Source organism: Kogia breviceps, chromosome 15 (genome assembly GCF_026419965.1).
Source record: "Kogia breviceps isolate mKogBre1 chromosome 15, mKogBre1 haplotype 1, whole genome shotgun sequence".
Lineage (NCBI taxonomy): Eukaryota > Metazoa > Chordata > Mammalia > Artiodactyla > Physeteridae > Kogia > Kogia breviceps.
Genome location: NC_081324.1, coordinates 65,099,911 through 65,168,123, shown reverse-complemented (window position 1 = coordinate 65,168,123; position 68,213 = coordinate 65,099,911). Strand labels below are relative to the sequence as shown.

At 53.1% G+C, this 68,213-nt stretch overlaps 4 protein-coding genes across 16 annotated transcripts in view; 2 read left to right on the top strand and 2 right to left on the bottom strand.

Annotated features, from left to right (window-relative positions):
• Positions 1-7,723: 7,723 nt before the first annotated feature.
• GUCD1 (guanylyl cyclase domain containing 1) lies at positions 7,724-20,439 on the bottom strand. Of its 6 annotated transcripts, none has more exons than XM_059040179.2 (6): positions 20,179-20,439; positions 15,194-15,278; positions 14,176-14,341; positions 12,911-13,002; positions 10,788-11,029; positions 7,724-10,109 (listed from the first exon to the last, which is right to left on the bottom strand). In XM_059040179.2, the coding sequence occupies exons 2-6, from the start codon at positions 15,202-15,204 to the stop codon at positions 10,018-10,020; spliced, it is 603 nt and encodes a 200-aa protein (XP_058896162.1). In that variant the 5' UTR covers positions 15,205-15,278; positions 20,179-20,439; the 3' UTR covers positions 7,724-10,017. The 6 variants fall into 6 exon arrangements, with proteins under 6 accessions (XP_058896162.1, XP_058896161.1, XP_058896163.1 ...); XM_059040178.2 differs by lacking the exon at positions 20,179-20,439 and adding an exon at positions 19,567-19,899; XM_059040180.2 differs by lacking the exon at positions 20,179-20,439 and adding an exon at positions 19,567-19,834 and having other exon boundaries at positions 10,788-10,900.
• On the top strand, positions 20,007-31,376 carry SNRPD3 (small nuclear ribonucleoprotein D3 polypeptide). Of its 3 annotated transcripts, none has more exons than XM_059040186.2 (4): positions 20,007-20,610; positions 22,008-22,151; positions 29,200-29,392; positions 31,144-31,376. In XM_059040186.2, the coding sequence occupies exons 2-4, from the start codon at positions 22,026-22,028 to the stop codon at positions 31,203-31,205; spliced, it is 381 nt and encodes a 126-aa protein (XP_058896169.1). In that variant the 5' UTR covers positions 20,007-20,610; positions 22,008-22,025; the 3' UTR covers positions 31,206-31,376. The 3 variants fall into 3 exon arrangements, with proteins under 3 accessions (XP_058896169.1, XP_066870488.1, XP_066870489.1); XM_067014387.1 differs by having other exon boundaries at positions 20,524-20,647; XM_067014388.1 differs by having other exon boundaries at positions 20,560-20,637.
• A 15,899-nt stretch (positions 31,377-47,275) lies between these two features.
• The window catches only part of GGT1 (gamma-glutamyltransferase 1), a 31,537-nt gene continuing 10,599 nt past the window's right edge, over positions 47,276-68,213 (top strand). The window contains exons 1-2 of one of the 6 annotated variants that reach the window (XM_067014622.1): positions 47,276-47,363; positions 68,147-68,213. The exon at positions 68,147-68,213 is cut by the window's right edge and continues 102 nt beyond it. The gene's annotated coding sequence lies outside the window, so the exon portion shown is untranslated. Of the gene's footprint in view, positions 47,364-62,903; positions 62,961-66,234; positions 66,317-68,146 lie in introns of those variants that run through there. The other 5 variants (XM_059040145.2, XM_067014625.1, XM_067014620.1 and 2 more) reach the window with 5 other exon arrangements.
• On the bottom strand, positions 49,016-55,630 carry LRRC75B (leucine rich repeat containing 75B). The gene is made up of 4 exons (XM_059040166.2): positions 55,454-55,630; positions 52,811-52,939; positions 51,129-51,244; positions 49,016-49,769 (listed from the first exon to the last, which is right to left on the bottom strand). The coding sequence occupies exons 1-4, from the start codon at positions 55,628-55,630 to the stop codon at positions 49,244-49,246; spliced, it is 948 nt and encodes a 315-aa protein (XP_058896149.1). The 3' UTR covers positions 49,016-49,243.

The window sequence follows — 68,213 nt, the reverse complement described above, 5'->3', positions numbered from 1 at the left end:
AAAATCTGAATAGACCTATAACTAGTAAGGAGACTGAAGGAGTAATCAAAACCCTCCCAACAAAAAGAAAAGCCTGGGACCTGATGGCTTCCTTGATTAATTCTACCAAACATTCAAAGAAGAACTAACACTAATTCTTGTCACATTTTTCCAAAAAACTGAAGAGGAGGGAGCACTTCTTAACTCATTCTGTAAGGCCAACACTACCCTGACACCCAAGCCAGACAAAGATGCTACAAGAAAACAAAACTACAGACCAATATCCCTTTGAATATTGATGCAAATACCCTCAACAAAATACTAGCAAACTGAAATCAGCAGCATGTTAAAAGGATTATACACCATGACCAAGTGGGATTCATTCCCAGAAAGCGAGGATGGTCCAAAATAAAAAAATCAATGTAATATGCCACATTAAAATCTCAGATGGGGCTTCCCTGGTGGCGCAGTCGTTGAGAATCTGCCTGCCAATGCAGGGGACACGGGTTCGTGCCCCGGTCCGGGAAGATCCCACATGCTGCGGAGCGGCTGGGCCCGTGAGCCATGGCTGCTGAGCCTGTGCGTCCGGAGCCTGTGCTCCACAACGGGAGAGGACACAACAGTGAGAAGCCCGCGTCCCACAAAAAAAAAAAAAAAAAAAAAAAAAAAAAATCTCAGATGATCAACTTAACTGATGTAGAAAAAGCATTTCACAAAATTGAAAACCCTTTCATGATTAAAAAAAAGCACTCAACATAACTTGGAATAAAACACTCAACATAACTCGGAATAGAAGTAAACTACATAACAGAGACCATATATGAAAAACCCACAGTTAACATCATGCGTAGTTAATGGTGAAAGACTCAATGCCCACTTTTTGCACTTCTATTCAACACAGTGTTGGAAGTTACAGCCAGAGCAATTAAATAAATAAATAAGCATGTCCCAATTTGAAAGAAGTAAAATCATGCTTGTAGATGACATCCTGTGTGTAGAAAACCCTAAAGATTTCATACCAAAAAAGTATTAGAACTAGTAAATGAATTTAGCAAAGCAACAAGACACAAAAGCAACACACAAAAATCCGTTGTATTTCTATACACTAAACAATTTGAAAAGGAAATTAAGAAAACAATTCCACTTAGAATAGCATCAAAAAGAAATACTTAGGAATTAACCAAGGAGGTGAAAGCCTTCTACAATGAAAACTACAGGGAGTTCCCTGGTGGTCCAGTGGTTAGGACTCGGCGCTTTCACTGCCGAAGGCGCAGGTTCAATCCCTCGTTGAGTAACTGAGATCCCACAAGCCATGCAATGTGGCCAAAAAAAAAAAAATTAGTAGTATTTACCTAATAGATTTGTTATGAGGATGTAAAGCACTCAGAATAGTCTGGCACTTTGTAAGAGCTCAATAAATGCTAGTTATTATTATTATTTTTAATCAAAACAAAACAACAACACCCATTAAATGATTGTGCTGGGAAATCCTTCCTGGCCACACGCCTCAGTCCACGATGAGTGATGGGCCCTGGAATGCAGATGTCTGCATGGTTCAGGCTGAGGGCTGGGCTTCTGCTCCTGTTTCTCTTGTCCCCAGCTCCAGGTGCACAGCAGGCCCCTGGGGAAATTCTGTAGAGCAAAGGAAGGCACGCTGGTTCAGCTGGGACCCTGGGCAGAGGATCTCATGGCTGGGGACTGTGGTATTCAAAAGAGAAATAGGCTTTTTTCTTCGATTGTAGTGAGCAAATATTTTATAGAAAATTTAGAAGATAAGGAAAAATACAGAGAAGGGAGAAAAAAATCATCTCTAGTCCTCCAAGCCAGAGATAGATCATAGCTAACATTTTGGCATATTTCTTTTCAGTCCTATTTTATGGACTATGCCTATTTTAACATAATTGGGATCATAATGTCCATATAATTTTGTGATGTTCCCTTCTGTTTGTCAACGTAATGTGAACATTTTCCTTCACCATAAAAGAAAATTGTTTTTAAACACTTTACCAGCTGCATAGTGTTCGACATGTAGATGGCCCCCTATTTATTTAATTATTCCCCTACGTTAGACATTAAGGTATGTGTGTGTGTATTTATTCATTGCTGTTACAAATGATGCTGGTATGAATACTTTAATGGCTAAATTAGTCTTATTTCTGTTGTTTTCTTTAGGATAGGTCCCAAGAAATGGAATTCACTGTGTTGAAAAGCATGAATGTCTTGTCGAGAACTGGGAAGAATCTGAGATCTTACCCTATGTGCAAGCTGATGAGTCAGCTGACCTCAGTTTCATGGATGCTCAACAAAAGATACAACACTCCTGGATCAGAGAAAAAGGACTTCGTTACAACAATAGCAGCAGCCAGAATACCAGCATTTTCTTTCAGGAGTTCCCTGAGCCCCAATTCCCACAAGACAACACAAAGAGGGCCAAGTGACTCCTACAAACACAGTAAGTTGCATTAAGGAGAGAAAGGGAAAAAGAGAGATGAGAGCTTAGAGAATTTGACTCTTTTATACTGGACGGTAAAGTATGTCTGCTCCTTGTTCTAAAGACAGACGCTGCCCCTCTCTACCAAGGTCGCAAGAACCCCTGTGCTTTTCTCTGGAAGGAGACCTATCTCTATCTTACAAGGCTGTTGGCTCTGCAGACATCCTTGAAAAATAGTCTGGGACAAAGGCCTTCTAGGTTTTAGCTTGCAAGTCATGCAGAAATTCGAGAAATGTGAGAGACCCACAACAATAACTTCCAAAAATGTCCACCACTCAGTTCTACACCATCTTGACTTCTGGCAACTTCCCCATGAGTGTACCATGCCAACAGTTGCTCTCATTAATCTGATCAACAGAAGCTGGACTAAATCAATTCAGTTTGTCTCTCGGCATTTAATTAATTTCATCCACAGCACTTCAAGGAGCAGAATGAGTTCCACCTGCAGTATTAACCTCAATCCCACCTCCCCCACCCACCCCCACCCCTGGGTCCTCGACCCAACAGGCTGGACAAATCCCAAAAACCATCAAGGTCTATCTTAGCAAAAGTCAAATGGCTTTCTCAAATACTGACCTCTCCACTTAGCCTAGGTCATTAATCCAAGAATAGCAGGATATATTAGGTATTTTTCCCAGTTGACACTTTGGCCCACAAGGAAGAAGCCTAGGCAAGTTTATCATTTGTACCCTCTCTGGCCAGTAAGTTGACACTGACCTGAATGACTCCCAGGACCAAGGTGGTACCACTGGTTACTTCAGCTACAGTCAGGGACAAATTGTGCATCTCTGTTTCTAATCAGTGACTACCATCACAGGGATAATTACCCACAGAGTCCACCTAAATAATGGGTCAGTTATCGGTCCAGGAAGCTCCCCAGGGTACTCAGGATAGCCTCATTTCAGTGAGGTCTCCACAGTTGTCTGTGGGCTACCCAACCTACTGGTGGTATTTGTTTAAACACTTGAAGGGGGAATTCCCTGGCTGCCCAGTGGTTAGGACTCTGCGCGCTCAATGCCTAGGGCCCAGGTTTGATCCCTGGTCAGGGAACTAAAATCCTGCAAGCCACAGCGTGGTAAAAAAAACCAAACAAACAAACAAAAAAAAAAACCCAAGCAAATAAACACTTGAAGGTCTGTTATAACCACCACAAAGATGCAAGACACTGTACTGTTCAGGGAGGTTGGTGAGTTCATGCATGGCATCCACACAAGTACAGTCATCAGGGCACACATGGTACCCCTAGAAAGAAAGTGTTATTTACAAGTGTTGGGGTCCCCCAAGAGGGACCTCCATCCGTCAAGACAGAGGTTGATAATGCTTCTAGTGTGGCCTCCTGGCCAGCTGGTAGGCCTTTGGGTTCCCAGTTGGGTTTGAATCATTGAGTCTGATCCTTCTATTTGGAAGGACTGCCTGAGGGCAGTCATCCAATCTATTCTGTTTGCCCATGCTGCCAGCTGGGTGGCATTCTTCTTCCCCACAGGGTGACTGAGTGAGTTCTATGGGAATGGGGGTTGGGAAGGCATCTGGTGGTACTGCAGGAATTTTTCCTGGAAGATACAGGAGCCAACCACATCCCCTGCATTTCCAATAGACTTCTGGTGAGGTTAACAGGAATCACACTGTAGTCAAAGCCATCTGGTCAGGAAGAGGGCAAACCCTGTTACATTTAAGGTGCTTGCAGAAGTTTGGGAGAACTGCACCAGGGCATTTTTTGGGAAGGCTCCAGAGGCAATTATGAAAGGCAAAGATCATTCATGATTAATGCCTCTCTCTACCTATCTCCTGGGATCTAAGGTGTTTCCTACCTAGCGGCCAGAGTTGCTGCTCCCCCTCCAAAATCAGCATAGCTAAACTCCAGTAGCTAAAATGTCACCTGTTAAATATTTTTCCCCAGTTTTCTCCTTCTCAGACCCAAACCTTTTCTTTGGAAGGGTCAGGTGCAAGAAGAAAAGGGCATTTTTATAAAATGCAGAGAGACCCAATATATTCCCCACTTTGTCCCGCATGGGCCGCCATAGGGGTTCTCCTCGAGCAATGTCCTCACCCAAGTGGTTGCGGTCCTTGTGATCTAAGACCATGCCAGTCCATCAAGAGAATTAAAGTGGCTGAACCAGAATCGAGTTTGAATCCCTAGGCCCCCTTTTGGCTTCGCTTTCACCTAGAAAATGTGCCAACCAGGCCGGCCCAGAGCTGCTCTCAGGGGAAAGAAAGAAGCAAGGTGTCCAGGAATAGTCAAGTCTGAATCCCCAAATTTCGAAAAAGGTCCTTATGACCTTCTTACCACTGTCATCCAGATGTCCCCAGGAAGTGGCTTTTCTAGGGACAGGTGCATTCAATGACCAAAATGCTTTACAAAAGTGTGTGGACCAGGAGGCAGTGAGGGAAGTAGAGCCGGAAATCTTTCTGTGTTGATTTTTGAGGAGGCATTCTGGTGTTGAATGATTCCAGATGCCTGTGGATGGATGGCAGGGAGTGTGGAGGGTCCACTGAATATCTTGACTTCTGCTCGTTGTTGATTAGCTTTTGTGATGAAAGGTACACCTTGTCAGACTGCAAATGGCCCCAAAAGCCAAAAACACCACACAGATTAGTTTCAAGGGCCACAACGGTGCGCCCAGAGTTGGCCGATTGGAATGGAACAGCAACTCCATAACCCTAAAAAGTGTCAACCGTGATGAGTCACCATGAATAGCCCTGAGAGCAGGTGGGAGGTATGATGGAGTTGGAGGTGTGCTGCCCAGGGCCACACCCTGGGCAAGGTGACCTCCTTCCCTGCAAGAGAAATGGGCCAGCCCTTGGCAGGAATCCCAACTCTGGCATGCAGTGGTAGCCTCCGCATCAGAAACCACTTTTCCTTTGTGCCAGGTCCAAGGTGGTGGTCGTGTTGTCATACCCAGCCCAGTGATGAATCCACATGGCAATCAGGTGGCACAGGGGTGCAATCACCAGCCTTATCCCAGTTGGTCGCATCAGAGAACAGGCTTGGGCATCCACATGAGCGATCTAGACAGTTTGAAGTTTGCAGGGTGGCAGACTCAACAACAGCCCAAGAGCCAGTAAAAACACATCAGCGTTTACCAAGTGGAGGATTGGCCTAGTGCATGAGGATGGCCTGGGATTCTTGATACTGAGCAGAGGACTCACATCCATTTCTGGTTCTGGGCCGTGCTGCTGAGGGTAAACAGCAGAGCAGCCAGTGGACACCACTGGATTTCAGCTTAGTCGACCCATTGGTGAATAAGACCTAGGCATTTGGGGGACCTTGAGGTCACCATAGAGCCAGTGGCTTTGCTTTGGTAGAAGGAGTTGGGGATGTAAGTTCCCCCTGGAGGATCAGCTGCCAATTTTTTCAGGTAAAGCTGAGGTGTCCCTCTCTCCATGGGAAATCCATGATGTGGGTCCCTGGATACTGCAGCTGGGGCAGGTTGGACAGAGGTGGGTCAGAGGAGAGCAGGATCTGTGCTCCTCCAGAGTGTTGGGGACACACGCCAGGCTCCGTGCCTGGAGACAGGCCCCCCAGGGCCAGTGCAGCCCAGCTCTGGCTCCAGAACTCAGAGTTCACTTCCTGGCTCTGCTGGCACGGGTCACTCCTGCAGGGCCACTGGGTTGCTTCTGACCGTGACCTGGGCCAAGGATTGGGAAAGCAGCAGTGATGGGTTTGGGTCAAGCTCTGCCCATAACTCTTTGAACAATGACCTTGGGCCAGTCGCTTCCCTCTCTGGGCTGCAGTCTCCCCACTGGACTAGACCAGTGGTTACCCAAGGATGGGCATGTTTCACAGAATACCAGTGTTCCACAGAAAAAACTCTGTGGCAAAGCAGTTTGGGGAAACCCTAAATGAATGGGGTCCCCCTGCCACAGGATTATAGTCTTTTCTGCACATCCTAAATCTCTGGGCAGGGGCTGCAGCATGCAGTGTTTGCCAAGCTAATCTGACCAGGGCACCCCGTCATATAGAACTTCTCACCATTAGTATTCTGAAGGGCGTGGCTCAGGACACACTAGGGAGGATGGTCTCCGGAACGTTCCTAGCTCTGGTCTATGGGACCTCTAGTGATCCTTGCCTCCTGGTGTTCACGCTTGCTCTCACGCTCTCGTGCTCTTGCTCTCTCCCTCCCTCCTTCCCTCCCTCCCTCTTATTACCTCCTGTCATGTCATGAGGACGCCCAGGCAGCCTGTGACCAGCAGCCCTATGAGTGAGCTTGGAAGCAGATGCTTCAGCCCCAGTCCAGCCTTGAGGCAATTGCAACCCTGCCCAACAGCTTGAGAGACCCTCATGTAACCCCGTGAGCGACCCTGGGTAAAAGGCGCCAGCTTACCTGCACCCAAACCTCTGCTTCGGCCTGGCCCCTTGGCTCCCAGTGGGGCCCTTCCCAGGAGTCCTCAGCCTGTCCCCCCCACTATGGCCCCCCCCACATGCTCTGGGCAACGTACTCCACCCAGGACTTACCATGCCCCGCCCCCTGCCTTTGGTCTCTCCTGCTTCAATGCCTCCCTCATTCTGTCATTTTCCTCCCATAATTGTATTCAGGGGCCACTCAGAGGCCCCAAACCAATCTCTCCCATGCCTGTCCCGACCCATGATATGTCCTTTCAGTATGGGCTCCTTACCCCTGGGTGGGCAGGGGGCTCATGCTCAAGTGCAGAGGGGTGCTCTCCCTGCCAGGGCTCACATGCTATTGGCTACACTCATAGGACACCTGCCCTGCTGCCTGGCACACTAGCTGGGCACACTGACCTCAGATGGTCAGCTCCCTGACTGAAGCTGTGTCCAGAGGGCTGTTCTCCAGTTTAGAGACCTCTGTCTCCACAATGTGGGGCTTGGGGAGGGGCCAAGCAGCAATCAGCCAGCATGAGAGCACCAGCCGGATACCAGGACCTACAGGCTCTGGCTCCATCAGCTCTCTGTAGGATCTGGGACAGGTCTGAGGATGCCAGATAAGGCAGGATTTCCAAACACTTCCTTTTTCTGTAGATTCTTTTTTAAAAAAACATTTATTTATTTATTGGTTTTATTTATTTATTTATTTATTTTTGGCTGCGCTTCGTTGCTGCACGCCGGCTTTCTCTAGTTGCGGTGAGTGAGGGCTACTCTTTGTTGCGGTGCGTGGGCTTCTCATTGCAGTGGCTTCTCTTGTTGAGGAGCACGGGCTCTAGGCGCGCAGGCTCAGTAGTTGTGGCGCACAGGCTTAGTTGCTCCGTGGTATGTGGGATCCTCCCGGACCAGGGATTGAAGACATGAATCACTCATTTCGCAGTGAGGATAATGTTTATTGAGAATGGCTCATTACAAACAAAATATATGTATAAAATCTCTGAAATGCAAAAGATCCCTTTTGTCCCCAGGTGGCTGGAGTGAACAGAGCCAACTGTCCAGCGTAGCCCCCTGTGTGTGGCCAGGGGTTTGTGGTGCCACGTGCTGTAGGCAGAGTTCCTGCTGTCTGGGCTCTGTCTCCAGCCCCATTTTCATGATTTGTGCAGGAACACGACACAATGAGGTTTGCGTCCTGCCCCCATGACCCTCCCCAGGTAGGTGGCACCATCCCAGGGGCAGGCGGCTCTTGTGAATATTCCAGACAGGTGACCTCTAACCTGCGCTTGCCCTGAGAAGCCCTCCTCCAAGCCCAGGGATTGAGTGTCTCTGATGGACTGAAGTGCCATGACTGCTCTTTGTGGAGGCTGCTCTTCGTGCCAGCCTCACTCACAGGCAGCCAACCTGAAAGCTTCACTTCCTCTGTTTCCCTTGACACATCTGTCCTCACCAGTGTTACCCGGACCCCTACTGAGGACACCCAAACCCAAAGCCACCATGCGTGGTACTCCTGGGCATGGGACAGCGCTCCCTGGGATTTGGGCCACCAGCATTAAGGCAATGGACACGAGGCCAGTCCGCAGGCAGCACTAGTCTCTGAAACCCAGGGTGGCTGCCCACTCAACGCCTCCCTCTTTGTCAAGGCCGTCTGGTGTTGAGGAACAATGTGGTTAGGTGGTCTGACAGCCCTTGTCAGCAGAGCCCACCCCTGCCCCTCAGAGTAGCCACAGCTCCATGGGGGCAGACGTGGAGCATGGCCATGATCTGCAGTCTGAGGGAGGGGCAGCAGCTGCCCCACATCATGCCTTGGGCACCAGAAGACCGAGATGCAGGGTGTCGCAGCGGTGTGGCTGTTGGGGCATCCCTACCCCACTAACCAGAGGTAACCCAAGGCGTGGGTGTCCCCAGCCCCTTTGGGAATGATCCATTGTCCTTATTTTTCAGGTGCAGACCCAGGTTCAAGACCCAGCTCCACCACGCTCCTGGGCCAGATTCTGTCTGTATGGTGAGAGGCCCCTTTGAAAGAGAACTTGGGCTGGCTTACCTGCCCTGTGAAGAGAGGTGTCAGTGGTTCCAAAGTACCTACAATCTCACTATTATTGTCTTACTTGAGGTTGTCTCACCCCCATAAAGTGAAAACTTAAATCTCAAAACCACCCTCCCCCTCTCAAAAAAAAAAAAAAAAAGAAAAAGAAAACAGCTCTAGTCCATGCTATGGTGCTGTGCTGTGTGATCCTGGGTAGGCAACACCCCTCCTGTCAGACAGAAGAGACCCAAAGTTCTGTGCAAAAGGTCCTGATGTGAATACCAGGGTGGGTGGTGGAGGGTCACAGCCCCCCCACCCAGCCACTGATCAGCCACACAGGCCCAGGGCCCCAGCAACCAACCCTGCGAAACTTGGGGCTCCCCGTCCTCAGACTCAAGCCCCGCTGCCTGCCTAGTCAGGAAGCCTCATGGGTGTAAGCATCTCTGGGGCCCAGGCAGCTATTCCTGGCCCTCAGGGTCAGGCATTGTGAGCACTGCTGGCCAGCAGGAGCCAGAGTCCCACCTGCAGCCCAGGTTTCCACCCCAAGGAGCTGGAGTACCTGGAGGGCCGCAGGGGCCTCAGAGTCCTTTCTGCCTGAGGTCCAGCCCTCCCCAGGGGCCAGAAGCCTTGCAATCAGCTGCAGGAACTGGTCCCACTGGGAGGTGGGAGGGGGCGGTGGTATCCACCAAAGGACCCAGGGGGGTCTGCAGTACTTCCAGGTCTCTGCAAGGCTGGAGCAGTCCCAGCCCCCGGGGCCCAGGCTAGCTACACAGTCTCCAAACAAACAGACAAGCAACATCTCTCTTCAGGGCTTAGTCACCAGGTCTGTGGGGAGATGGGCTCAGGCTTCTCCCTCTGCCCTGGGTCTGGCTCACGGGCAACAAGGGCACCCGTAGGGGTGGATGTTCCCTGAGCACAGCTGGAGTCAGCCTCGAGGTCCTGGGGGAGGCTCCACTCAGATGCTCCGGGGACGACCCAGCAACCAGCAGGAGTACAGGGTACGTGGCATGACGGCTCAGCGCTGGTGGATTAAGCAGGTGGGACTCAGCCTCCTAGAACTCCCTGGGGCTTGGTCACATGAGCCGGAGCCACAGTTCCACATCTGAGCCCTGGCAGCCCCAGGCCTGGGCCAGGGCCTCCTGAGTGGGCCCAGCTGGGGCAGGGCAGGGTGGGGTCCAAGGGCCTGGGCACACCAGGCTCCTGCTGTCAGCTGTCCAAGTAGACAAAGAGGATGTCCTCGTCTGTGCCGTAGCTGGTTCTGGCCTCCTCGAAGTTACTGATGCTCGTGCTGCACATTCCTGCTGGGGCAGGAGGAGCAGAGCAGGGTCAGCAGGTGAGGCGAGCACCTGCCTGACTAGCGCCCAGGGAAGCCACATCCCACATGCCTGGCTGCCCCTCACTGCTCAGGAAGCCCTCCTTGCCTACTACAGCCTTTGTGAGCTTGTTCTCTGACCTTTCCCCAGTTCAGCAGATGGATAAAGTGAGGCCCGGAGAGGGGAAGAAACACATGCGAGGTCGCACGGGACAAGTCTATGTGAGTCAGGCTGGTCCGTCCCCATCCCCAGGCCCATGGGAGCCCTGGGGGGTTCTGGAGCCAGGGCTGGGGCCGGGGCTGGGCAGACTTTCCTTCCTGACAAGTGTGCTGGCTGTCCTCGGAAGGCTGGCCTGGGGGAGATGGAAACTGCGGCCCGTGCAGCTGAGACAGCGGGGTGGGCCCCGGGGGGTGGCAAGGGGGCTGGCGCAGTGGGAGGGAGAGAGGGCTGGCCTGTGATGATGGGGGTGTGGAGGCTGGCACAGCCCCAAGTTGTGGCTGGTTTCTTGCATGGCCAGAGGAGTGGCAAGGATGAGGGAGTCTAGGGGGAGCAGGGGCTCTGGGGAGAAGGCACTGAGGTAGGTCTTGGCCACACCAGGTTGAATGGGAGGAGTCGTGGGGGCCAGGGGCCGCCCCGCCCCCTGTTCCCGCCTGCCACACTTACGGTCGGCATAGGCTGGGTTGTTGTAGAAGATGCAGCCAGTGGCCCGGTTGTAGCCGCGCAGCACGATGAAATGGCCCTGGTAGTCGGGGGTGCGGCAGAAGCAGCGGTGGCCACTGGGGGCAAAGCAGCAGTACTTGACGGGGCTGGAGCAGAGGTCGCAGTGCAGCACCCCTGAGTTCACCAGCACAATGGCCACGTGGCCCTGTGCCAGGTGGGCCTGGATGTCCTGCACGCTCACTGTGCTGTGGGTAGGAGGAGGGTCAGATGGCGCCGCTGGGCCCCATTCCCCATCTCTCAAGTGGACCCCCACTTGGACCCCTGTCCTGTCCTGTGTCACAAAGCTTGGGGACATGGCTCCTGTCTGCCCGGAGCTCCTCGCAGGTGGGAATGTCCTGCTTTGTTACAGTGGCCCAGGCTCAGATGGGGGCCAAGCATGGGACCAGGGTTGGAGGGCTCTGAGTGTGCCCAGGATAAGCTGGCCCCATCAGGCCCTTCACAGGGTGACAGTTCAGCTCCAGACAGACCCCCATCACGGGCCACCGGAGCAGCACCCCACCTCTTGACCTGGTTAGTGAATTCTTTTGTACAAGCACCCCCCGCCTTTGTCTTTTACCTTAAATGATGTGTGATTAATGTAAACTGTTGGTTTAATTTGCTTCCCAAAATTTGAGCCAAGCACACCTTCACCAGTTTCAAAACCAAGTGCTTCTCTGAAAGGGTTCTTTTTCTTTTTCTCTAAGGCTCCTCGTGGCAGAAGGGGCTGCCCAGGAAGGACTGGTCAGCAGCACGTCGAGGGGAACCCCCAGTTCAGCCGGCTGCTCCAGACTCTTAGGCATGGCCCCCCTCCAATGCCTCCAGAAGTAAGGAAGTCCAAGTAAGACCCAGAGGGGAGAAGGGCTCCAAAGGTCCTCTAGGCCTGGGGCCCCACCATCTTCACGGGGGGACGCTCACCTACTCTGGGCCCTCCGTCCTTACAAGCTCCTCAGGAGTACACATTAGCACCTCATGGCCTGGCCCAACTCCAGCCACACTGAGTCACAGGACCGTCTGGTCTGTTGCCTTGGTCCAGGGAAACATGCCATTTTTCCATTTGGTCTTTGAAATGAAACAGCTGGCTGAGTTGCCAACAGTATGTACTAGACTGGGATTTCAGCTACTGGGAAAAGCAGGGGCTGGGCTGGAAGGAAAAGAGCAGACTCCATGGGACCCCGGGAGTGCAAGTCCCAGGTTCAAGTCACAGCACAGCTGAGTTGTTGGGGTGGCCGTGGTGGCTCACACTGTTTTTTCCATCAGTTTCCTCACCTGGGGGACGGGGACAGCCCCAGCTCTCCACTCAACAAGGCAGCATCTGTCAAGTGCCACTAAGCACACACTGGATGCTTCTCCCTCCAATGTGTGCTCATGGGGCCCAAGGATGTGTGGAGACATTTTCCCTGTTTCCCAGTGGGATTTCATGTGCCTAGGTTACGTTACAATGAAAACAGAAATCTGGGGGGAATGGGAGACCCAAGAGAGGTCTGGGGGGCCCAGCAAAGGTCTGAGCCAGCAGGCCTGGGTGCAGTGCCTACAGGGAGCCCAGGGAAAGAAATGGCTCGCATCTGGGCAAGTCGCTTGCGTGGTCTCCTGAGTTCTGCCCCCACGGGTAGATGAGAAGGGGGACCCACGTAAGGTCAAGGAGCCCGTGGGGAGATCTGGCAGCCAGGCCTCCCTAGACAGTGTCACCCTGGGCTGTCCCTGTCTCCCTCCGTCACCGTGCCAGCATGCTCCTCAGGCCGTCACCCCTTTATTAGGGTCCCTGTGTTCTGTCCCATGTCACCATTCTGTGAGCAGCCCGAGGGCTGGCTGGAGTCTGTCTTGCTCACCTGTCCCTCCATCCCCCACTCAGGATCTACCCCAGGCCACAGTTTTGTGTATAGTAGGTCATGTAGCCCCACTTGTCCCAATTTTATGGATGGAAAAACGAAGGCCTGGGGAGAGGGAGCAAGTCAGTCAGTGCCCAGGGCCAGCTGGGTAGGAAACCCCAGTTCTGCCTGACTCCCCAGCCTTTCCTGAGGCCTCCCCACAACCTGCAAGTCTGTGGGTGAGCAGGTACACAAGGAAGGGCAAGGTTGGGGTGGACTCACCACTTCTCCACCAGCACCTTGCAGGCCTTGGCTTGTGCGAACAGCTGGTTCACCCGGGTCTCCTCTGTATCGAAGTGCTTCCTGTAGAAGGACTGAAGAGAGAAGGGCAGTTGGAGAGGCCACTGCCCTCACCCCACTTGGATGAAGTAAACAGCACCTTCTGGAGTTAGCAGAGGAGCCCAGCCTGCAGGGGGACAGCACAGGCAGCATGCCTGGGCGGAAAGCTGTGTCTGTCCCAGGCGGGCAGCGTGGCTGGCTGGGAGCGCAGGACCACACAGAGAATGAGGAGGATGCTCAGGAGATGGATGGGCAGCAGGCTCAGGCTGGCATCCTGAGGAACGTTAGCCGCCCCTGGGCTTGTGTGCCCTGATGGGCAGGAGTCTGGAGTAAATGAGCCAACGGGCCGGCTGAGGCCCCTGGATATCTAGCCACCACTCGGCTCAGCCAGTATACGTTAGCAAGGAACAATCTCTGTTTGGTGCAGGGGTCTTAAGGGGGCCAGAGCCCCTGTGGCGGAGGCAGAAAAGACCCTGCTCTTAGGCCCTTTCCTCTGCCTCGTGGCCACGCTGACCAAGCCAGATCCGTGAGCCTTCTTCCCCTGGCCTAGAAGGTTCAAAAGAGAGTTAGGTTGACGGGCACTGGCCACCATGCAACAACCCTCTTGCCAGCAAGGCCGGTAGCAACTCTGCTCTGCCAAAGTTTAGAGCGTGGGCCATGATCTACCCTGCGGGAGGCAGGTGAGACCAGCTCCAGCTGTGCAGGGTGGGAAAATGCACTGGGGTATGGGCAAGGCTATGCTGGCATTCTTTTTAAAAAGAAAAATAAAAGAAATAGTATATTGGTTTTTCTTCCAGAACACCAATGACCCAACTTGCAGCCAGCTGTCCCCATGAGAAGGAAGAAAATCGGCAAATGATGGAGGAAGAGGACAGTCTGTGCTCTGAGGTCTGGCTCAGCTCATGCTGGGACACAGGGAAGGACACAGGAAGGTCACCTGGACGCTCCGCTGTGCATCGTCAGGTGCTGTCGAAGGCAGGTGGTGGGTGTCTGTGGTGGGGGTGTCAGGAGGGACCCGGCTCACCACTGGGGTCCTCTGAGCAGCTGGACCCAAGGTGATCTGGTCCAACAGCTCACAAGTCCTGCCCATAGCGCGGCTGCCTCGGTTCCCTGGTCTCTGCACACCGCATGCTCACCTGGGTGTCCAGGTCTGGACCACACCCTCTTCTGATCACCACACCTGGTGAAGGACAGTGGCCGGCGCTCACCTGGTTCTTGTAGCCCTTGTCCACGCCTAGGGTCTGGGTGCAGAAGCGATGCCTCACACCAAAGTGGCGCATCAGGTAAGCCAGGTCGATGGTCCAGATGCTCCTGGTCAGTCGCAGCTCCTGCAGGGCACTTTCGAACTCACTGTCGTCCAGCTGGCCCAGGTAGCTGTGGGCAGATGGGCTGCTGAGGTCAGGGAAGCTGGTCCAGGTCACCCTCTACCCAAGGGCCTACCAGCCACTGTCTGAGCTCCTGCGCCCCCGGAAGGCTCTCTCCTTTGTCATGAACTCCTACGTCCTGCCCACACACTGCCAGGCACAACCCGAGGCTGCTGGGGGCACTGCACCAGCCACAGAGTCCAGGGCCTGGATTCTTCTCTTGCTGGCCGTGACTTTGGTCAAGTCTTGCCATCCTTTCTGGCCTCGCCAGCTTCATCTCTAGGACCATGTAAGTGCTTGGACCACATCAGTGGTTTTCTAAGTTTTAGGCACAGAATCCTTTTCTTGAACCCTATCTTGCCTGGAATTCCAGGAGGTAAAATGGGTAAGGGAGAGGTTGCCCTGGGGTTCTAGGCTGCTGCCTAAAAACTCTGTGACAAGGAGATGGCTATGGTCCCTCCGTGCCCCAGTGGTCAAGGTTCTTGTGATATTCACGCAGCCTCAGCTCAGCAGTCAGCTCCTTAGTGACTCAGTCTCCCAAGAGTCCAAGGCCAGGAATGGGGAGGACACCGCATCTCAATCATGGGGTCACTCTGTGGGCCAGGCCCGGGCACCTGGGACTTCCTGGCCATTCCAGAGCCCCTGGCATTCTCAGGACGCAGGCCTGGAAGGCCTGGTCCACTGTTGCTTGCTTTTGCAGGTGGGATGAAGCCTGGATGGAAGCTGGGCCTCCCATAAGCCCCAACAAATGAGAGCCACATGGACGATGAATCCCACCCAGGTCTCTCCCTGTGTGCCCCCCCCCCCCCACCACGCAAGGGCAGGTGCTGTGGACTGGGAGGGCTAAGGCCTGCCCACTCACCGCAGCACCATCCTGGAGCAGGCCAGGCCACAGTCCCAGTGGTAGAGCTGCTGGATAATGGGCACGGGCAGCTGCACAAAGTCCCCTGCATGGAAACACACGGAGGTCACAGACCCTGGTTTAGGGCCCACCACTGCCACTCCCATCATAATCAGCTGCTGCCCAGATCCTGCAGGGGCTGTTCAGGGACCAGTCCACAGCCTTACAAAAGGCCCCCCAATCCATTCTCCTCACCACGGCAGTGATCTCCCCGAAATGCCAGTCAGAGCAGGCCAGCCCTACACAATACCCTCCAGTGAGCTGGCTCCCTTACCTCCCAGGACAAGGCCTTCATGGCTGCTGCCCCGGTACCCTCTGCTTCCTTACCTCCCCGCATCCTCACCAGCTAACTCCTGTCCACGGACATCACTTCTCCATGACGACCCCTGTTGTGCCTGGTCCCCCACTCCGTGCATTCCCGGCCCCACAGGCCCCTCTCCAGAGCCCTCTCAGTGGTGGGCGCTCCGAGGAGGCAGGGACAGGGCGGCAGCCGGGAGGCACTCAGCAGATATTCATGTCTGAATTCCTGAGGCCCCTGACTCCACAGCCCCCAGGGCTACAAGGAAGGGACTGTCACGTGTCTGCATGTGGAACGCTACCCTGGGCGGAACAGAAAGGGCCCGACCTAGGCATTCCGGCATTCCAGCCCCGGCTCTGCCACTGATGGGCTGTGGGCTAGGCCTGACTCCCTCATGCTGGACTGAGTCTGGACATCTCTAAAGTAGGGACTTTGGTCTGATTCAGTTGTTCAATCAACAAATAATTCCCAAGAGCCTAGTAAGTGCCTGGCATGTGAACCAGAGATGGTTGTGAGTGACACAGACAGGTCCCTGCCCTGGTGGACAGCAAAAACAAGCAGTGTAGGAGAAAAACAAGGGGCCAGGATAGGGGAAGTGGGGGGGGGGTGCCTTAGAGAGGAGAGCCAGAGGGTGTCAGGCAGGGCTGCGGCAGGCAAGCTGGCATGTGGACTGCAGGACCCTCCTGCCCTGGGATCCTGTGAATCTGGACAGAGCTTAGAGTCTAAAGAACTGGAAGGATTTCTCTCCAGCTGTGAGCACTCTGTTCACTTAGGACACCCTTTCAGCCCATGTAGTTTCCCTGCCTCAGGGGTCTCCGGGGGACTCTCCTGAACCCACACTGGTCTGTGCAGAGCTGCCCTGGCCTCCTGCACATGCACCAACCAGAAGGGCCGCCCATGAATCCTGGAGTTTGTCCTGGCCTTTCAACCTGCTGGTCTTGTCCGAGCAGCCTCTTGCCTGGAGTGCGTCCCAAGCTCTTACTCCCCATGTCTAAACACTCCCAGGCTCTCAAGGCCTGGCTCAGATGCCAGCATTTTGGGGGCCTTCCCTGATCCCAGGCTGGCCGTACCCCTTCCCTAATCTGCATTCTGCCAGGCCAGAGTTCATGCTTTGGCTCACAGGAGGAGACCCTCACATCGAGCTCATCTGTGCCCTGCTGGGCTGTCATGCATTCCCAGGAGGCAGGGACACGACTGCTCCTTTGCTGCACTGTACTGTCCTCTCTCCTCCTATGCCTCACCTGCAGGGCCCTTGGAAGGCAGGATGGCACGGGTGAGTGCAGGCCACTAGCTGGCTGAGTCACATGGCCTCTCGGTGCCTGCTCCTTTCTCACAGACGCCAGCCCGCAGGGTGCTGTGGGCACTTGGAGCAAGAATGTGTGCGATGCCCTTCACAGGCGCTGCCATGAACCCTGACCTCCATCCACCTGGAGCCTGGCACACTGAGACCAGGCAGGTTCAGGCTTTGCCCCCTCCTTCCCTGACCCCAGGAGGCTCTAAAAGGAACCCAGGCCATGACTAGAGGCTTTCTGATATTCCCCTCCACCCACTGCCATGGATTCAGCCCCCAGGGCTCCATCCTGCCTGACTTCTGCCTGTCCTCTGCCCCAATTTCTACCCCCAGCCCCTCTCCTGTTGCTGTACACAGCAGCTGGAGGGATCCCTTCCACAGTCTCCCACTGCTCTTAGAATAACGTTCTTATCTCTTACTAAGGCCTGTAGGGTCCGCCCCACTCGCTTCACCTTGGCCCTCACCCCAGGACCTTTATATGTGCAGCTCTGGAACTCTCTTAGCCTCAGTACTCAAGTCTTCTCCTTTTTGTCATTCAGGTCCCAGCTCAAAGTCTCCTCCCATGAGAGGCGTTTTCTGACTGTACCTTTGGGAGAAGGGGCTCTTCTTTACAGTATTTCCCTGTTTCCTTCACAGTACTTAGCAAAAGTAACAAAAACAAGAAAAATAAAGCTATCCTGTCTCCCCACTAGGCTATAAGCTTCCTAAGGGCAGAGAATGTGCTAATCTTGTTCACTGTTATTCCCAGTGCCTAGTGTCTGATGCTTAGTAGTAACTCAAACCTTTGCTGGAAAAAAAAACGAACTTATTAAGCACCACTGTGTGCCAGGCTCTGGGGACGTTACAGGTAACTGAGACCAAGCCCTGTCCTCCAGGTGTTCACATCCTAAAGTAATCCCCCAAGGGGCTGAGTGGAGGGAGAAGCCTATGCAGTGTGCTGTCCCCTTGTGGTGGGTGCCTCCCTCTTCAAGAACCCCTCACTGTGGCTTTAAACTACCTTTTTGTTTTTCTCTACATGGGCTGTTTACTCCCCAGCCTTTGCTCTTGCATATCCCTTAGTCCGAAAGGTGGTCTCCCATCCAAATGCTTTGGTCTCTTTCCCTCCCTGAGGCCTTCTATATGGAGGATTGGAGGTGATGTGTAACTTCCCCACTGGACACACTGGGAATTCCTCAGTGGCAGGCAGACATTTGCCTCCTCCCAACCCTCAGACCACAGCAGGCACACAAACATGCTTGAATCACGAATGGAAGGTGTTTTTTTCAAAAAGACCTTATCCCTCGAGATACCCAGGCCTACGTGTCACCACAATACTCCCCTTTCCCCCAGGCTTCCAGACTGTGGCCCTCTGTTCACAGCTCCCTCCTTGCTCTGTGGCCTGGGCTCTGATACTGGCTAGCTGGGCCATCTTTGGCCAGGCTTTTATTCTTCCTGCGCCTCCCCTATGCCCAGCTGTAAACGTTTCAGAGGTCGGCGGCTCTCTAGGGCCCTCGGGAACTCCGCTGCCCCTTCTCTTCTTGCCCTGATGTCTAACTCTTTTATCCTTACCCCACCCCCAATGTGGCTAAACGTCCCCACATGGCCATCCCGAATCCTGGCACAAGCAGGTCAGCCAACAGGGACCCAGAGATACTCCTGTGGGGGGTGATAAGAGTAGGCGAGGCCTTCCAAGCCCAAAGCGGCTGCCAGATGTTGATGCCTGGAGCCAAGGGACTCTCCCACCTGAGAGCTAGGGTCTGCCTGGAAGGTGCTGGCCTGGCTTCAGTTGGCAGCTGTCGCCAAGGAAGAAAGACAGCTCACTGGCCCTGAATACTTAACCCCTCTCGGCCTCAGTCTGCTCATCTGCACAAGTGCAAATAACATTGGTAACCGACTTTGTCATTATGAGCATTAACAAGGCTCTGCATGTAAACAACTTAGCATAGTGCCTGCCCACAGAAAGCTCCTTGTAAATGTGAGTCACTACTCCAGAGAGGCTCAGGAAAGGCAAGTGTCTGATCCAAGATCACAGAGTTAGGTAATTGGAGGAGTAGGCAGGCAAATCCCAGGGTAGCCCCGGGCCCTACTCCTTGCTGCAATCAGTGTCCCACTAATGCCTCAGGGTTGGGGTCTCCTGGCACTTCACTTTAGAGTTTACCAGCCATTTCTCTTTCTCATTAACCCTGTGCCTTAAGCAGAGCAGGAATCGCTGCTTTCCCCCTCCCCCACTTAGAAAAGCAAATTGAGGCCCGCGGCACTGAAAAGGTCAGTCTGTGTTTCCGCCCCAAAGGTACTCAGGCCACCTGGGGCAGAGGAACTCGAGAGTGAAGAACTTCAGCAAGACAAAACGCTGAGTCTGGAAGGCCAGGGGAAGGCCCTCCCCCATTGCTCTGTACTCCCAGCCAGTTCCCAGCCCTTCTAGGCCTTAACTACCCGAGGGGACAGGATTTTCCAAGCCTCAGGAGGACTTTTCGCTCCTGGGGAAGGTGCCGCTCCTGACTCTCAACGGGGACCCTCCCACCATGACCGCAATCAGAGCTGCCTGGGGTCCCAGCCTACGGAGTATCAGGAAACCCCAACTAACCGGGGCTGGCGGTGGGGTGGCCAAGGCGGGGGTGCACACCTGGCCAGGTTTCGCTCAAAGCTCTACAAGCCCGGGCCGCTGCGGCCGTCGGCCCAAGGTCGCGCGGCCGGACCCTGCCCCGCGCTAGGACGGGGTCCCCCCTGTTCCCCGGGGTGAGAGGTGAGCCCTCGAGGAGCACTGACCGGGTTCGAGCGGCGGCCCCGCTGCCTCCGCCTCCGTCCTCATGACGCGGGCGGCGGGGGGCTCCCATGGCCCCGGCTCGGAGCCGGCTGCAGCTTCGGCTTTGATTGGGGTTGAAGCGGGACCCGTGCGCGCCGGGTTCCTGGGCAGCCACCGCCAGCACCAGCGCGCTGGGGTGAAGGGGAGGCAGCAGCTGGGCCACCCCAAGCCCCGCCCTGGCCCTTCCAGGCCGCGGCCCGCCCCGCCCCGACTCCTACGCCTCCAGGCCCCCAGGATCGAGATCTCAGCTCGTCCGGTCGCTAGCTGTCCCGGCTCCCGGGAGCCCCGCCCCTCGCCTCCCTGGCCTCGCACTCCTTCCCCGCCCGGCTCCCCGGAAGCTCCGCCCAGGCCCGGGCGTTCCGCGAACGCGGGCTCCCCAGAGGCTCTTACCCGGGCAAGCTCCGCCTCTGCCCTGCCAGGTCCTCCGCCAGCCTCGGGCCGAGGCAGAGCGTGGGGCTCCGGGAGACCAAGCCCCAATCCGACCCCCCAGAGGGACGGTAACGGGCCGCCCCCGCTCCGCCCCTGTTTCCCTATCCGTATGGTGGGATACTCGCCTCGCTCAGGGCGCCCCTTACCTGGCGCTGCCGGGTTCTCAAGGTTAGATTGTGAGGGCAGGTCTTAACCCTCGGCCCCACCGCCTGTCGCCCCCGATGCCCGCCTTGCCGTCCAGCCCGTCGCTGGTGTGGGGTGCTTGGAAATGCGACCCCCTTCTGCCCTTGCCGGCCCGAGGGTCGATATTTCCGGCGGCACCTGGGTCCGGTCATCAGCCCTCTCTTCCGGGCCCGGAACTATTATACCAGAGCCCAAGTTTCCCAGCCGGCGGGGTGAGGAGAAAGCAGAGGCCAGGCCGCGCCCGCCACTAGGAAAAGGAAGGGGGCGAGCCCTGCGCGAGGCATTTTGGGAACGCGTGGTATTCTGGGAGTGCGGGACCCGCCATTCACTCGCGTCACGCCGTCGCAGTCGCAAGAGTCACCTCCGCACCAGAAAGGAAGAGGAGACCGGAACCGGTGAGGAGAGGCCGGGAGCGGGCGAGGGTAGGCCGAGGTACCCGCGAGGGCCCTGGGGCTGGAGGAGGACGCGCTGCCGGGAAGCTTTGCGGGGCTCGGGGAGGGAGAAGAGCGGGAAGCCTGGCCACCCAAACATGAGCGTCGCCTCACTAGTGCCTGGGAGTGAGTTCGTTAGCTTTTCCCCAAAGTACATGCTCTTCAGTTTCTATACCTCTCCAGGCCAGTGTTTTTGGAATCATCCAGATAATGGTCTTGAGATCATTTCTGGCTGATTGCCTCCTTCCCCCAAATCCTACCTGGGTGATCCTTTTCAAAGCTCTTTGCATCTCTACCTCCATCCCCCTTTCAGACACTGGTCCCCTCATGCTTTCTACACTGTTACACAAGTTTTTATCAAGTTTCCCTGCTTCTAAATCGTGTTCGATTCATTTTGTAAGTGCGGATTCCTTTCCATCGGATAATTCCTGTACTGGCGTGGTTCCCCCACTGCGTTCAGCATAAAATCCACACTCCTAAGGCTCCGCACCAGGGGAGCCTGTCTTTCCCAACCTCTCTTGTTCCTTTTCCTCTCTTGACCACACAAGATGTGCCCATCTTGGAAGAGAAAAAGTTCACTGCTTTTCCCTTTTAATTAGGTCAAGTCAGGCTCTTGTCCTGATTATGTTTTTCCTCCAAGATAAGCATTTCCTGTTTGTAGCACATTGTCACTTTGTGAACACTTTGCTATTTTCTCTTAAGCCTTGATGGTGAAGTAAGTGGAGGGTCAGAGAGCATTTAATGGGTTGAATTAAATGCACAGTCTCTTCTAGATTTGCCTGGATCTTTTGGTCTGTATCTGCACTGCTTAGTGCCCACTGCATTGGGCTCTTGAAACGTGGTTAATGTGACTGAGGGACTGAATTTTCTATTTTAATTTTATTTCATTTTAAGTGAGTTTAATTTCAGTAGCTGCATGCAGACAGTGGTACTGCCTTGGACAGCTCAGGTCTGTGTCATAGGTTCTCCAAGAGATGTTACCCACAACTGAGGGTTGACAAATATACATGCATTCCAACCTTCTCTTCTCCAACACACAGTATTGGGAAACACATAGTTATTTGATGAAAAGTAAGCGATCTACAGTGGGAGGGAGATGGGAGGCACTTTTCATTCCCATTAGCTTTCTCTCTAGCCCTCCTGTTCCTCCCCACCCACATCTTGCATGTGTTTGCCAGATAGGTCCTTCAAGCTAGGGGTTAAGCTACTTTTTTCTGTAAAAAAATAAATAAATAAATAACAAACGCACCTTTGGCATCTTTGCTAAGTTTTGTGTAGTTTCAGGCCTTGAGGGCGTGGTGTTTGCCACATGCCTTCTTGGGCTCTGAAAGGTGAACTAACTGTTGTCTCTCTCACTGTAGAACTCTCTTCCTGCCGAGATGTCTATTGGCGTGCCGATTAAAGTCCTACATGAGGCTGAGGGTCACATCGTGACTTGTGAGACGAACACTGGTGAGGTGTATCGAGGGAAACTTATTGAAGCAGAGGACAACATGAACTGCCAGGTATCCTGCTTTGCACTTGAGGCTGTGAGGGAAGCTTGAGCCTGTGCCTTGGAGGACAGAAAGATGGTGGTTGGGGGTCTTTTTGAAGTTCTCATTCAGCAGTTATTTACCAAGTGCCTAATGTGTGCCAGGCACTGCTACAGGTACTGGGGATGTGAGTATAAATAAGAGCCATTCGGAAGTTTGGAATATTTAACTTTGTTCTTTGTGTCTCCCAATCCCATAATCATTTTCTCCCATATTTTGGGGACCTGTTTAAGAAAAGTGACACTACCTTCAAGAGAACCATTGGGTTCGGGGCCACTGTTTATTTATCCCCGTATTTTTGCATAGTGCTTTGCCGTTAGCAGAATCATCCGCTCACATATTGTGATTATTTGCCATTTTTCTTGGGAGAGGCATCTCATTTGATTGCATTTATAACAACTACCTTGTGAGGTAAGCAGGTTTGATGATAGTTTTATAATCCATAAGATAGGAAGAATAGAGGACTTCCCTGGTGGTCCAGTAGTAAAGAATCCGCCTTACAATGCAGGAAACGTGGGTTCGATCCCTGGTCAGGGAACTAAGATCCCACGTGCCACGGGACAACTAAGCCTGAGCGCTACAACTACTGAGCTCGCATGTCTGAACTAGAGCCCGTGTGCCGAAAACTACAGAGCTCTTGTGCTCTGGAACCCACGCGCCACAACTAGAGAGAGAAAAGCTGCAATGAAAGATCCCACATGCCGCAACTAAGAACCAACGCAGCCAGAGATAAATAAAATAAATAAATAATAAACCTTTAAAAAAAAAAGATAGGAAGGATAAGATTAAAGGACTCATCTGCTGAACATCACTCTGTTAGTAAATGTTGGAGCCACTTCTTGATGTGGTGCCCTTCCCGTGGCACTGCGTTGCTTTTTGCTAATAGTCACGTGGATTTGTATGGCCTCACTTTACAAAGTATGTAACATAATTTCTCCTTAAGAGCTTGGACTTTGGAATCAGATGTGGCTTTGAATTCTGATTGACCTTGGGCATATTAATCACCTCAGTTTTCTCATCTGTAAAATGAGAACAGAATTCTGCAAGAGATTGACTGGGAAAGCTAACAATAAAGGGTAAAGGAGAGGGAGCAGGAGAGCTTTCAGTCTGGGGTGCTGGTCTGACACTGGGGAAAGGAGAGGGGAAAGGAAGGAGGGTTGAGTAGGAAGAGCCTTAGATGGTAGTGTATCTCTGAGGAAGTCTCAGCCAGGCAAAGGAAGGTTTCTCATTGGAAGAGTCTAGCATGGGGCACAGGTGGCCTGGCGCTATACCCCCACTGTGGTCAGTCATTGGCTGGCAGCTTGAGAGTGGCTTCAGGGTGAATGCTGTGGTGGATCCCAGTCCGAGCAGTGCACTCCCAAGACTGCCACTGGGGTAACACCCCCACCCCAGGACTGTTCTGAAGATCAGATAAGAGAGAGAGAGAGAGAGAGAGAGAGAGAGAGAGAGAGAGAGAGAGAGAGAGAGAGAGAGTGTGTGTGTGTGTGTGTTTGTGTTTGTGTGGCAACTAGCTCAGTGCCTTGCACATTGTAAATGTCAACATGTGGTACCTGTTGATATTTTCTAGGTGAGAAAACTGAAGGTCAGAGAGGTGAGGTGACTTACCCAAGGTCATATTTCAGGACAGGTGTCCTAAGTATCCATTGTTTCACAGGGTTTTGTTTATTTGTGATTTCTCTGTAGCTTTGACCATCCTCTTCCTGCAGGTTGACCAGCTGGGGGTTCCCTCATGTTTGGGGAAATAGACATCTGGTGACTGCAGGTTTCTCTCCTTGGTGTTAATGCCACAAAGGTGGGTGGGCGGCCTCTCTGCAGGTCTGGTGGGGCCAGGCCTCCTTTGCCTTCATGAGGTATGGCTGTCATAGGTCCAGTCCTCTGGCTGAAGGCATCCTCATCCATTTTAAGGTGCTTCAGTTTGGTGAGTAGAATGCAAGACTAGGATAGGGAATCTTCGTGTATTTATTCAGCTGTTTATTTGGATAACTTTCTGAGTTTGCAAAGCTTCAGACTTCCCATCTGTAACCTGAAGGTAAGGTGTCTGACTGGGTGACCTTGGTGTTCTCTCTGATGGTAGTCAGTGTGAAGTAAAGCACACAGACCCTGTGATGGATCTGTTATCATTGCAGCCTACCACCTGGTGTGACTTGTTGTGAGCTTTGGACCTCCCTCACCCTCTGTTCCCTCCTTTCTAAATCAGGGATAAAAATAGCACCTCAGCCTCAGGACTGTAGTGCAGAATAAATGAGCCGTTGCATGTCAGAGTGGGGGCCTGCCACCTCCTTCCACCTGTGTTAATGTGCTAGGGCTGCCCTAACAGAGTCCCATGCTGGGTGGCTTAAACAGCAGGGTTCTGGAGGCTAGAAGTTCTAGATCAAGGTGTTGCAAGGTTGGTTCTTCTGAGGGCCGTGAGGGAAGGATCTATTCCAAGCCTCTCTCCTTGGCTTATAGATGACTGTCTTCTTCCTTTATCTTCACGTGGTCTTCCCTCTGTGTGTGTCTGTATCATAATCTCTTCTTATAAGGACATAAGTCATATTGGACTAGGGCCCAGTTACCTCTGTAAAGATCCAGTCTTGAAATACAGTCACGTTGGTGGGGGCTAAGACTTCAGTATATGAATTGGGGGGGGTGGGTAGAATTCAGCCTATTACCCTGCCCATGCCAAGATTTGAGGCCTCACGGGGTATAGCAAAACCTGGCGCATTGGATAGACTCCAGTAGGCTGTGGCGGAGCTGAGCCCACTGTGGTGAGCACCCAGCACAGTTGACTCACGTGTCCCTGGGCTGGGAGGCCAATGGTGCCTGCTGTTCTCCTTTCTTCCTAGTCCCAGTAAGTCTGCCCTTTGGGGATGAGAGTGTCCTCTTGGCTTTCTCTCTCTGCTTGTTCTTTGCTAGAGGGCAGCTGGAGTTCAGTGTTTGCCATTTGATGTTGGGTTTTAATAACATTTTCTATTATAAAAATGGTGTGGGGGACTTCCCTGGTGGCGCAGTGGTTAGGAATCTGCCTGCCAATGCAGGGGACACAGGTTTGAGCCCTGGTCCAGGAAGATCCCACATGCCCCAGAGCAACTAAGCCCATGTGCCACAACTACTGAGCCCGTGCTCTAGAGCCTACGAGCCACAACTACGGAGCCCGTGTGCCTAGATCCCGTGCTCTGCAACGAGAAGCCACCGCAATGAGAATCCCATGCACCGCAACGAAGGGTAGCCCCCTCTCACCGCAACGAGAGAAAGCTCACACACAGCAACGAAGACCCAACGCAGCCAAAAAATAAATAAAATTTAAAACAAGGCTTTTGAGGAAGACCAGAGTGAATAGTTGTTTTTTTGTAGGAAATTATATGTGATTAAATTTTTAAAAGTATTTTTTCTTACTTTAAAATTACAATCATGTGTTAAGCTTGTGATCATAAAGCAAAGTAAATGTTATTTTTTAAAAAGAGAGTAAGGGCCAAAACCAAAATTTCATTATCTTTAAAATGACGTAATTCCTAGACGTTTTGGTGGGGGAAAAGTGATAGTTAATAGATTCTGCAGAAATGATGCTTTGGGGGCTTTGGCATGATCACCCCATCGGTGACAGGACTGTTTGAACTGTTTTCTTGGCTGTGGCATAATGGTCTGTGGAAAAATCTACCTAGATGTTTCTTCTGAGCTATTTGAGAGTGGATTACAGTCATCATACTCCTTTATTGCATATGTTTTGTATATCTGTGTATATTTTCTCTTACTGTATCCATAGTACAGTTATTAATTCAAGAACTCCAAGATTGAGTCAGTACTTTAACCTGCAGTGTATCCAGTTTCTACAGGTGCACAGTGTGTCCTTTATGGCCGTGTAGTCCTCTCTGCTTCATTCCTGGGTTTAGTTGTCAACTCATTTGATGCTTCTTTGGTCTGAGACGGTTCCTCCAAGTTTGCTTTTCACACCATTGATGATTTTGAAGACTAGAGACCAGTTATTTTGTTAGAATGTCCCTTGATTGGGGTTTCTCTGATGCTTCTTCCCAATTAGATTTGGGTTATGCTTTTATGGGCTGTTATTGTGTGATTTTTGTCTCCTCAGAGGGTCAGTCAGGCCTAAACACCTGTTTGCCCCTTGTTTGCAATGTTAACCTTGATCTTTTGGTTAAGGTGTTATGTGGTGTCTCCACTGTATGTTTCTTTTCCTTTTGTAACTAATGAGAATTTTGTGGGGAGGTTCTTTAAGTAAATACCTTGTGAGCATTCTGTTCCTCATTTTTGTCCCATTCCTCAGCCCCATTTAGCTTCCCGTGAAGATTCTTGCTTGAATCTTTTTACTATTACGGTTGCAAAGAATAATTTTTTTTCCCTCCATCATTCCTTCTGTATTTATTGGGTCTGCTGTATGGAAGTGCCTTCCCTTACCCCCCATTTATCCATTCATTTACTATCAATATAGGCTCATACTGTCAGTATGTTTTGTTAAGGGTGTTATAATCCATTGCTGTCATTGTTTATTTTGATGTTCCAGTTATCCCAGATTTGACCAGTAGGAGCCTCTCAAGCTGACTCCTGTGTCCTTTGGTGTGTCCTGGTCATTTGGGGGGAGCACATCCCTACCTTCTGGTATAAGATGCCTGTTACAGGCTCATCTTTTACCTTCCCTAACCCAGCTCTGGAATCAGCCATTTCTTTAGGAGCCTTGCTTTCTTTTAGGTTGGGAGTAGAATTTAGAAACCAAACTCTAAATTCTACTGGGTGCTGTTAAGTATTTTGAAGTCTTAGTTTAACTTGTCAAACTAGGACCTGTCTCCAAACGGCTGTGTACTTAATAGTGCCAGAAGGCTCCATTCATTGCATGCACATTCTGTGCCAGGTACTGTTCTGGGGTTTTACATACAGTAGGTCCTTGAGTCAGCACAGGACCTCTCTGAGGACAAGCTTCCAGATGCCCAGGGTGACCAAGCATGGAAGGAGCCAATCTAAACCCAAGTGCCTGACTCCCAAGTCTGTGAACTTGGCGACAGTCTCTAAAATGAGGCCTGGAGTAAACCTGTTGGATCCCATTGCCTCTGAAAGCATCAAGCCCTCAGTTCTGACTGTCAGATTCCAGACAGGAAAATGAGGATGGTGGGACAGGGAGGGGGTGAACATCTGCGGGCTGCTTGCCATGTGCCCCGCAGCTGGGATGCTGTGACCGACTATCCTTGGCCACCCAGCACTCTCCATCCCAGCCCCAGACGTGTGGGTAATGAGTACAGAGACAGTCTGTACTAAGATCTTCTCTCCCCAAAGTGTCATTGCAGTTGGCCCCTGGCTTATGCCATCCATCTGTGTTTCATTGTGGCTGTTTGGGAGAGTTGAATGGACGGGGTGTTTCTGCCTGACTTTCATTTAAACCGAGTTCACACCAGTTGCTACCTTTAGCTCATGATGCGAGTGCAACTCGGGCTTGTTGACAAGCTGTGTACCTGGTGGATGGATACATGGCACGGCCATTTCTCTGTTGGTGCCGTGAAGAGAGCACGAGAGCAGCGGCCCGCCTGGTTCCTAGGCTGTAATAGGACTAATGATGCTGGGCTCTTTCTTGCTTCAGCCCAGGTGGACACATGCCGTTTGTGAAAACACTCAGTGTAAGTGTTATTGATCTTCCATAACAGCCTCTGTCAGGGATTCTCAGAGAGGGTTGGGGAGGCAGTGACAGAGGAAGGAGTGAGATGTACCAGGATGTGCTGGAGGGGAGGCGGCTTGGCAGCGGCAGGGCAGCCTTAGAGTGTATTTGATCTTTCTGCCTCTGGGCGCTCATGCAGAGGCTGCGGGGGCCAGTTAACACTTGAAGAAAAGAGCAAGTCAGGCTGAGGTGACAACAAGCAGTCAGAAATTGGGGAGCCAGCACACCTCTCTCCCATGTGGGCTTGACCCATTCTGAATAAATTGTAGTCCTTTTCCATCCAGAAGGCTGGTAAAATAAGCTGCTTTATCTGATAAATGTGGTGCCTGTTGAGATTGGCACTGGCAGGTTTGTGTCACATTCCCACGCCCGGCCAGTATCCTGGCTGGATTCTCCTCTAAGCTTCCCTCCATCCCCCACCCCCCGTCCCACGGTTGACGCATTCATCTGTCCGAAGTGCCGACCTAGCCCTGTCCGCCCTGCCTCTATCCACAAACTTGCATGGCCCTGTAGTCTCTGAGGTGACGACCCTGCCCTCAGCCCCAGTTCCTCTGCTCCATGTCCTGTCTGGTCTTTGTGCAAACTCTCGCCTCACACCTGTCCTGTATTCTGGGCCATTCATGCAGGCACTACCACCCCCATTTCTCAGTCCCTGTCACCCAAGCCAGAGGGGCTCTGTCTCACCTATTCGAGTGTGTCCCCTGGGAGGTCAGGGACCGCACCTGGTGCACGCTCGTAACCCTCACAGCGCCTTTGCAGTCCATGTGCTGGGCAGATGCGGGAGGGGACACAGGGTTTGGACAAGCAATTCTAAGCCATTTCAGTTAGTTTATCACATGCTGGTGGGAGAGCGAGGATGGCAGAGTTGGGGCTCTGGGGGCCAGTTGAGGCATTTGAATCAGGAGTCCCTGCCTTCTGGCTGTTGGACCTTGGACAGGTGCCTTAGTTTTTTATCTTTAAAAATGGGAGGGACTACCCTGGTGGTGCAGTGGTTGAGAGTCCGCCTGCCGATGCAGGGGACACAGGTTCGTGCCCCAGTCCGGGAGGATCCCACATGCTGCGGAGCGGCTGGGCCCGTGAGCCATGGCGGCTGAGCCTGCGCGTCCGGAGCCTGTGCTCCGCAACGGGAGAGGCCACAACAGTGAGAGGCCCGCATACCACAAAAAAAAAAAAAAGGGAAATCTCATACTGTTAGGACCATCTCTATGAAGTGCTGAGCACAGTCCCTGGCGCACACAGTAGGCACTCTGGAGTTCCCCCAGCTTTATTTAGTGATGTGAGTTTCTGCATTTCTGGACTCCCCTCCTTGCCAAGGCTTATCTTCACATACCATGCTCTCCACTGGTGCTGTTGGCCTTTACTCATGAGCTGGTGGTTCCCTTCCAGATGTCCAACATCACAGTCACATACAGAGATGGCCGAGTGGCACAGCTGGAGCAGGTGTACATCCGTGGCAGCAAGATCCGCTTTCTGATTTTGCCTGACATGCTGAAAAACGCACCCATGTTAAAGAGCATGAAAAATAAAAACCAAGGCTCGGGGGCCGGTCGGGGAAAGGCTGCTATTCTGAAGGCCCAAGGTAGGTGCTCCTCGTGCACTGCTTGTGACATGTGGGTGTGTCGTGTACCCTTTAGAAATGCCCTGTTATTGCAGGGGCATGGGGGTGGACCTGACCTGAGCCATCTCCATACCCACTGCCACCCCTTTTCCCTGAAGTCTTGGGGGATCCAAGTGCCCTGCCTTCTCTGTCTGCCTCACCTGATCCCATTCACAGGAGTTATGCAAAATCCAAAGTGGCTCCTTAGAAAGAAGATGGGGACTTAAATGAAAGAGTAGATAAGTCTCCTATAATGACTCTAGTAGGCCCTTTGTTTTCAGAAATTCTGGGGTGTCTGGAGGAAGCTTGCCTTGGTCTAGTTTGCTGACTAGAGGCACTGTGGTGTTGATTAGCTGACTCCTAAAGCAATGGGATAATAGTTCCTCTTGAGGCTGGGGATGTCTACTGATATGCAACATAAATAAGGGAAAATGGGGGGGGGGAATCCACTTTCAGATAAGAAGTAAGCAGTTTTGAGCCATCTTTACCCATTAAAGGGGGCTGATTTCATTTTCAAAATTTCTTACATTTGAAAATAAGTCCTTCCTTTACCACTTTCCAAAAGTGGGACTAGCCTTTTCCCAGTGACTTGATCTGACCTCTTTTCTTGGTTAGCCCAACCAGAGTTTTGTATGTGGGTCCTGAAAAGTTCTGCCATGTTGATTAGCTAAGAAAGCAAATGCAGTCGCTAGGAACCATCTTAGTATTTATTGGTAAAAGGCTTTACAGTGCAGGAAAGTCACCGGCGTCTCTGTTAGTATCTTTAGCTGCAGTACATATGTTGAGTTTAAAGACGCAGTAGAGTAACCCTTTAAAATGCCCTCCAGAAAAACTGATCAGAGAATCTCCTTGCCCTTCCTGGAAGAGAGATAGTTGTGGGGAGATGGGACCAAAGCTCTGGACCTTTGTCCTGGACAAGGAACGATTTTCAGAAGTTCCAGCTTCGTGCTGCAGCTGCTGTTCTCTCTGCTTCCTCAAGGAGGGCTGCCCTTCTTGTCACTGTGTAACGATACCGTCTTCGCTAGCAAAGGGAGGAGCCCAGTGGCCGTGCACTAGAAGGCGCTTGGCAGTGAGTCTGCCTTGGCCCGCTGACCTCTGCCTGAGCCACTGTGCCTGTGCCAGCCCCAGGCTCTGTCAGAGGAGAGGGGTGAGGCTCCAGTTAGTAGCCGTCAGGATATTGTCACCTGTTCTTCAAAACCGCTGGTCTCCTAGAACCTTTGGGTCACAGAGAACAGCAATCTTTATGTGGGGAGTGGTTTTGGTTTTTTTCCCCCCCACATTCCAAAATATTTCACACCTGCAGAATAGCTCGAAGAATAATAAAACCCCTCACCCAGATTTAATAGATATTAACATTTAACATCTGTTTGTTTCAGAATTTTAAGTGTGAATTAAATGCATCTGTCATGTTTTATGAGCTCATCCTGGGCCAGCTCTGAGAAGTCATCTTTTCTATGGTTCCCAGACTGGGTCCCCAAACCACCTTTGCCACAAGGCCTTGCCTCTGGTGGGGAACAGTGCTGGGCTGGAACCCAGGAGTCCAGGGCCTCTCCAGCTCTGATGCCAGGCACCTGTCCCTGCCAGGGTCTCTGTTTCCCCCGTGAAATGTGACGGAGTGAGGGTGGTGCTGGACTGGATGGCCTTTCAGGCCCCTTCCTGGGGCTCTGGCTGCTCTGTGATATGAGTCCTTACTGACCTGGCCTTGTCCTTTCTCTTCCCCACCTTTCTTTCAGTGGCCGCAAGAGGGAGAGGACGTGGAATGGGACGTGGAAACATCTTCCAGAAGCGAAGATAAATTTATCTGTTGGACAGAACTTTGCCCTTCTTTTTTTCTTTTAGGTTATCTGGGTCGGGGGTGCGTGCATATGTATATGTCCTAGGTTATCTTTTGACATCTTTTTCTTTAGATCTGGGTAAATGTTAAACTAAATAAATGTGGTGGGGCTTTTTCTTTTTGAGAATATAAGGACTGTGTGTTCATTTTGTAGTTTTGTGTTTGTGTGTTTGCTTTGGCAGCAGGTTAAACTTTCACACCCTGGGAGATGTCTTGCATTTTTCCAGTTTGAAGTAGTATAGTTACTGATAAGAGCTTAAGCTGCTTTTCCAGGCCAGTTGCTGGTTAAGCCCTTGGAACAACTCCGAGGGTGCACAGATTGCCTCGTTCGTTGGCACGGACATTCATGCAGCACTTTGTTGAGGCAGCCTTTGTGGGCACACCATCAGCTCAGCTTGAACAACACAACACACGTGGTCATGGTCTGTGAAAAAAACCTAGTACTGTGACCTTGTAGCTTGGAAACCCCAGTGACTCAGCAAAGTAATCCAATATTAAAAGGTAATTCAGGGCTTCCCTGGTGGCACAGTGGTTACGAATCTGCCTGCCAATGCAGGGGACCACGGGTTCCATCCCTGATCCAGAAAGATCCCACATGCCGTGGAGCAACTAAGCCCATGTGCCACAACTACTGAAGTCTGCTCAGCTAGAGCCCGTGCTCTGCAACAAGAGAAGCCACCACAATTAGAAGCCCGTGCACCGCAACGAAGAGAAGCCCCTGCTTGCTGCAACTAAAGAAAGCCTGCACATAGCAATGAAGACCCAACATAACCAAAACCAAATTAATTAATTAATTTTTAAAAAAAGATCCTGATGTGTCAGGACTTTAAAAAAAAAAAAAAGGTAATTCAGAGAGTCCTAGTGGCTGCTGTACTGGCTTCATAAGCAGTTTGTGGTGGTTCAGGGGACAGGTTCTTGTGCGTTTATCAGAGCATCTCAGCATGGACTGGCACAGCTGCAGCTCTTAATGCAGCAAAGGTAACTAAAGAATACAGGGTGTGCAAAGTGAATAGCTGACAAAAGCACAGAAATTGGAAAAGCAACCTGGAGAAGTCAGACACTGAACTGAAGAGAGGTCCTGCAGGGATTCTGTGAAGGATGAGCTACAGCAAAAACTATTGAGGAAAAGGGATCAATTACCGGCCCTTAGAATGTTGCTCATTGAACAGATGGTTCAAGTACTGGAGGGAGAGGAAGAACCTACATCAGGCAGAGATTTTTTATTTTTATTGGAGTATAATTGCTTTACAGTGTTGTGTTTCTGCTGTAGAACAAAGTGAATCAGCTATATCCCCTCCCTGTTGAGCCTCCCTCCCACCCCCCACCCCTCCCTCCCACCCCTCTAGGTCATCATAGAGCACCGAGCTGAGCCCCCTGTGCTATACAGCAGGTTCCCACTAGCTAGCTATTTTACAAATGGTAATGTATATATGTCAGTGCTACTCTCTCAATTCGTCCCACCCTCTGTGTCCACAAGTCCGTTCTCAATGTCCACGTCTCTTTTCCTGCCCTGCAAATAGGTTCATCAGTACCATTTTTCTAGATTCCATATGTATGTGTTAATAAACGATATATTTTTTTTCTCTTCACTCTGTATGACAGACTAGGTTCGTCCACATCTCTATAAATGACCCAGTTTCGTTCCTTTTAATGGCTAATATTCCGTTTATATGTACCACATCTTCTTTATCCATTCATCTGCTGATGGACATTTAGGTTGCTTCCATGTCATGGCTATTGTAAATAGTGCTGCAATGAACTTTGGGATATATATATCTTTTTTAATTATGTTTTTCTCAGGGTATATGCCCAGCAGTGGGATTGCTAGGTCATATGGTAGTGCTGTTTTTTGTTTTTTATTTTAAAATTTATTTAATTAATTTATTTTTGGCTGCGTTGGGTCTTTGTTGCTGCATGCGGGCTTTCTCTGGTTGCCGCAAGCAGGGGCCACTCTTTGTTGCGGTGTGTGGGCTTCTTATTGCAGAGCACGGTCTCCAGGCACGCAGCCTTCAGTAGTTGCGGCTCGCGGGCTCTAGAGCGCAGGCTCAGTAGCTGTGGCACATGGGCTTAGTTGCTCCACGGCATGTGGGATCTTCCTGGACCAGGGCTCGAACCCGTGTCCACTGCGTTGGCAGGCAGATTCCCAACCACTGTGCCACCAGGGAGTCCCCTATTTTTAGCTTTTTAAGGAACCTCCATACTGTTCTCCATAGTGGATGTATCAATTTACATTCCCACCAACAGTGCAAGAGGGTTCCCTTTTCTCCACAACCTCTCCAGCATTTATTGTTTATAGATTTTTTTGATGATGGCCATTCTGACCGGTGTGAGGTGATACCTCATTGTGGTTTTGACTTGCATTTCTCTAATAATTAGTGATGTTGAGCATCTTTTCATGTGTTTGTTGGCCATCTGTATCAAGTAGAGATTTTCTAGTAAACTTTGTCTTGTGGTCATGACACAACCACGTGGTGACAGACCTTGTATCATTCCTGTAATAAGAACTCGAGGAGAGTGAGCATCATTGGGTCTGTCAGCTAACAGGACCGTTCCCCCCGAGAGCAGCCCCTGTGTTGTGTCTCTTGCTCCCCCACCCCCAGCTCCTCTGATACATTTAGATGCAGTGTGGCCAGTGTTGGCCCCTCAAGCAGTGCTGCTCCAGTGGAGGATTTCCTGCACGTGGGGTGGTTTCCAGTGAACTCACTGTGGAAGGGAGTTAATTTGTTTTAGATGTGACCAAGAGTTAACTTGTTTCTGATAAGAAACATGCACATTGAGTTACATATAGAGTGGGTTTCTTTCAGGTAGAAGTTATGATACCCATGGTGCCCTGTCTGGAATACCCTCCCCCTTCCCCTTGATTTAGACATTGATTTATTGGCTTCTTAATTGAGCCTCCTGAATTAGTAATATAGTGAGTTAGAGCAGTGGTTTCCACATCAGCTAGAGATCTTGTTAGAAGTGAAGGTTCCACAGCACCACCCCTAGAGGTGCCTATTACTTGGTCTGGAATTGGAGCCCAGGAATCTGCATTTTAAACCATGCCCTTGCTACCACGGCTCCATGATTCTAATTCGGTATATCCAAGGCCACATTTTGACCCTGGTCTAGAGTGTGTTATTTTATGTAAGCGCTACATTTTTAAATTTTAATTTTTGGCTGCACCATACGGCTTGTGGGTTCTCAGTTCCCTGACCAGGGATTGAACCCGGCCTCTCAGCAGCTGAGTCCCAAACTGGACTCCTAGGGAATTCCCTGGAAGTTTTATAAAACAATAAAGAAGATTAACCTAAAACATAGAGCTTTATAAACAGTTTTATAATCTGCACTTTAGAAAAAAAATCAGTTACTCACATTGAAAGAGCAAATAGTTCTGAGAGGCTTATTATGAAAAACAGCAGCCCTCCTGCCCTGTCTGATCCTCGCCCCCATTCCCCCTGCTTCTGGGGAGTCCCTTTCAACTCTTGGCTGGTTGTTTGTATTTGCCTCCATGTCTCAATTTAAACCTGTTTGTATGGCTACTCCTTGATTTTTCGTTTTAGGCATTTATCTTTCAGCTTCTCCCTCCTGCCTACCATGCATGGGCTCCCCATTGCCCATCTCCCTGATATTATAATTCTGGTTAGATCATATTCATTGTTTATGTTATTAGGGCTGGGTATTTAAATCACAGCTGAGCCAGGTGGTAGACAAGATTACTTTCCTGCAGAACTTTCTTTTTCCTAGAATTAATTCGCTTACATTCTTATTGGCTTAATTTTCTGTCAACTTGTCACTGATTTACCCTCAGACTTCTCTGTAGACATTAATACATCATCTATTTGATCAGTTTCTTCTTGATTGGCCCCACTCTGGACAGGCTTTCCTTTGTGCCTAAGGTATTGCCATTATCATGGGCTTTCCTCTGTTGAATCTCCTATTGTTTGTGTAACCTCTTCCTCTCATGGTTTATTACCTCGTCCAGTAGAGACCTGCTGTGGAAGGGGTGCATGGGAAGTAATTTTTTGAGAGACATTGCATGTCTGAAAGTGGCTTGTTCTCTCATACTCGATTGCGTATGAAATTCTAGGTTGGAGTTCGTTTTCCTTTAGAATTTTGAAGGCATCATTACTTTTTCATCTAGCATCTTGTGTTGCTGTGGAGAAGTCTGAGACCGTTCTGAGTGCTGACCTTTGTATGTGACTCTCTCCCTTCTGTTGCCAGTGTTCTGAGATTCACACTGACATGCCTTGGCAAAGGTCTGTTGTTGCATTGTGCTAGGCTCTTGCTAAACCTTTTCAGAATGGACTTTAATCCATTTCTGGGAAACTTTCTTGAATTACTTGTTAATGATTTCCTACCTTTGGTTTTCTGATTTTTCTTTCTGGAATTCCTGTTATTCAGATGTTAGATCTCCTGGACTTACCTGTTTTTCTCCTCTTTTCTCTCCTTGCCTCCCCTATCCCCCAGTTTCTTGTTTTTTGATCTCCTTTGTAGATTTCCCCAAGTTGATTCTCTGAAGGTTCATTTTTCTTTTTCTTTTTTTTTCTTTTTAAATTTTATTTATTTTTTGGTTGCATTGGGTCTTCGTTGCTGTATGCAGGCTTTCTCTAGTTGCGGTGAGTGGGGGCTACTCTTCTTGTGGTGCGTGGGCTTCTCATTATGGTGGCTTCTCTTGTAGAGCACGGGCTCTAGGCATGCAGGCTCAGTAGTTGTGGTGCATGGGCTTAGTTGCTCCACGGCATGTGGGATCTTCCCAGACCAGGACTTGAACCCATGTCCCCTGCATAGGCAGGCGGATTCTTAACCACAGTGCCACCAGGGAACACCAGTCCTGTTTTATTTTTAATAGGACTTTGGGACTTCCCTGGCGGTCCAGTGGTTAAACTCCGCGCTTCCACTGCAGGGGGCATGGGTTCAAACCTTGGTTGGGGAACTAAGAACCCACATGCCGCACAGCACAGGCCAAAAAAAAAAAAAAAATAGGACCTCATTCCAGGGTTGCAATATCTTCCTATCTCTGAGGACGTTAATTAATATGCTGTGTTGAAGCTTTCATCTCCTGCGTGATGTTTTCTTACCCCTTTCTGTTTTAGTCTTTCGTGTTATAGACTTTCCTTAGCTGCCTGGCAATCATTGATAGTCTACTTATGTTTAAGAGCAGGGTATTAAAAAGAATATATGTTTGTAAGGTGACCTGATTGGACTTTTTTGAGTAAATCTCCAATGTCCATATCTTTAGGACTTTCCTCTTGGGCTGGTCAGATTCCTTGGAGAAACCTTCAGTCTTGTCAGGTGGGTTTACCTTGAACTGCTGGCCTACTGGGAGCTCAGTGCGGGGAGAGGACTGGGGATTTTCAGCATTCATATCCAGATTCACTTCATCTTCCAGGTCTCTGGGAAGGCTTCCTAGTCCAGAAACCTTCTAACCCCCTCTAGAGAGTAAGCATCCAGCTTTTTGCCAAAGTTGGGAAGGGGCAGTCTCAAGATCATATGAAGGTCTGAATATTTAAGCACATTCTCTCTTTTTGAAAAACATGTCTTTTCTTGGAAAACATACTACTTTAAAATTGAAAACAACTTAGCAAGGTAAAGAAGATATAGAACAAAGGATGATGTCATAGAAAGATAACTAGACCAAGACTTAAGAGATGGATTCTGGCTCTGACTACCTCCACTACCAATTCTGTCTAAGCCTCTGGTTTGTTATCTATACAAGGGAGGGTTTAGACTCAGTTGATTCATTGATACTGTCTCAGCTTCTATATTCACCTGCTGAGTATTTCATAACCTTTTTAAAAAAAGTCAAAGCACACAGGATTTGTTTCTGCTTCTGGCCAAGATGGAGGTAATTGCCTAGACTTACCCTCATGCCTGAAAAAAAATCAAAACTCAGGACATTGAAGGAGAATAATACCTGAGAGATGGGAAACAAATAAGGTGAGCTTACTGCCTTGTGAGAGTTTCCAGGCTATGACACAGGGGGAACCACCAGGCTATCTGGGTTGAGGAGGCAGCTTGAGTTCATAGGACAGAACAGCAGAAGAAAGCTGCACAGAGGACCCAGGAGGTCTGCAGAAGATCCCTCTTGAATATTCAGAATACTGATCAGCATATGAGTGTGAGGAAAAACAGGATGGGGAAGGAACCATCAAAAAGGATTATAATAGTGCCTCCCACCGGCCAGAGAAAAACTCAACTCACAGGATAGTGGATAGACTATTATACCAAGAATTTTATTTTAATCAGGTATAGTAAGGTGACAGACATGGAGGACTTCCTTGAAAGAAGAGTTTATTACAATTCCCAACAGCAGGGAGCATGCCATGCCATGCAGGGTCACAGGAGGAAACATCAGGTGGGCCAAGAGGCAGGAGTGAAAGGAGAACATGGCCCAGAGCCTCTGTTATGGTTTCCACGGGGAAAGTATGGGTGAGGCAGCATAGACCAGTTTGAGTAAGTCTAGAATTGGATAATTTGAACAAATCAGAGGGCTCTGAGCTATAGGGGTAGTCTACAGTTATGTGGTACCTGGCCCTGTGGTGATTTATAGCAGGGCAGATAATGGCTTGGTGTGTGAGAGTTAAACGTCCTTGCAGGTAGACTTTGGATTGGTTAGTTTTTATGTGAAAGGTATACTGTGCAGGCAAATTGTTTACTATCTCTAGGAAGTAACTAACTCTAGGAGGGGCAGTCTTTCCAGGATGAGCAAGGTCCCAAGATGTCAAAGCACCATTTTAAAAATTTTAAAACATTCAATAAAAAAACATTAAACACGAATAATACAAAAATATGATGTATTTTAAGACAAGTATCCAGGAAAGTCTTGCCTCATAAATGAACTATTAGCCCTAGGTTGAGCATTGCTCTGGACCCAGCTAACAACTCATAAAAACAGGACTTGAAAGGATCAAGTTGTTTCTAGGTCAATTAGCTGTATTCTAGAACAAAGCCCAAAAAGATTTATAGGAACATAAAAACATCTAGCACCCTACAAAGTAAAACTCACAATGTCTGGCATCCAGTCAAAGATTACCAGGCATGCAAAGAGGCAGGAATGCACAACCAGTATTAAGAATAATCAAAACATCCAAAACTGACACAGATGTTAGAAGTAGCAGAGAAGGACATTAAGACGGTTGTGTTTTATTGTTTGTTTTGTTTTTATATATTTATTTATTTATTTTTGGCTGTGTTGGGTCTTTGTTGCTGTGTGTGGGCTTTCTCTAGTTGCGGCAAGCGGGGACTACTCTTCATTGCGGTGTGTGAGCTTCTCATTGCGGTGGCTTCTCTTGTGGAGCACGGGCTCTAGGCATGTGGGCTTCAGTAGTTGTGGCAGTTGGGCTCAGTAGTTGTGGCTCACGGGCTCTAGAGCGCAGGCTCTGTAGTTGTGGCACACAGGCTTAGTTGCTCCATGACATGTGGGATCTTCCCAGACCAGGGCTCGAACCTGTGTCCCTTGCATTGGAAGGTGGATTCTTAACCACTGTGCCACCAGGGAAGCCCAAGATGGTTGTTTTAACTCTTTCATATATTCAAAAAGTTAAGTAGAGACATGTACAATCTAAAAAGAAGGACAAGGGAGTTCTTTGGTAGTCTAGTGGTTAGGATGCAGCACTTTCACTGCCGTAGTCTGGGTTCAATCCCTGCCTGGGGAACTGAGATCCCGCAAGCCATGCAGCACAGCCAAAATAATAATAATAAAAATAAAAAGAAGAACGAGGGGTGTAATAGGAGGAGAAAGGAGAAGGAAAAGAGAAAGAGAAACTTCTCATTGAACTTCTATAGCTGGATGGGATTCACAGCAGATTAGACATTACAGAAGAAAAGTTCAATGAACTTTAAGGCATAAGCTATAGAAACTATCTAAGGTGAAACACACACAGAAAAAAAGAATTTGAAAAAGAAAAGAGGGCTTCCCTGGTGGCGCAGTGGTTGAGAGTCCGCCTGCCGATGCAGAGGACGCGGGTTCGTGCCCCGGTCCGGGAAGATCCCGCGTGCCGCGGAGCGGCTGGGCCCGTGAGCCATGGCCGCTGCGCCTGCGCGTCCGGAGCCTGTGCTCCGCAACGGGAGAGGCCACAGCGGTGAGAGGCCCGCGTACAGCAAAAAAAAAAAAAGAAAAAGAAAAAGAAAAACAAAAGAGCTTTGGGACAACTCCATGTTTCCTAATATATGGGTAGTTGGAGTCCCCAAAGGAGAGGTGATGAGGGGACAGAAAAAGTACTTGAAGTAATAATGGCCAAAAACTTACCTAACTGGATGAAAACTATAAACCCACAGATCCCCAAAGCTAAATGAACTCCAAGCACAAGAAAATGACACCAAGGCATATATCATAACTCAAAAACAGTGGTGAAGAGAAAAATTCCAAAAAGCAGCTGGAGAAAAAAAAATGTTATATTAGAGGAACAAAGATAAGGATGACATTTCTCATTGGGAACCATGCAGACATGAAGACAGTGAAGCAACAACTTCAAAGTATTGACAGAAAAAATTATCAATCTAGAATTCAATACCTGGGGGGGATAAGTCTTTTTAAGATGAAGGCAAAATAAAATGTTTTCAGACACACAAACGCTGAAAAAAATTCATCACCAGTAGGCCTGCTATACAAAAAATGTTAAAGGACATCCTTCTAGAAAAAGGAAAACTAGACCAGATGGAAATCTGGATCTACACAAAGGAGTGAAGATTGTATTATGGCGCTTATGACATGTAAAAGTAAAATGCATGACAATATTAGCATTAAGGCCAAGAGGGAAAAACATATACTACTGTAAATTTCTTATACTAGAAGTGGTATATTACTTGAAGTCTGTGATAATTTAAAAATGTATAATATAAACCCCAAAGCAACACTAAAATAAAGAATTATGCCAACATTCAAATATCCAACAGCTGATGAATGGGTAAACAAAAGTGGTATATCCATACAATTAGAATATTATTTAGCTATTAAAAGGAATGAATTACTGACACATGCTACAACATGGATGAATTTTGAAAACATGGTAAGTGAAAGAAGACACAAAAGGCCACATATTGTACGTTTCCATGTATATGAAATGTCTATAATAGGCAAATTCATAGACACAAAGCAGATTAGTGATTGCCAGAGATTGGGAGAGGGGAGAATACAGAGTGCCTGCTTAATGGGTATGGGGTTTCTTTTTGGGGTAATGAAAATGTTCTGTCATTAGATAGTGATGATGGTTGCACAACATGGAGAATGTACTAAAAACAACTCAATTGCACACTTTAAAATGGTTAACATGAAGAATTTTATATTATGTGGATTTTACTTCAATAAAAAGAGTTAAGCCAACAGAGATTTATGATGGATTTATAAATAAATAATTACACCAAAATAAGGCAGAAAAAGAAAAAGAGGAACAAAGAACAGATGGGGGCTTCTCTGGTGGCACAGTGGTTAAGAATCCGCCTGCCAATGCAGGGGACACGGGTTCGAGCCCTGGGCCGGGAGGATCCCACATGACATGGAGCAACTAAGCCCATGCGCCACAACTACTGAGCCTGTGCTCTGAAGCCTGCAAGCCACAACTACTGAAGCCCACATGCCACAACTACCTAAGCCAGCACGCCTAGAGCCTGTGCTCCGCAGCAAGAGAAGCTACCACAATGAGAAGCCCACGCAACAAAGAGTAGCCCCCTCTTGCTGCAACTAGAGAAAGCCTGCGTGCAGCAATAAGGACCCAACACAGACAAAAATAAATAAATAAATACATTTAAAAGAACAGATGGGATAAATGTAAAAAAATAGCAAGTTAGTAGGCTTAAGTCTAACCATATCAATAATCACAGTAAATATAATTGGTAAAAACACTCCAATTAAAAAGCAGAGATTTTCAGATTGGATTAAAAAAGCAAAACCCAACTACATGCTACCTACAAGAAACACTTTATTATTTATTTGTTTATTTTTGGCTGCATTGGGTCTTCATTGCTACGCACGGGCTTTCTCCAGTTGCAGTGAGTGGGGGCTACTCTTTGTTGTGGTACCCAGGCTTCTCATTGTGGTGGCTTATCTTGTTGCAGAGCACGGGCTCTAAGCATGCAGGCTTCAGTAGTTGTGGCATGTGGGCTCAGTAGTTATGGCTCACAGGCTCTAGAGCGCAGGCTCAGTAGTTGTGCACAGGCTTAGTTGCTCCACAGTATGTGGGATCTTCCCAGACCAGGGATCAAATCGGTGTTCCCCGCATTGGCAGGCAGATTCTCAACCACTGCACCACCAGGGAAGTCCAGAAACATTTAAAATATAAAGACATAAATAGGTTAAAAGTAAAAGGATGGGAAAGAATACCATTGCTAACACTAGTCAAAAGAAAGCTGGAGTAGCTATATTAATATCAGACAAGTAGGTTTCAGGGATAATGAAGGTTATTTCATAATGATGATAGGGTCAGTTAATCAAGGAGCGATAACAATCTTAAATATTTATGCACCTAATAAAAAAGCTTCAAAATACATGAAACAAAAAATTGATAGAAATAAGAAACAGACAAATACAAGTACAGTCAGAGTTCAGTTCTCCTCTCAATAACTGATAGACCAAGTAAGCAGAAAATCAGCAATGATATAGTAGACTTGAACAACATGGTATGTCAACTTAACTTTGATTAACATAGGACACCCAACAGTAGTAGAATACACATTCTTCTCAAGTGCATACAGAACATTTATCAAGATTCAAAAGGCTTCAAGCCATATTATGTTGTCTGACCACACTATAATTAAATGAGAAATCATTTATCACAAGGATCCTTGGGATATCTCTAAATATTTGGAAACAAAATAACACACTTCTAAGTAACCCATAGATCAAAGAAGAAACCAAAAGAGAAATTGGAGGGCTTCCCTGGTGGCGCAGTGGTTGAGAATCCGCCTGCCGATGCAGGGGACACGGGTTCGTGCCCCGGTCTGGGAAGATCCCACATGCCGCCAAGCGGCTGGGCCCGTGAGCCATGGCCTCTGAGCCTGTGCGTCCGGAGCCTGTGCTCCGCAACGGGAGAGGCCACAACAGTGAGAGGCCTGTGTACCACAAAAAAAAAAAAAAAAAAAGAGAGATATTGGAAAGTAATCTATACTGACTTGAAAATGGAAACACAACATATCAGAATTTGTGGGATGCCACTAAAGCAGAACTTAGAGAAGTAATTTATAGCACTACCCACTAAAGAATGTCACTAGACATTCGGCTCTACGAGGATTGAATATAAGCCACTGCAGCCATTGACCTTCGACACACCCTGAAAAGAGTTCAGGGCAGAGATCAGGAATGAGGCACTCTGTGCTTTGGGAAAACTGGCAGAACAGACCATAAGATAGTTAGATATTTTCAGGAGAAATTTTTTATGAACCTGGATTTTTGCATCTTCCCTTAGAAAAGCACTAAATCATTAACTAAGATTTCCATTCCTTGTGACTAGCAGCAGTCTTCTACTGAGATGTGTGCTTGGTTGCACCTACCCCCTTTGCCAAAATCACATATATACTGACCTCTCCCCTTACCTCTTCTGAACAGTTTCTTGAGCTATCTGAGAGGCTCTCTCCTGGGCTACAGTCCTCAATAAGACACTGGATAAACTCCACTCACAGCTTGTACATTGTGCGTTTTTGTTTTTGTTTTTTTAAGTAGCAGTAAACACCTATATTAGGAAAAAAGAAAGGTCTCAGGTCAATGATCTCAGCTATATTAACATCAGACAAGAAGATTTCATGAGACTTCCCTGGCGGCGCAGTGGTTAATAATCCGCCTGCCAATGCAGGAGACACGGGTTCGATCCCTGGTCTGGAAAGATCCCACATGCCATGGAGCAACTAAGCCCGTGCACCACAACTACTGAGCCTGTGCTCTAGAGCCTGCGAGCCACAACTACTGAAGCCCGTGCACCTAGAGTCTATGCTCTGAAACAAGGGAAGCCACCGCAATGAGAAGCCCACGCACCACAACAAAGAGTAGCCCCCACTCGCCACAACTAGAGAAAGCCTGCACGCAGCAATGAAGACCCAATGCAGCCAAAAATAAATAAATAAATAAATTTATTTTAAAAAAAGAATCTGCCTGCCAGTGCAGTGGATGCGGGTTCCACCCCTGGTCCAGGAAGATCCCATGTGCCGCGAAGCAACTAAGCCTGTGCGCTACAACTACTGAAGCCCGTGAGCCACAACTACTTGAGCCCACGCACCACAACTATCGAAGCCCATGAGCCCTAGAGCCCGTGTGCCACAACTACTGCGCCCACATGCTGCAACTACTGAAGCCCACATGCCTAGAGCCCGTGCACTGCAACTAGAGAAGCCACTGCAATGAGAAGCCTGCGCACCGCAACGAAGAGTAGTCCTGGCTCGCCGCAATTAGAGAAAGCCCACGCTCAGCAAGACACAACGCAGCCAAAAAAAAGAATCTAAAGGGAATTCCCTGGCAGTCCAGTGGTTAGGAATCTGTGCTTTCACTGCCATGGCCCAGGTTCAATCCATGGTTGGAGAACTAAGATCCCACAAGCTGCACCCCCAGAAAAAATCTAGAAAAAGAAGAGCCAATGAAATTTGAAGTGGAAGAAAACAAGTAAGGATCTAAGTGGGTATCAATGAAATAGAAAACTATAGAGCATAATCAGTGAAACCAAAAGATGATTCTTTAACGAGATCAATAAAATTGATAAATCTCTAGCCAGTCTGCTCAGGCAATGGGGGGAAAAGAAAGAGGAAGACAAAATTACCAATCTCAGGGATGAGAGAGGTGACTGCTACAGATTCCACAGTTATTAAAAGAGAATGTTACAGGGAATTCCCTGGCAGTCTGGTGGTTAGGACTCCGCGCTTTCACTGCCAAGGGCCCGGGTTCAATACCTGGTCAAGGAACTAAGATCCTGCAAGCTGCGTGGCACGTCCAAAAAAAAGAGAGAGAGAATGTTATGAACAACTTCATGTCAACAAATTCCACAACTTAGATGAAATGGACAGATTCCTTGAAAGATCCAAAATATAAACACTTTCTTAAGAAGTAATAGCTAAGCTGAAAAGCCCTACATTTATTAAAGAAATTGGAATTGTAGTTGAAGACCTTCCCACAAAGAAAACCTTAGGCTTGTGTGCCTTCACTGAGGAATTCTATCAAATATTTCAGGAAGAAATAATTTTACACAAACCGTTCCCAAAAAATTTAAGAGAAGGGAATACGTCTCAGCTCATTCTATGAGACCAGCATTACCCTGACACCAAAACCAGGCAAAGGTATCACAAGAAGAGAAAACCATACTGAGATATCACTACCCAAGAGAAAAGGAAATATCTGTTCATGCAAAAACTTGTACATGATATTCATATCAGTTTTATTTGTAATAGCTAAACACTGGAAACAACACAAATGTCCACCAACAGGTGAGTGAATTGTGGTACATCCATCCAGTAGAATGCTACTCAGCAATTAAAAGGGACTATTGATACATGCATCAGTGTGGGAGTCTCAATTATGCTAAGTGAGAAAAGTCATATAAAAAAGAGTACACCCTGTATGATTCCATATATCTAAAAGTAGAAAATGCACACTAATCTATAGAGACAGAAAGCAGGTCAATTGTTGCTTGGGGAAGGAGGGGAAAGGGATGGTGGGAGGGAGACATTGCCAAGGGGCACAAGGAGACTTTTGGGTGTGGCAGATACGTTTACTTCATGGATTTATACACAAGTCAGAATGTGCCATGTAGCACAATTTCAACTTGTAACACTTGGGATGTCCACTTAATTTTTTTTTTTTAATGTTATTTATTTATTTATTTATTTTTTGCTGTACCGCGTGGCATGTGGAACTTCCCCGACCAGGGATCAAACCCGAGTCCCTGCAGTGGAAGCACCAGGTCTTAACCACTGTACCACCAGGGAAGTGTACTTAATTGTATTTTAGTTGTACGACAATGAAGAATTGTTTTTTAAATAAGGTATTGTTATCATTATTGTTGTTGTTATTATTATTTGGCCGTGCCATGCAGCTTGCAGGATCTCAGTTCCTGGACCAGGGATTGAACCTGGGCCCCGGCAGTGGAAGTGCTGAATCCTAACCATAGACCACCAGGGAACTCCCAGTATTATTATTATGATTGTTGTGGGGGTTTTTTTGTGGTACGCGGGCCTCTCACTGTTGTGGCCTCTCCCGTTGCGGAGCACAGGCTCCGGACGCGTAGGCTCAGCGGCCATGGCTCACGGGCCTAGCCACTCCGTGGCATGTGGGATCTTCCCGGACCGGGGCACGAACCCGTGTCCCCTGCATCGGCAGGTGGACTCTCAACCACTGCGCCACCAGGGAAGCCCCCGGTAATATTTTTAAAAAATAAAATTAAAGTATACAGCTGGGAAAGGAAATACTGCTTTCCATTGTTTGTTGGCAAGTATCTCCTATGAGGAAGAAGTATGTTTTCCTTTCTCTCCAAGACCTAGAGAAAAACCTCTGTGCTGGGTTAATATCAGCCACTGGGTTGATCAGTCATCTGAGATTCTGGATTCTCAAAAAGACTGTCTGCAGAGGCTGACCTTTGCTGTAGACTCATATCTTAAAGAACTTTATCTGGACTCAAATGTCCTCCCTTCAGGGACAGAACAGAAGTTCCCAAGTGTTGGTCACCAAGGTCCTGCAGAGAACAGGCATCTTTTCTACATCTTTCCTTTTGATGCTCTCAACATCCTGGCAAGACCTGAGGAGGTGAAGGCACCTCACCTGCAGCTGCCCAGCCAGGCCACCGGAAGTGGGTGTGGATCCCGTACCCCAGAGTGGGGCTCAGTCTGACAAGTACTTCCAAACCCACTCCTCACCAGTCCCCTTCCATCCCAGAAGAGGGCTCCCCTCCCCACCCATTTTGCACATGAGGAAATGGAGGCCAGGGAGGTCCTGCCTGGTCTTGTTCCAGGGCAGTGCAGCTGGAGGTCACTCTCCACTGCAGGGCACCTGCCAGCAGGGCCACCATGATGTCTCCTGCCTCGAATGGCCTCTGGCAGGGCTTGGAGGAATTCCCCTGGCAGGAATTTGGGTGAAGCAGGCAGGGGTTAGCATCCCAGACTGCAGCCAGGCCACCTGGCTCACTTCTCGGCATCTCCAGTTCTAGCCCTTTGACCTTGGACAGGTCACTCAACCTCTCCCTGACTCAGCTCACTAACCTCCAAAACGGAGGTGGTGGGCTTCCCCAGGGGTGCAGTGGTTGAGAGTCTGCCTGCCGATGCAGGGGACGCGGGTTCGTGCCCCGGTCCGGGAAGATCCCACATGCCGCGGAGCGGCTGGGCCCGTGAGCCATGGGCTCTGGGCCTGCGCGTCCGGAGCCTCTGCTCCGCAACGGGAGAGGCCACGACAGTGAGAGGCCCGCGTACCGAAAAAAAAAAAAAAAAAAAAAAAATGGAGGTGGTAATAGCACTCACCTCCTACAAGTGCAAAGAGAATTAAAGGGGTGTAAAGCCATTGGAACAGTGCTTGGCCTCGAGAGAGGCTACAGAAGCAGCCTTAAATAAATAAATGGCTTCAGCCCTGTCTAGTCCCGAGGTTTGGGCTTCTGCCATTCCCACCCAGAGAGCCCTGGGTGGAGGCCCCACTGACGCTACAGAGCATCTGCCCTGTGCCCCCACGCAGCAGGCACTTTCCAATCCTTGTGTCAGCCTCACTCCAGCAGGATAAGGGGAGGCTTTGTGAGCCTCGTTCCCAAGATGAGGGAACAGACCCCGAGGGGACCACACCACCAGCAGGTGACAGGGTGGGACCAGGCCAGGTCTGTCTGCCTCCGAGACTGGGCCTAGGAGAGGACCCGCCCAAGCGAGGCCCACGTAGCGCCTCCTTGGTCTGGAACTCGGGCTGGAGCCGGCCTGGAGGGCACGCTCTGCCCACCAGGCTGCGTGACTTCCTGGGGTGTCCCTGCCTGCAGAGTAGCCTCACTGGTGGTCGTAAGGGCCCCTCGAAGGGGCCCTGGACACCTGTGTGGGAACAAGGGCAGCCCGCCTCTCTCCAGCTGTTTCATGCTCCAGCCCAGCCAGTGCATCGCGTGCATCCATCTGAGAGGCGGGGAGATTGAGAACAGCTGCCTCCGCCTGGATTCTCCCAGAGCTCGCCTGGCAACCCCCGGCCAAGGTCCTCACACCATCCTGGTAAGAATCTCTTTGAGTGGTCATGTTCGTCACATTCAAGGTTTGTGGGCAGATGAGGGCCAGGGATGGGCAGGGAGTGAGGGGCAGGAGGGACACAGACAGCTTGGCGTTTCTCCAGCCGGGAGCTGCAGGACATGGGCTTATCAGCTTGCCTGGCCCTGGGCCGGCTTCCTCATCCTTCTCCTCTCTGTGGCCCCTTCTACCCCCACCTGCTTTGCCTTCCCCTGGGAAGACTGAGCCCCCTGTCCCAGAGCGGGGGACACATGGAGATTTCTGTGGCTCCCAAGCCACTGGGCAGGCTCATGTCTTTAAAGCAAGGAGGCCAGGGAGGGGCCAGGACTCCAGGATGGAGCATGGAGAGCTGGAAGGGATGGTGGAAAGAGGAGAGGAGAGACCGGGGGCCAGAGAGGGAGCAGAGCTGGGTTGAACCGGGTGCTCTTCATGTCTTTCTGGCTTTCTCCCAATAGGGGTTCCACCAAAAGCAGTGAGAGCGGTGGGGCCTAACCTCGGGGCTGGCAGGCAGCGCAGGAGAGGAGCTCCTTTTCCTCACTGCCTCTTGTCGGTCCTGGGACCGACGTCACCCTTCTTGGCCATCTCCCTTCTGTCCCAAGAGGCTGTTGTGCATCCGGCTGCCTGGGGACGTGTGTAATCAGTGCTGACTCACAGTCCCCTGTGGGCCAGAGCTATGGGGGAAGGTCAGCTGGTGGGCCCAGGGATGCGGGCCCGGGGGACCCCCACCTTCTCCTTGGCCTGTGGGGCTCCCTCCGCTGCTGGGTCTCTCCTCATCCTGCAGGATCCAGCTACCCTAGTCCTGACCTCCCAGCGCTGCAGGGCCATGGCTTCCCTGCTGCAGCCTCAGTCCACCCGACACCTCTAAATTCCTTCCTTGTCCCGGCCCAGCTCCTAGTGGGGCTGAACTCCAGCTCCCTACACTGGGCTGGGTGGTGACTGTGGTGTCTGGTCTGGAGCCTGCCCTTGTGCTGCCTGGGGAAGATGGGAGACGGCCCCCTGCTGGGGCAGCTCCAGTACTGCTCCCCCCCGGGGCCCCGCACTGCTGTGGGCCATGCCCACTTCACCCCTGCATGCTCCTTTGGGGTCCCACATGGGGGGAGGACTCTGCATGTGGGCCCCCAGGGCCTGGAGGGAATACAGAGCTCTTTGTCTCTGGCCTGATGTCTCCCCTCCCCCACCCCGTGGAGTTGCCCACTCGCCAAGTACAGGAGGCCTGTGGGGTAGGTACCAGGGCTGGTGGGCAGTGCTGTACCCTGTGGGAAATGAGCCTTGCCCCCTGTTGGCACAGTCTCGTGCCCAGCCCAGGGGGCCCTGGTGGGGAGGTCAGCAGCCTGCGCTCCTCTCTGGGCTCCCAACCTGCTCCTCCCCAGCTCCTTCCTCAAAGTGCCCAAGCACTGCCCAGACGTGACTGCCAGGTCTCTGGAGGCCTCCTCTAACTACCTGACCACAGACGGACCCTCCCCCCTTCTTTGGTTTCCGGGGGAACCCTGCCCAGGGAGCACCCAGGGGAGATTAGTGTGAGCTTGGTCCCTCCCTTTTGGGCAGGCAGGGCCCCTGAGTCCCAGCCACCCCTTCTCCCAAACCCAGCCGCAGGGCTGGTGCTCAGTGGCCCTGAGGCCCACAGTGCAGAAAGGCTGAGGTGGAGGTGGCATCAGCCTTTATTGTGGGGTCTGCACAGTAGGTGCCGGGCCCCTCCTGCTGAGGGAAGGCTGAGACTCCAGCCTGGACCGACCATCCAGTCTCCAATGAGCCCATCCTCCTTTGTGCACTGGATCCGGGTCCTGGAGGGTAACTCCGCCTCCATCACCCCCTCCCATGTGCTCAGGTGCGTTGCCAGTCAGGAAGCAGGAGCCAGGGCGGGCGGTGGGTCACCTGGTGCAGCAGGCCTGGGGCTCGGGCCCTGGCCCAGCAGCTGCAGAGCCCCAGGTGGAGGCAAGGGCCGTGGCCCCGGCCATGCCACCCTCAGGCTCTGTGTCCAGGCTCTCGTAGATGGTGGGCAGCGAGGTGCTCTGGCTTAGCCGCCGGCGCAGGCCAACCAGCAGGGGCTGGGGCAGGGAGGCCACATCCACGTTGTTGCCCAGGTCCACCCAGGCCAGCACCGGGAACTTGGTGGTATCCTTGATGGTCTCAGTGAGCTCACGGGCGGCAGCCCGCGTCAGCCGGTTGCCATTGAGCAGAAGCTGGGTGAGGCGGGGCAGCGTCCAGAGGCTGGGCAGCAGCCGGTGCAGCAGTTCGTCACTCAGCCCCGTGAAGCTCAGGTCTAGCACTGCCAGCCTGGTGCCCTGGCTGCCCAGGTAGCGCATGATATGCTGCACATCCCGCACCGACAGTGGTATTCCCGATAGGTTCACGGTCTCCCCCGCCGGCAGAGTCTTCTGGAGGTTGCTCTTGAGGCTGCGGGAGGGTCGAGGGTGGGGAGGGACTGAGCAAGGGCCCCACCTGCCTCAGACAGTGACCCCTCCATCAGGGCAGTGCAGGGCAGCAAGGCCCAGGCCCTGCAGATGGCCACTTCCTAGATGAGTGGCCACGGGCAATGCTCTGAATCGCTCTGAGCCTTAGTCCCCTTTGGTTAATAGGCGACCTGGCTGTGAGAATTAGATGCACTTGCGTTAAGGCTCCATGAGCTGTTATAAAAACCCTCTGTGTGCTTGCATCACCACACCTGTTACATCTATTGTCTCTTATTTTTATGCCAACTCAGTGGGGTGGGAATGATTATCCTATTCTGCAGAGGAGCAAACGGGTGCTTGGAGGGGTGACATGACCCATCCACGGTCACACACCACTAAGGGGGAGCCAGGTCTCCAAATCGGGGTGTTCTGACCCCTGAGCCCATGTTTTTTTTCCACGTGCCTCCTCTAAGGTTGACCCTTTTGGAATAAGGATAGATGTGCGAACAGGCCCAGGGTAAGCAAGAGGGCCATGTTGGGGGATGTGGGTGGGATCTGCCCTAGGGGAGGGCTCCCTGTGTTCTAAGCTGGGAGGGAGGTTTAGAGACTGAAGAGGGTCCCCCACTGCCCCCAGAACCCCCTTTAGTTCTCTCCTGTCATTTGAACATGGGCCTGCCTGGGGGCTGACAGCAGTGGGAAAACCTCCAGGGCCCTCACCTGCCAAGGCAGGGAACAACCCCATGGGCTCCAGGCTCAGCATGGGCCACCAGGCCTGAGGGAGGGGGCAGGAGGCTGGGGGGCAAGCAGGGGAGAGCACCAGGCCCCAGGTGCCAGTGGCCTGTTCCCAGGCTGAGTCTGTGGCCACGAGGTTGTGATGGAATGACTAAGGGGGGCCCCGTTGCAGAGTGAGCTGCTGGGCTGGCCTTGGAGGCCTCAGCTTCAGGCAGCCTGGCAAAGAGTCCCCAAAGGGCTTCAGGAAGCAGGGCAATGTGGCCTTGGGCAAGACACTCTGCCTCCCCTGGCCTCAGTTTCCTTCCCTGGAAAATGGGAATCATGACCCAGACTCCACCTCCCTCCCAGCCTGTCCTGGGGACTCTGCTGACTCCAGCTGAGGCCCCCAGGGGGGCCAGGCCCTGTGACAGGCAGGGCGTTGAGGGACAGGCAGATGGCAGGAGGCAGTCACATGGAGAGGAGCTGGCCTTGGGGAGCATCCGCCTCCATTGCCACCGGCCAGTGACGGGCTGTGATGCAGCCAAGGGTGAGGGCCTGCAGGGTGGAATTTCAGGCCCCAGCTCTTGCTGACAGAGGCCTGGGAAGGGACCCCCAGGGGCCAGGAGGCTGGGCTGTGTCTGGGCTCCCTTACCAGCTTTGGGTCTTCCTTCGGGGCAGGCTGGACCCCTGATGCTGCTTGGAGTGAGGGGTGAGGTGGTAGATGAGCTGTCGGCAGGTCTTGTCCGAGGACTTCCAGAGCTCATAGTCCTGCGGGGGCAGCGCTGTCAGGGGAGGCGGAGCCCTGTGCGCCCCCGGGCCTTGGGGACCCAAGTGTGTGCATGCGCACAGCCATTCATCACGGATCACTGAGCCGCCCACTGGCTTTCCCCCTCCACTCCCGCCCCACTGCCCCGTGGCCTGGCACAGAGCCAGGGGAGGCTGCCCACTGGAAGCTGGACAGGCTGGTCCGAGGCCCGTGGTGCCTGGCGGGAGGAAGCCCAGACAATGGGCCCTTGTTCCCTGTCCTCAGGCCCTGGGCCAGAGTCTCGGGCTATCAGCCGCTGGCTCCCTGTCTACCCTCGGTGCCCCCCTGGGACTCACCACAGGGGGAGGCAGGACCAGGCCTCTCCAGGGAGCCCTGCTCCACTGACGCCACCCCCCAGGGAATAGGAACAAGCCAGGTCAGCACGCTCTTCTTCCTCTCACTCTCCATGCGAGACCGCACTCGTGGGGCCTGGGTCTGGGCTGCCAGCGGGGAGGGTTACCACTTTCCAGCACCACCACCTGGCTCTCTCTGGCTCCTAAGTGGGCCCTTGCAGAGGCCCAGCTCGGGCAGGATGCAGGGTGGACTGCTTTCCACAAGCTGGCTCTAAGCACGCTCCACCACCCAGCACATTCTTTTATCCAGTCCCTCTGTTAACAGCGGGCACACACAGTGGCAGCAAGCCCCAGGGGTCACCGTGATGGCTCTAGGCTAGCCTCAGAGACCCCTCAGTGACAAGTGCACCTGGACGTGGCAGTTCAGAGCTGGCAGAGCTGAGAGTGGGCATTCCTGTTTCACACGGGGGCTCACTGTGACAAAGGGCCGGGGGCTGGGGGCCAGCCACAGGCTGTGTCAGGAGTGCGGCACCTTCCATGCTTATGGCAGGACGTCCGCAGGTGCCAACATAGCAGGTGGGGACAGGTGTTCTGGGCAGACACGGTGGCAGGAAGGGAGTCGAGGCTGCAGGTGCAGCTCAACACGAGGAGGGATTTGCTTGTGGCTTGAGTTGCTGTCGGACGCAGTGGGAACATGTGGACATGTGAGGTTCCAGCCAAGGGCGCTCTCTTCTGGCTCTGGGACTCAGGGGCTGGGAGCCTGGTTCCATCAGTGGATTATTTGTCAGAATGTCCTGTATCCTGAAGGGTCCCCATACGACTACTGCCTGGGTCGCAGGGCCTGGCGCACAGTTCTGAAATTCAGGAAACGGGTCTAGGGAATTCCCTGGTGGTCCAGTGGTTAGGGCTCCGTGCTTCCACTGCAGGCGGCACAGGTTTAATCCCTGGTCGGGGAACTAAAAGACTGGATGCTGTGCTGCACGGCCAAAAAAAAAAAAAAAAAAGAGGAAATGGGTCTACCCAACAGATGACTTTCTAGGGCTGGGAAAGCAGAGTTCCCATGTGCTCCAGCTGCTGGCCAGCCTCATACACTGAAACTGGCATCAGGTCCCAGAGAGAGACAGTAACCCGCCTAAGGCCACGCAGCAGACCAGGTGAGGGCCCAGATCCTAGCTCCCAGCTCTGGGCTCTTCTGGCCTGTCAACCACACTACCCAGCCTGGGCCCCATGCCTCACCGACTTGGGGCACTGCAGGTCCCGGGCCAGGTTCACAAGCAGGTCATGGGAGATGGGGTCCACCAGATTAAGGAAGGCCACATTCCTGTAGAGGATGTCTGTGAGGAGGGTCCCCTCGAGGCCCAGGTCCTGCAGGTAGTGAGAGTGGAGTGAGCCAGGGGTCGAGGCCTCCCTCCCTTAGCCCCCATCCAAGCCAGCCAGAGGCTCTCACATCCGTTCCCCTCTCTCCATTCCCCCTCTGAGGCTTGCTGGAGCCCTCCTCACAGTGGCAATGAGCCAACCGTCCGGGGCAGGTGGACCCTTTGGATGAGCAGAGGGTCGATGCATTGGGGGCCTCAGGGAGGTGGTAAGTGGGTCTGGGAACCCTTAGACTGGTTCCCTGGAGGTGAAACATTCTGCTGAGACCCCCTGGCTCCCCTGGGATTGGGCTTGTCTGGGGGATTCTCTGGGGGCTCCTTGATGATCCCCAAATGCCCCTGCCCTCCTCATTCCCTTTGGGCCCCCTGCCTCTAACCACCTATCCCCAAGCTCTCCTGAGCTATGGCCGCCACCTCTTTGCTGACGGGTCCAGACCCTTCCTGTCAGGGTGGAACTCTCTCTCTTTCAGCTCATACGACCCAAAGGCAACTCAGACTGGGTGTGTCTCGCCTCCTGTGCCCCAGCTTAGTAAAGGGTGCCACCATCCCATCTTCCCAGGCACTTGGGCCAGAGCCCAGGAATCACCCCGCACTCTTCCCTCATCCCTCCTCTGCCCAGCTCTCCCCACCCCAACCCACTGCTCAAGGAGCTTCAGGCCTCATCCCTTCACAGCCTCCTCCCGGGGCTCCCGGCCTCCTGATACCCTTCCAGTCCACCCTAATGCTGCCAGAGCCAACTCTATGAAACACACACTTGACCCCTTAACCCCTTCAGTGGAAACCAAATGCTCTCAAGTTGTGTGATGGCAGAGACTCGCACACAGCCTGCAGTCTCAGAACTCCCCATGGCCTGGCCTTCACACCCTCTCTCGCCCACCAGCCTTCCTGTCCAGCCTCCAAGCCTCCCACCCCTCACACAGATCCCACCATCAGGTCTCTGGCCTGCCCTGGCCTTCCTGCCTTCACCCCTTGGCCTCTTCCTCCTGTTATTCCCATAGGCCTGGTGTGGTGCCTTTTAAGGGGTCTGTTTAGAGGCCATATGCCGACAAGCTGATGGGACAGCCACAGCCAGGAGGGGACTCGAGACCCCATGTAGGCCCTCCCCAAGCCAGAGAGTAACATGTTCTGTGTATAAGCCCAGGGCACAGGAGGCCAGGCCAGAATGACCAAGGTCCATAACTGCAGAGTCCCCGAAGGTTATGGGGCAGGACAGGCCCCTCACTGGGCCTCAAATTCCAACCTTTGGGACACCAGTGGGCAACCTAGCTCGTTCCCCAGCTAAAATTTCCAGCTGGTGCCTTGGGCTGCAGACGCCATGCTGGACAGAGATCGTGCCTCTGAATAGTCTCTGGCTGATTTGTGCTGCTCTGTTGTTTGCATTTTAAACACGGCTCAAGTTGGAGATGACAGCTAGGAAGGATCCAGTAGAAGGGAAGGATGGCTGGTGGGCCTGGGCTGACCCAGTGAGGGTCCCAGACCGAAGCCTGCCTTCTGCTGATGTGGACAGCTTCTCTTAAAGGGCCAGCCCCACCTTTCCAGCCTGCTGAGCCCAGAGAAAGGAAACCCAGTGCAGCAGGAGGAGCAGAGCTGGGAGACTGGAGGGTGAGCTCTGGCCTTGGCTGGCCCCCAGTTTGCTCTGTGGCCCTAGGCTCACTGCTTTTCTCCAAGCCTCAGTTTCCCAATCATCCACCTGCAGGTCAAAGACCACCGGCATAGCTGATTTCGCCTTACAGGATGGGGCAGATTGTGGTGGCAGCTGCTGCAGGGTATAGGGATGTGGGCAGAGAGAGGAGTGGCTTGCTCAGTGGTGATGCTGGGATCAGAACCCATGTCTCTTAAGGCAACCCAGGGCTAGGGATATGGGACTCAGGAACCTGGTGTATGTGGAACCAGAGGCCCCGCCCATCGTGATGTGATGTTGTGATGTACAGATGCCAGGTGTGTGTACTCAATGGGCGAGAGCTGCCTGTTAGGAGGATGGGCATTGTGTGCTGTGGCTTTGTCTGAGCTGACGTGGAGAGGTTGCACCCACTGACCAGCTGGGCTGTCGCTTCCCCAGGTCCTTGCTCCGGGGTCCAGTGCAGCGCCTCCCTTCACCCTGGAGGGGGGAACCATCCTCTTCCCATTGCCCCTCAATACAAGATGATTCACCTCCACCTGCCCTCTTCCCAGCCGCCCTCCTTTCTTGGCAGGGCCTGAATGTGGACTCATAGCTCCAGGCTTGGGAGCACCCTCAACACCCACAACTGACCTCAAACCCCAGAGACGCGTACAGTCATGGGACCCCCTCCACACTCACAGTCCCCCCTACCCCACAACTCTAGCTGACTGCCTTCCCTCCCTCGCCCTCTGGCCCAGACAAGACCCCCACCCCCTGAAGCCAGTCATCCCCTCCCCTCGGAACCCGCCCGGCCCGCGCGCCCGAGGCCAGCTCCGCATCTCCTTCCGGACCCTCCTCGGCCTCCAGCCCCGGCCGGCTGGCCGGCTGCTTGGCTGCTTCTCTCACCTGGCGCAGGAGGCGCAGCAGCTGCCGGGCGCGCTCCGGCCGCCGCTCGCGGAGCGTGGACTGGATCTCGCGGAGCCAGCGCACCCGGCGCTCATAGGGCGCCGGCCCGCACCCCGCCGCCGCCCCAGCCTCCGAGCCCGCTTCGGTCCCGGCCCGCCGGCCCAGCCGCGCCCCCATGGCCGCCGCGCGGCGGGCGCCGAGCCGGCAGGAGGCAGGGCCGCTTGCGCCCCGCCCCTGGCCCCGCCCGGGATGCTCCGGATGGGGAGCGCGGGATCCAAGGCTGCGCGCCCTAGCCTGGCCGAAGGGGAGGAAGGGAGGAGGGTTCCTGCTGGGGGTCCCGGAGCTCCCACACTCGGCTTGGGGGTGTTGCTGGAGGAGGCCCTCGTCCGCGCTAGACCTGGCTCGAGCCCTGTCGCCAGGAATTGGAGCCGCCGCGACGAGGTGGCGCTCGGCACCTTTAAAGGCTCCGGGCCCCCGTGCTGATAGTGGAACAGTCGCTTTGGCGGGGCAAAGAGCACTGGACTTGGAGTCAGGGCGGGGTGGGTGGGGGTTCCGCTGCCGTTTGCCAGCTTTAGACAGTGCCAGCGCCTGCTTTCAGAATCTCCCCCGCCCCAACCGCAGCGAGCAGTTGTAGCATCTGACCTGTCCACCCTGCATGGACACTTCTGAGTTGACAAATGTTTATCACCCCTCCCTGCTTGGCTGGGGGCAGACTTGGGCAGGCCGGCCTCCTCTGCCAGCCACCTGGGAGATAAATGGGATGGGGCATGCTGGTTAACCATCTCAGCCTGGCTCTGGTCAGTCTGGCAGCAGGCCAGCCACACCTGCCCCTGCTTCAGTCTTCCCTGTGACAGAAGTGGGGAAAGTGTGTGGGGTGGGGGCTGGCTACTCCAGGGACCAGGTTTGAGCCAGGAACCCACTAGCTGAAGGGTTCTTTGTTGGAGGCTTGCTGCCCCTTATAGCACCCCCCACCCAGCTCTGGGCCCCTCACATTCCCAGGGTAGGGGGCATTTGGGGCACTAGGCTCCAGACCCTGACCTCCACAGCAAGAAGGGTGTGTCCAGCCTGGGAGGACAGTGTAGCTGGGCACGGGTGCAGGGGGTTGAGCATGGACAGTGATAGGGGGAGGGGAGGCTGTCCGAGGGCCTGTGGTAAGTGAGGGCAGAGTTAGTCTCCTTTTTCTGAGTTAAGAATTGCACCCCCCCAGGACTGTGTCCAAGACAGAGTGCTGGGCTCTGTGGTGCCCTAGGGCTGAGCCCCTGAGACAAGGCAGAGGGCCTGACTGCCCACTGAACCCCAGCCCTTGTTGTTGCCTGCTTGGGTGCCCCCATTGGGCCTGTTCCTGAGGCCTTCCTATCCTGGACCCCCTTCTTTCCTGCCATCTGCGACTGGACCCAGACACCTCCCTTCACTGCTATGTAGCCAGCTTTGTCCTGGGGCCACCTTGGCACCACAGGTTTCCTCCCTGGCAAACCTGCATGACTGCCCGGCCTGCCTTCCTCCGGGGCCAAGGTGCTGCTGTCACTAAACTGGGCCAGAGACTTCAGCAGCAGCCCCATTGCCCCAGGAGCCTCGCAGAACCCTACCCAGAGCTGGCAGGCTGGTAAGACCTCCCCCGCCCCAATCTCAGGGCTGGAGCCAGAGCTGGGATGATTCCCAGATCATGACCATATCCTTCCAGAGGCTGAGCCAGGTCTGGATATTGTCCCCTCAAAAGCGAGAAGGCTGAGGTGGGGGGGGGCGGGGGCGAGGGGGAGGCAAGGGAGGGCTGAGCCTGGATGTCATGAAGGGGGACCATCAGGCAGTGGCAGAGGGGGTATGCCCAGAACTTGGAGTCCCATGGAAAGTGGAGAACTGCTCCCCAGCCCCACCCCTCACCCCCTGCCCCACCCTCTGTGTCCTTGGCTGAGAGATTCCTGGAGAACATTTTCCAGGAAAGGAGGGAGGGGGTGGCATCTGGGCCCAAATCCCTGCATGGGCCTCCCTCAGCCTCCTTTGGGGGGTGACGAGGTTGACTCTTTCTGGCCTAAACTGATTGAGACAGGGGACCCCAGGGACAGAGCTGTGCCCTCGGGAGTGGGAGCATTGTTCCTCCACTGGCTGGCCTCCATGTATGCTTAACTAAAGCCTGCTGGCCCCTCTCCCTGGAGTTGCCCTGGGCAGCTGAGCTGTGTTTGGGGAGACCCCGTGGGTGGGAGGCTGTGGTGTTGCCCTCTCAGCCCCCAGGGCTGATGTGGAGGTTCAGGGGTTATTGGGGCAGCCTTACCATGCCTGAGAGCCAGCGAGCTGGGAGGTTGGGGAGCCAGAGAGTCAGGTGGATGGACCCCAGGCCCTGCTGGGGGCATCTTGGGCCCCAAGTGGGAACTTCCAGGAGACAAGTAGCACTGACAGCTGGTGGCCCAGGTGGAATGACAGGGAAGCCTGTCATGACAGGGTCCTGATGACACAGCCAGTGGAGTGGAGGGCTGTGGCTGGTGCTGCAGCTGGACCTGTCCCACCTTCGGGTGTCTTCTCTACCCACCCAGTGGGATATTTCAAGCCCAGGAGGAGGAAGGGCAGCCCAGGGCTGACAGTACCTCAGCAAGGAGCCAGGTGCCACTGAGCCTCCTGGCAGCCACTGCAAAGAAGGATGCAGGATGGATTCGGAACTCACAAGGAGGAAGGAAGCAGACAGACAGTCTATGGAGACAGGTTCCCCAGGATCTGGCTCTAAGAAATAGGTTGTGAGCTTCCTGCAGGGCTAGGAGTCACCATGGGGGTCATAGGTATAGGCTCAGGCCCCAGCTCCTAATCCCCTGGACCTGCCCCCTTTTGGGGTATATAAACATGGGCAAGGTAGTTAGTTAGTGGTATTAGTTTTCTGTGGCTGTCATAACAAATTACCACACACTTGGTAATGGCTTAAAACGACAGAAATGTATTCTCTCCCAGTTCTGGAGGCCAGAAGTCTGAAATCAAGGTGTTGGCGGGGCTGTGCTCTCTGAAGGTGCTAGGGAATCATCTTTCTTTGCCTGTTGCTAGCTTCTGGCGATGGCCAGCAGTCCTCGGCCTTCCTTGGCTTGTAGCTGCTTCACTGCAATCTCTGCCTCCATGGCCACAAGGCCTCCTTCACTGTGTCTGTGTGTCTCCCTTCTTACAGGGAGCCTACCTTATTGAATTTAGAGCCTACCTTAACCCAGGATGATCTCATCTTAACTAATGACTTCTGCAAAGACTCTATGTCCAAATAGGGCCCCATTCAGAGCTCCCAGATGGATGTGGATTTGGGGGGAAACTATTCAGCCCACTACAGTAGCTTCTGCAAAACTGTTTCCTCCTCTGTAAAATGGGGAAAATAGAATGCCCATCTGGCAAAGGTGTAGGATTAGACGCAGCAAGGAAAGCGTCCCGCACACATGCACGTGGCATGTGTAGGCTCTAATCAATCTTCCGTGCCTTCATGCCGAATCCACCCGGCCACCTGACAGCCATTATACTTACATTTAGTGATGATCAGTGGGCCCTGTGGATACTTGAGACAAAGACGCAGGAGGTTAAAGGAACAGCAGAGGTGGGGAGCTGTGATGGGGGTCCCAGACACTGCAGGAGCCGAGGAAGACGTCAGACCAGGAGACAGAGGGGGGCTTCAATCAGGAGGTGGTGGCATTGAGGTTGGGGCCTGATGGAAGAGCCCCAGCAGTAGCAGTGGGTGAATCACACAGAGGAAGGGGCGGGCCCCAGCTGACATGAATTTATCTGGAGGGTCACGTGAACCTTTGAAGGGTTTTTCAGCGGGGAAGGGATGTGCTCAGAGCGCTGAGGATGCGGTAGTAGAGCGGCTGGGGACCCTGTGAAGTTGCCAGGTGAGAGGGGGCGGTGTGGGGGGCTGGGGGTCAGGTGTGGCGAGTGGGAGGGGGTGTAGAGGTAGGGGCTGCTGTCCAGGGCTAGGGCCTGTCTAACGTGGCCAGTGGAGGTCTGGGAGGGTAGCTGCCTAGCTCAGGTTCCAGCTTGTTGGTTAACCCAAGACGTCTGAAACATCAGCCAACAGGATGTTTCAGTGAAGGGGGCCAAAGAGATGCTGAAAAAGGGGGTGGGGGCAGGGCTTCTACAAGCCCAGGCAGGCTGAGCAGGGTGTGCAATGGAGAGTGTGGGGCAGTTTTGGCATTAGCAGAACTGCGCGTTCACTTAGCCGTGTGCAGGGTAACGGGGTAGGCGATGGCAACCGTGGACAGGTGGGCTTGGGCGTTGCACCCCCTCCCCCCGCCGCCACCTGGAGATAGGAGTATGTCGGCTCTCCGGGAGACCAAGCCGCGTGCTGGGCTGGGGGCTGGGGGCTGGGGTGTGGACGAAACACAGCCTTCCTCCCACCCCCCACCCCCGGAGCTCCCAGACACCGCAGATAATTATGAGGTGATGTGATAAATGCTACCTATGCAGGGAGCCATAGGCAGGGAGGATGGGGCGGCCAGGAGGAGGCACTTATGACCTCTGAGCTGCTCATCCAGGAGGGAGAGGCAGCTGAAGGCCCGGGTGCTGGACCATGAGGTCATGGTGCTCACAGCAGCCTGTGCATGGCCATCTCAGTGCATCTGCCCAACAACTATTTTAATGATCCCTGCTCTCCAGATAGAAAACTGAAGGCAGGAAGAGGAGACCCTGGGCCATCAGGGCTGGGATTGAACTTGAACCTAGGGACTGTAGAGCCCATGCCCTTGGTTGTGCTGCCTCTGAGTTTGGGAATTAGACTTGGTCCACCAGATGCCAGACTGGCTCTGTTGCCGGAAGTTCCCAGGTGTTAACAAGCTGCTAGCCCTGGAGGCCCATGTACTTGCCTGAGCTCCAGCCTCTGTCCTCACATCAAAGGTGGGTGCTGAGATGGTGAACCGCTACAAGGGCGCCAGGGAGTGTCTGGGGCGCAGGGGGCTCTCTGCCTATGCCTGCAATTGGCCAGAGCTCACTTCCCACCACCACTGGGCCTACCAGCCCCTTCACCAAGCACGAGTTCTCCTTCCATCCCTTCAGTGTGGTCTGTGTGGCTCTGAGAGGTGGTAGCCAAATAGCCATAGGGTGTGGGGAGCCCTGCTCTGTGGCCTCTGACAGTGGGCAGGGTGTTAGGCCAGGTCCCCCTGAAGCAGGTGCAGAAGGCATTCCAAGAAGGGAAATCGGGGCTTGACATTGGGAAGAACCTGCCAACCAACCAGTCTCACTGTCCTTAGAGATAGTGAGTTCCCTGTCAGGGCAGGTGTGCAAGCCGACCTTTCTGGGGTGATGGAGATGGGAGCTCAGAGGCCAAACATTTTGAGATTCTGTGGTCCTCAAGTTGATGAAGATGAACTTTTGTTCAGCCAACTGACCAGATGTCTCCTTGGTGCAGATACCAGGGGACACAAAATGTCTTGGATAATATTAGGTTTCCTGACTTCCGGTGGGCCCTGAGATCCTGGCCTAGCAGTTCCGGAGGATGGGTTAGGTGCTGCTTGCGTCTGGACCTGCCTGCCTGGCTCACTCACTGTGAGGCTCCCAACTGCATTTTGGGATGTTGTGTCTTTTTCTGGCCGAGTCGCGTGGCTTGTGGGATCCCAGTTCCCCACCAGGTATTGAACCCAGGCCCCAGCAGTGAAAGCCTGGAATCCTAACCACTAGGCCACCAGGGAACCCCCAGGATCTTGTGTCTCTACCAGCCAGAAGTGGCCCATCTGGGGCACAGGCTCACCTGGCACTTCCAGGGACTCAGACATAGCCACTCCCAGGACCTGACAGCAGGGTGGGGCACCACTGGCAGCAAGTGGTTTGCAGGTCCTTCCCTGTTTCCTGGGTTGCTGTCCTGCCAGGTAGCTTTGGGTAAGTCCTTTTTCCACTTAGGCTGAGGTTTCCTGTGCCAGGAGCACCCTGCTTGCCCCACCAGTGCTTTGTTTTTCCAGGCATAGAAGTGGGGCAGACCTGAGCCTGTTAGAGCAGGACAGTGGCCTCCAAGGCCTCTGTGGGCCCATTTCTCAGAGGGGGGGATGGGCCAGGTGCCTGCCTCCCTGCCCACTGGTCCAGGGCCTGAGCCTCCTGTCTGGCCAAGGCCCCCAAACTCTCTAGGTCGCTGGTGCCAGCACGGCAGGGGTGATTAGCAGATGAAAGGCTTCGGGATGGTGGGGTGGGGCCCCCGGGCTGCCTTGGCAGCTCCCCTGGCTGGAGGCCAGCCCGACCCAGGGGAGCTCCTCCAGGAGCAGGGACACAGAGACCCAAGCTCAGGCAGCCCCCAGCCAGCACCCCATCAACACTCCCTTCTTCCCATGGCCCCTGCCCTCTGCCTGACTCCCGGAATGGCTGAGGAGCTGATGGTCACCCACCCACCAGGGTCTTAATGAGTGAGCTGGGGTTAATGGGTTACCCAGCCCGGTGGCACATTCACCAGCCTCCCCAGGCTCTCAAAGTCCAGATGGCCTGGCCTTCAGGGTCTGAGCTCAGCCACTTCCTCTTCCAGCTTTGATGCCTCAGGGCTCGGGAAGGGTCAGGGCGGTCAAGAGTCTCCCTTGTACCCTCACTGCTGCAGAGATGCCCCAGGCTCAAATTGTTCCCTCTGCCTGGCTGGCCTCCACAGTCCAATCCCAGTGCTGTCTGGATCCCCCCCAGAGTTTCCGCCCCTCCCTGGGGGTCCTGGGCTCCTCTTCCTCCTTGGTTGACTATACTATCCCATCTTCAGTCTGGCTGGGGGCTCCTTGAGAGAAGAATCTGAATGGGCCAGGATCAGATGGGAGAGTGATTGAATGAGTGAATGATGGATGAATACATGTAAGCAGCAGGCTGCGTGTGGACCTCAGAAGAATGGGCAGGCTTGGGCCTGCCAGCCCTGTGGGGGCACCCACCCCATCCTGTTGGGCTGGAGCAGGTGGCGGGGCGTGAGCAGATGGCCCCATCCTCCGTCAGCCTGCCTCCTCAACCCCGGAAAGTTGAGGGATGAGGAAAGGCTCCCTGGGTCATGTGACTCTTTTCTGTCCTGGTGATGGTGACCAGGGTCCTTGGAGTGACAGCCTGTGGACATCTGCAGCCCCGGGGGTCGGGGAGAGGGCATCCCCTGACCAGGAACTCTAGAGAAAACGTCAGGCTTCTCAGGCCTGGTGGGGCCTCTGATGCTCACACACCCACCCCTGTTGGTGGAGGCATCTGGCTGTGCCCCAGCACTGTGGGACCCCTCTTTGGATACTGTACGTGGCCAGGGGTTCTCCTCCTCCCAGAGGACCCTTGACCTAACTGGCCTCTGCCTGAAACCCAGCCTCATGTAGCCCTACCGAAGCCCTCAAAGCTCAGGTCTCTTATGCAGGGTTTGGGACCCCACTGGGCTTGAAGAGGCTACCTGCTGTCCCAGGTCACACAGCCCCAGGGACAGGACCAGGAACCAGTCCTCTTCCCACCTGGAAAGGTTCCTGTGCCTTTAAAGCCTCCCCCCACTCAGGCCAGCAGGGGGAGGGAGGGGAGGAGCTGGGCACTAGGGACTCTGCTCCGTGCTGGAGTACAGAAGGAGGACCAGCCTTGCAGCCAGGTGAGCTGGGGCAGGATGGGCGTCTGGCTGTACCCCAGTGCTATGTGACCCTGAAGCTCAGCTCACCATCTCTGAGCTGCTGGACATCGTAGGACTGGGGAGCTCAGGCTTGGGGCCTCTCAGGGGCATCTGGAGGACTGGGTTCCAGCCCCAGCTCTGTTATGTCCTGGCTGTGCTCTGGAGGAGTCCCCCGTCCTCTCTGAGCCTCAGTTTATACACCTGCGTCATGGGAGTGAGCTGCCCTTCAGGGTGATGAGGGTGGGGCTTGTGTGGACGGATCCTGCAGAGGGGTTGCATGGATGGGCAGAGCCTTAGGCCCTTGGTCTGACTGGGCCTGGGCTGGGAGCCTCTGTTTCTTTTCCAGTAAGTGGGTTTGAGGCTGCCTGACAAGGCTTTCTGGCTGACTCTGCTACAGTTGTGGGGTGGGTGGAGGAGGGCGGACAAGTGGGCTTCTTGGATTGAGAGGGAGGAGGACAGTGTAGAGAAACTGAGGCGCAGAAGGATAGGGCAGCCTGGGGTGGTGGTGGGGTCACTGGGGTGGCAGGTCTGGAGTGGAGGCGAGTGGTGATGGGGGCTGAGGCGCTGAGTCCTCGGGCCACATCTGCTCCTCTGGGGCTCTGGTTTGCTCTCATGGTGGGGGTGGGGCATGGCCAGTACAAGGGGTGATTGCACAACTCCAGGGGGCACCCGCCCCCTTGTGGTCATTGCAGGCATGTATAGCTATTTCGACAGGTTTCTGGCAGAGAGTGGTTATGAGGTCTTGGGGAAGGAAACTATTTCTAATGCTCAACCCTGTTCCACCAGGGTGGGCAGCAAGGGAGACAGATCCCAAATCCGGTCTGGGTCATGGTAAGCTTCCTGCCCAGAGCTGTGTTCTCATACCTAGGGGACATCACTCCTCACTGTGGGCATTGGTGGTAAGGAAGGTGAAGGGGTGCCTACCTGTCCATCCATGTGCCTCCAGGGCCAAGTCGCTTCTACCTAAGCCTCGGCTTCCAGCCTGTGAATGGGTTTGGGGCTGTGCCCAGTTTTGCCCCTGTGACTCTGGGGTTGGAGGATTAACAGAGAAACCCCCCTCTGTCTGCTCTGTCTCACTCTTCTTCATGCTCTCTTCTCTGCTGTGTCCTGGAACATGCTCACTCAGCCTAGATTCAGCATGTGTGTGTGTGTGTGTGTGTGTGTGTGTGTGTGTGTGTGTGTGTGTGTGTATTGGGAGGGGGTGGTGCTGATGGCAGGATCAGTATCTCTGGCTTGGTGAGGCTTGCATATTCCTGGGGGCAGAGAACTCACCACCTTTTGTGCCTAGGACAGGAGCCATGGGGTCTGGAGGAGACCTCCAGCCCAGACCCACTGCCCCCAGGTCCCCTCTCTGCATGTGGGTATGGGAGCTGACTGGGACAGAATGTGACACACTTGATATGTGAGAAAGGGCTTTCTTTGTTCTGTACGTCATGCCTCAGTTGACATGGCCTTTGAGACACCTTCGCTCTTGTCTCCCTTCCGTAGAAGCTGCAGCTGCTGCTAGGCTTCCTCCAACTTGCCTCAGCCCAGCGTTTTCCTGTTGAGGTCACCTGTGGGGTCTGAGTCATCCTCTGCCCACACTTCTTACTTTCCTGCCACTTCTGCCATGTCTCTTGCCATCCCAGGCAGGGAGAAAACCGTTGAGCAGGCTCAGGCATTGAGACAGAGCCCTGTGGCTCTCCACTGCAGACCCCTCCCAGCCGACTGAGCTGCAATGCAGCCATTCAGGCAGGACCAAATACCCTGATGTTCCTGGCTGATGTCCAGTCCTCGGAGACAGGTCTTGGGCTTTGGTCCCTGGATCCTGCCTTGTCCATCTTCTTAGTTACTCTGATCTGCAGGGAAGGGGATGGTGTCTAGAGAAAGAGCTGTCATGGCACCCCCATCCCAGGATCATGCTGGTTGAGGATTTCATGGTAGTGCATTGGGTCAGTTCCATGCCAAGCCCGCCCAAGGGCAGTTGAGTGATAGGACCAGGCCTGTTCTGGCTGTGTGACCCAGGGCAGGCAGCAATGTCTGGTCAGCCTCCACATCTCCTTCTACCTATCAAATGATGCAGCCTTGCGGGGTTATTGCAGATTAGATGTCACAGATGGGGGCTATGGGGGCTCCTGGGCAGCTTCGGCACAGTGAGCTGGGGAGTGGGGGAGGGAGGCATGACTCGGGAAGTGGCTGATCCTTCTCCTTGGCTGATGAAAGCCAAAGGGGGATGGGGCAGTGTCCAAGTTCCCTGGGGTGGGTCTGCAGCTGCTTCTGACTCTGGACTCCTTGCTAGGCTGGTCAGGGACATGCAGCAACTTGGGGCAGGTATGGGCTAGCCAGGTGTGCTCTGGTGGGCTGTGTGACCTTGGACCCGCTCTGGCCGTCTCTGGGCCCTGCCTTTCCAGGCTGTTTAGGTGGTTCCTTGGGCCTGGGGCACTAATGTTCCTGGATAGGTGGTGGAACCTTCCCGACTTGAAGCTCTGGGCCGTGCTCCAGGGAGGTACCCTTGCCGTCCAGCTGTGGGGTGTGGTGAGCCTCTCAGGTCTGGGTTCTGCTCTGGTGCTGGTGACACCCCTGCTCCACGGCCTCGGAAACCATCTCTGGGACACCATGTCTGGCCCTGGAGTTCAGATACTCTGAACAAGGACAGGGCAAGCCTGTGGGGGACACCCACCCTTCGGAGGGGCCTGAGTCCGGGAGGAGGGATGCCTTGCCTCTGTCGCCACACCTTGCCTTCCCCATTGGGGCCACACCCCTTGCCTGCTGCCACCATCCAGGGGACCCCAAGGGTCACTGCTGACAGCACCTCCCACCTCCAGGACCCTCCCAGGGCTGCGTGAACTTTAGTCACCTGGCAGTAGGCCGAGTCCCTGTGCCTCCTTGTTGCTGTGACATGACAGCAGCCTCCGGCCATCCTCCCTGCCAGGCCAAACCTCTCTTCGAGGACCGCCTGCTCTCTACCTACTCTGACGTACACAGGGATTCTAGGTGCCCCCCGTGCAGGCCTCTCCCCCACCACCCCTCCCACCCCCACACCCCCACCCCCTGGACTAGGTGAGCATGTGAGTTCCTCCGGCCCCTCCTGCTCCTTTCCTGCCTCTGCTCCTCCTGGAAGGAGCCCACCCCCACCCCAGATCCCAGCCCAGCTCTGAGGCCCCCTGAGGAGCTCTCCCCAGGCCAGGCCGCAGGCGTGGCTCTGGGCGGCTCCTGGGAGTGGGGGGGCCTGGCCTACACTGGCCAAAACTTTCCCAGGCAGACAAATCTGCCTCTTCCTCCCTAGCCAGTGTCCCAGTCCAGAGCTGTCTTCTGAGGAACAGGGGCTGTGCTGGGCCCCCGCTGCCCCCAGGCCTCAGGTAAGCCCACCGGGATCAGGAGGAGCAGGGTCGCTGTTGGAGGTCAAGCACCCGCTCTCTGGCCTCAGTTTCCCTTCCTGACACTGATTTGGGTGAGAGCCAGTCCTCTGGGCTTGGACGTTGTTTTAGTGAAGCTGAGAAAAACGTGTGTGGGGGATGGGAAACGGAAACACGGTCACCCGGCAGGGTGTCTTCCGCAGGGCTGGGATGGCTGCCTATGGGGGGCTGAGTCAGGCCTCCCTACTGCCCTGCCCAGGGAGAAGGGGACAGGTCAGTGCGGCCCATACCTCCACCCACTCCCTGGCAGACTGAGCCTCGCAGGGTACCCCCTGCCCTTTGGGGAGTCCACTTGGGCCCTTGGGTGGAAGGATACACAGGCAGATGTTTGGGGGGACTGGAGCGTGGACCTCAGGAGGTCTTGGCTGGCTCATCTAGGGGCCTGAGGGTGGAGAGGAGGACCCGTAGTTGTGGTGGTGGGGTCTCAGCTGATGGTCCCAAGCCCAGGAGAAATGAGGCCATGCCCCCAAGCTGCCCAGCGTGGCCTGACCCAGTGGACAGGACTGGGGGGCCTCCTTGATGGGTGGGGCTGTGCCTGTGCTGGGGAGGGGGACACCGGCCCCTGTCCTGCCCCGCCCACCCCGCCGCATATGATGGGAAAGTTCTAGGTCTGGAATAGATGCCTCAGGTTGCCGGGCCCAGCTCCTGAGGTCCCGCAGACCTCCCAGCACAGCTGCCTCCATCAGGAACCCTTAACCCTGACCTGGCCCCCTGCCAGGGCCCGAGGTATGCCCTGAGAGCTGTCAGGCCTGGCAGAGGGCATGGACTTCTCTCAGGGCAGCGGTGGTGGCAGGACCTGGCTGGCTCTTTGGAGAGAGCCTTGCCTTCTGATTGCTTTTCCGAGGACTGAAGAGCAGGCAATGCTGGTGGGGGATGGGAGGGTGTCCAGCGAGAAACGGTGGTGCCTAGATTCGGTCAAGGTGGTGAAGACAGAGAGGAGGGCTGGCTTGGACCCTGCTGGGGGTATGGGGTGGTAGTCTGCTGTGTGACTGCCCCCTGAGCCTGAGGGGAAGAAAGCCCTTCTGTGCTGGGGTCTGGATGCCCCCACATTGGGTGGGACTCCATTCCTAGACCAGCTCTAGGAGACCCTGTGAATAGGGACAGGGTAGCCAGAGGGGTCCCAGCCCTGGGCTCTCCATCAGACATCGCCCTTTAGAGGGAACTGAGTCCGGGAGAGGGGGCACCCTGCCTCTGTCACCTCTCCTCCCCTGTTGGGGTCACACCCCTCGCCTGCTGCCATTGCCACGGGGACCCCAAGGGTTACTTCCATCCCTCCCTCACATCCTGGCAGGAAGTCAACAGGGAAATAAATGGTGAGTGGAGGCTGACCGGCTCCCCTCTGCCATACACAGGCCTCCAGGCACCCCCAAAATAGCCACCAACACTTACCTAACACTTCACGCTTTCCAACCCACTTCATCTTCACAGTACTCCCAGCAGGCCCTTCTGTCATTCCACTGGACAGATAGTCAGATGGTCAGTGACTTGCCCAAGGTCCCACGCAGGTGAGATGGGGCACGCTGGCCCCAGAGCCTGCGCTCCATCCCCTCGGCTGGCACACTGGCCCTCACCCCTTGATCACGTGACAGCTCCCTGCCCTGCTCTGTGCAACCCCCTTGCTGCGCAAGGGAGAAGTGCACTGTGGGGCTGTGGGGATGGAATATTCACCAACATGGGAGTGGCTGACAGAGTTCACCAGAGGCAGAGACACCTCACATTGCTCCCCGGAGGGCCGGGCCCAGCTCGCTTCAGAGACACCTGCTCCATTTTCAGGAGAACGAGCCGACTGCGTGGTCCGGGAGTCTCCCTGGAGCAGATTCTGTGGCCACAGGCTCCTGCA

Bases quoted from the DNA above. Each gene is read 5' to 3' on its own strand.
- SNRPD3 (XM_059040186.2), top strand. From the start codon at position 22,026: ATGTCTATTGGCGTGCCGATTAAAGTCCTACATGAGGCTGAGGGTCAC. The intron at 22,152-29,199 runs GTATCCTGCTTT...GTTCCCTTCCAG, and splicing joins AGGACAACATGAACTGCCAG to ATGTCCAACATCACAGTCAC. The intron at 29,393-31,143 runs GTAGGTGCTCCT...CCTTTCTTTCAG, and splicing joins TGCTATTCTGAAGGCCCAAG to TGGCCGCAAGAGGGAGAGGA.
- GUCD1 (XM_059040178.2), bottom strand. From the start codon at position 19,609: ATGAGGACGGAGGCGGAGGCAGCGGGGCCGCCGCTCGAACCCG. The intron at 15,279-19,566 runs GTCAGTGCTCCT...GTTTCCATGCAG, and splicing joins GGGGCCGCCGCTCGAACCCG to GGGACTTTGTGCAGCTGCCC. The intron at 13,003-14,175 runs GTGAGCGCCGGC...TTCTCTCTTCAG, and splicing joins ACAAGGGCTACAAGAACCAG to TCCTTCTACAGGAAGCACTT.
- LRRC75B (XM_059040166.2), bottom strand. From the start codon at position 55,630: ATGGGGGCGCGGCTGGGCCGGCGGGCCGGGACCGAAGCGGGCTCGGAG. The intron at 51,245-52,810 runs GTGAGGCATGGG...CTGCCCCCGCAG, and splicing joins ACCTGCAGTGCCCCAAGTCG to GACTATGAGCTCTGGAAGTC. The intron at 49,770-51,128 runs GTAAGGGAGCCC...ACCCTCCCGCAG, and splicing joins CGAAGGAAGACCCAAAGCTG to CCTCAAGAGCAACCTCCAGA.